The sequence below is a fragment of the Adiantum capillus-veneris genome, chromosome 16 (assembly GCF_014529385.1).
Source record: "Adiantum capillus-veneris isolate H3 chromosome 16, ASM1452938v2, whole genome shotgun sequence".
NCBI classification, from domain to species: Eukaryota; Viridiplantae; Streptophyta; class Polypodiopsida; order Polypodiales; family Pteridaceae; genus Adiantum; species Adiantum capillus-veneris.
The window spans coordinates 55283939-55356027 of NC_140946.1; the positions used below are offsets into that span (position 1 = coordinate 55283939).

Sequence of the window (72089 nt, forward strand, 5' to 3'; positions counted from 1 at the left end):
TGGGCTTGGTGATTAGCTCACGGGTTTGACAGGCATACAATTCTCTTGGCACACTCACAGGAGTGAATGTTGTGATGTATGCTTGTGTGGCTACGAGCTAGGTAGCCGGATTCGAGTACTAATGGCTTGAGGTTTTTCAGCAGGTTTCAGCTACAGGTTTACAAGTTTACATGCAGGTTTGAGGGCTTATTTGGGCGCTGAATTTTCAGCCATTGTTTCCTCTTTGCAGGTGTCCATGTATGGCTCAGTTGTAGGCTGATTTGGGACACATTTGTGACTTGTTTATGCAGCTGTTTAAGAGCTGAATTTTGGGGCTGTTTTGGGGCTGATTTGCAGCCATATTTTACAGCCATATTTGCAGACTTTTGTTGATGCGATTCGAGCCAGTTTAGGGCTGATTTGGTTGAGATTTTGCTACTCATTGTTGGTTGCTCTTTTGCGAGCATTATGGCTTATTTTTCATTTGACTTCCAACGTTATAGTCTGACACAGTTTCATGGTGCAGATTTTGTTGCTTGGAAGGAGCATATGCTTGTTGCATTGGCGGATTTGGGACAGGATAAACCCTTGCGTGGTTTATCGGCGAAGCCCAAGTCTATGCGTGATGATGATTGGCAGGATCTTGATGAGTTAGCCATGTCTACGATTTGTTTGCATCTGGTTGAGTCTGTTTACTGGCAGGTCTCAAGGGAGATATGCAGGTATTGCGTACATACTTGCAGTACGTGTGCGGTACGTCTGGTGGTGTATGGACTTACACGGGAGCAGGACAGCCGGATGCACACGATCACAGCCAGCCAGTGGGCATCGGTTGAGAGCGGTTTTCTCTCGCCTTTGGTAGTCTTTTGACTAGGTTCCCTTGCTTAAAGACACATTCGCCTTTAAGTGGGAGGTTGTTGGGTATAGGCGCATGTGTCTTGCCCAACCGCCCAGAGTCTGGGCGCCCACTGACTTGTATACCTTATACATAGCATAAGTGTATAGGGGACTGCCACTCTTTTGAGTCTCTCCACCCATATCTATGTGTCGTGTGTCTCCTTCTCTCTCTCACTCTCCATCTCTGGTGCTCCCCGATCCCCTTCACCTGCTGTCCATGATGCATTCTTATTAGTTGTTGCAGATTCACATGTGTGGTATTTCGATAGTGGTGCTATAAAGCACATTACCTCACATCGTGAATTGCTTACCTCTCTCGAGTCTGTCCCTCATGGGAATTCAGTCACTTGTGTCAACAATGCCTCGTATTCGGTTCAGGGAGTCGGAAAGATTGTGCTTACTGCTGCAAATGGCAGTTCTTTCACACTTGTTGATACACTTTATGTACCTGGGATCAAGAAGAATCTTTTTTCTGTATCTGCACTTGCTAGACTTGGACTTGTAGTCAAATTTGTGGATGACAGATGTACAGTTCATAATCTCAGTTTTGGTGATGAAATTGTTGCATCTGGGCTTTTGTGTCATGGGCTGTATAAGCTCACTTTGTATGACAAGTGTGGATAAAATTTTGCAAATGCAGTTGCAAATTCAAGGGCTATTTCAGATGCAAAACTTTGGGATGCACGTTTGGTCATCTGAATTTTGCCAGTTTGCTACGTTTGCAAAAATCTGATATGGTTGCTTCTTTGCCGCCTCTTGAAGCACATGTCAAACATCTTTGTGAAGGCTGTATTTTGGGTAAGATACAGCATTCTAAGTTTCCAAAGGATGGTTCAGGTCAGGCCACGTGCAGGTTGCAGCTTGTGCATAGTGATGTTTGTGGCCCATGCAAACTCCGTCCTTGGAAAATTACCTTTACTTCATGACTTTCATTGATGAATACTCCAGGCATGCATGGGTATTTCCGCTTAAAGCGAAGCACGAAGTTTTTATGTGCTTCAAAAACTTTCTGGCTATGGCTGAAAATGTCTTGAAATGTACTATGGGCACCCTCCGTTCCAATCAAGGGGGGGAAGTATATGTCTCATGAATTCAATGCATTTCTAGATAGTCATGGGATAAAACACCAATGTACAGTGCCTTATACACATCAGCTTAATGGTGTTGCTAAGAGAAAAAACAGGTCACTTACGGAAATGGCACGATGTATGGTCAAAAGTCAAGCTTTGCCGCATTCTTTTTGGCTTGAGGCCATCATGTGTGCCACTTATACACTAAACAGGTCTCCTACAAAAGCTTTGCAGTCTATTACTCCATACGAAGCATCGCATGCTAGAAAGCCTTCTATTGAGCACATGCGTGTTTTTGGTTGTTTGGCATATGCTTTGGTGCCACAAACACAGCGCAAAAAATTGAATGATAAGGCTGTTAAATGTATTTTTGTTGGTTATAGTGCTGAAAGCAAAGGTTATAGGTTGTATCATCCGCAAACAAAATGAATTCTGGTTTCATGGGATGTAGTGTTTGTGGAAGATGCATATGCTTTGGTGCCACAAACACAGTGCGGAAAATTGGATGATAAGGCTGTCAAATGTATTTTTGTTGGTTATAGTGCTGAAAGCAAAGGGTATAGGTTGTATCATCTGCAAACAAAACGAATTCTGGTTTCACAGGATGTAGTGTTTGTGGAAGATGTTGTTCAGCCCTTGTTGTCATGTACTAGAGACAGTAATGTAAGCTCACAGGACATTTATGATACTTTGTTGCCTCTTTTCAGTGGTGGAAATATGAAAGTTCCAATGAGGCAAATGTATAGCCTATGGGGGTTTTTGAAAATGTTACAGATCAGCCTATTATTGATGCAGATGTACATGATGTACTTGATGAGGAAAGGGCTGAAAATGAGCAGGCTAGAGGTATGCCAAAATGGTTGGTGCACACTTTGCATGACAGTAAATTGGATGCACCTTTGTCTAGTCGTACTCGTTCAGGCTCTCGCCATGCATCTTATGGATCAGATTGTTATTCTTTGGCTGTGTCAGGTTACATGATGATGAGGAGCCTCTGTCTTTTGATGAAGCACAGAATTCAGAAAATTGGATGGTTGCCATGCAATCAAAATATGATGCACTTATAGAAAATGACACGTGGACTTTATGTGATTTGCCTCCTGGCAAAAAGGCCATTGGTACGAAGTGGATTTACAAGTTGAAACGCAAGCCGGATGGTGAGATCGATCTCCATAAGGCTCGACTTGTTGCAAAGGGTTATGCACAACAAAAAGGCATAGATTATGAAGAGACCTTTGCTCCCACTTGTTGTATGACTATTGTGCATTTTTTGTGTGCATTGGCAGCTCCTTTTGATTGGGATGTACATCAATCAAACATTGTTACTGCTTTCTTGAATGGTGACATATTTGAGGAAGTTTATGTAACGCAGCCTCGCGGTTTTGTCAAGAGAGGACAAGAGGACAAACTGTGCAAATGTAACAAGGCTTTGTATGGGTTGAAGCAATCTCCTCGTGCTTGGTATGAGAAAGCTGACACTCATTTGGTCAACAAGGCTTTTGTAACAGTCCAACAGAAAGCACATTTTATGTAAAGTGTGAGGGTGATGTACTTCTCATTGTGGTTCTTTATGTAGATTATTTATTGATCACTCGACCACATGAGAGACATATTGCTGAATTTAAGGCTGATTTGAATGCTACTTTCAAGATGAAAGATTTGTTTGGGCCTACAGTTTAAGCAGTGTGATGGTGGTATTGCCTTGTGTCAGAAAAGTTACATAGAGACATTGCTATGTAAGTTTGGACTTGAGGATTGCAAACCTATGGCCACTCCCATGGAAACAAGTTTGAACTTGATGCTGACAATCTTGCTAGTGTCACTCTTTATCAAACTGCTATTGGCTGCCTCATTTATGTATGCAACACGAGGCTGGATATTCAGTTTGCAGTCTCAAAGGTCAGCAGATTTATGCATAGCCCATGGTCTTAGCACTGGCAGGCTATCAAGAGGATTTTTCGCTACCCTAGTGGCACTTTACATATTGGCTTGTTTTATCCCAAGGGGGGATCATTGCCGCCAGACTTACATGCTTTTTCGGACTCATATTGGGCTGGTTGTTTTTACATGCGAGTGTCCACTAGTGGTTTTTGTTTTATGCTTGGCAGTTCATGTATATCATGGTTGAGCAAGAAGCAACCTACTGTGGCCACTTCGAGTTGTGAGGCTGAGTAGGGCAATCTTCACAGCTACGGTTGAGTCTGTATGGCTCAGACGCCTTATGTGGCTGATTTAGGTGTTGGACAGGACACTGCCAACACTATCTACACTGACAGTCAGAGCGCATTGGCAGCTGCAAGGAACCCAGTTTTTCATGCTCGCACAAAGCATATTGAGGTGCATTACTACTATGTCAGGGAGAGGCTGTCATCAGGAGAGATCAGCTTGGCTTATGTGCCAACACAGGACAAGCTTGCAAATCTTTTCACAAAATCATTGGCTCGTGAGAAGCTTGAAACTTTCCACAAAGATTTGGGCTTACTCCCCTTTGTGGATTGATCATGTCCTCAGGGCATGGCACTTCCCTTTACTCATGTGCCAGCTCTCGTTCACCGCATCACTCCAGGGGGGATTTGTTACCATATACATGTGGTAGTGATGTGTGTGAACACACTAGGACCGCCGGGGCATTTTCTCCCTCTTTAGGAGGTTTTTATCACGAGCATTGTATATACGCCCATCACTCTAGGGCTATCTATCTTTCCATTGCACACTAAGTAACACACTCTCTATTGTGTGCCTTGAGCTTCCTTCATCTTCTCCAAGCTGTGTGCCTTTCTCTGCAACCCTAATTCCAAAAAAAGATTACATGGAGATGTTGCTTATGCTCCTCGAGAGAGTTGAAGTAGATGATGATCTCATTAAAGAACACTCTAGTAAACTTTCCGTGGGGTCTAAAACTTTTCTCCATTAGACGGTTGAATGTGGCCGGAGCATTGGTCAAACCAAAAGCCATGAGAAGATATTCATAAAGACCAAATGTTGTGCGGAAAGCGGTTTTTACAATATCTTTATTTACTATTCTTATTTGATGATAGCCGCTAAGAAGGTCAATCCTATTGAAGTAGGTAGAGCCTTATAGCTTATCAAACAGATCTTCTACCCGCGGTATGGGAAATATGTTCTTGAGAGTAATCCGATTTAGTGCTCTATAATCAACACACATATGGTATATTTTGTCTTTCTTTTGCACTAATAGGCGGGTGAACAAAAGGGAGAGGAACTAGGCCTCACCATCCCCTTATCCACCACTTCATGTACTTGCCTCATAATCTCCTCTTGTTGAGCTTGGGAAGCTCGATAAGGAGCTTTATTAGGTGGTGAGCTCCCATGTAGAAGTTCTATTGTATGGTCATCATCCCCTCATTTTGGAGGTAACCTCATAGGGATGTCATCAGATAAAAACATCTTGGAATCATTTAGAGAATTAGACAACTCTAATTCCTCTTGATTCCTACCTGATTTGGTAAAACACTAGGATCATTTATGGACTCTTTGACAAAAAAATTGAGCTTTTCATTGACTTATCAAAAGCAAGTGAATTTACAAGAGGTATAGTATGACCCGAATCTTTAGCATCTATATATATGTTATGTAGGTGAAATAAATTCTCCTTTCAGTGAACTTCATATTGATAGCCATGCGGTTGAACCATGGTGCCCCTAGAATAACATCCTCATGTTGGAGACGGAGACAAAAAATTCCTCTTTGTCGATGTATCTTTGGACATGAAGCCTCAATTTTCCAATCAAGGGAGTAATAGAGGCTTGTTGTCCCTTGAAATCTCCATCGGCAATCACAATATCTCCCATCTTGAAAGCGTGTATGCCCATCTTAGTGGCCAACTCCGTTGATATGAAGTTGTGAGTAGAGCAAGGGTCAAAAAGGATAAAGGCATTGAAAGGGCATAGGGAGATAGACATGCCAATAACCACCCAACCATACCTATATATAGGCCCTTGGCCTTCTGGCTCTTAGTTATATATAGCCCTGGTACCGTATGTGTATCCATTGGCCCTTGGCCAGGGCCGTGCCCTCCTATAGTCCTACCCTTGGCATGACATTACTCCCCCCTTGGAAAAGCATTTTCGTCTGCAAAAACAAAAGTGGTAGGATCTTCATAAAAACACTAATGTTTGCCAAAGTGGTATCCTTCATGGATCCAATTGTTTGTTTGATCAAAACACGGCGCAGTAGGAGATTCAATGAAATCCTGAATAACATCTTGATTTTGCACATTGTTGTCCATTTGCAACCATTTGGTGTGTAGACTCCATTTAGAATGCACATGAGCATGCTTAAACGAGTTATCACAACAAAGATGTACCTGAAAGAGTACCGCTTTTCACTTTTTGTGAAAGTAACTTGCTGACATAACTCATCGACCAAGTGTAAGTCCTTGACTTGTTCTCAAATTTCATCAGTAAACAATCCCACCATAACTAGTAAGGTTGAGAACCTGATTTAAACATGAAGAGACTAAACCTAATCGCAAACTTGCTTTATCTGATGGTAAGCAAACTCCAAGTAGAGCAATAAATGCTTATTAATTGATTGCTTGGTGCTAATGTACGCACTTTGCATATCCTTCAACACAAGATTACACTTTGTAATTTTCCTATCCTCTTGGATAACTGACAGTACTGAGGTGTGTTTCCCCCACGGTTTACAGAAAGTCTTTCCACATGGCTAGTAAACGGGGATCACAATATCGTGCAACATTACTGAGGAATCAACAATTGGCTGAATAACCATCATGGTTAACTTGAAATATCCACAAGTACCCAAACCGAGTCATGACCTCTATTGGTGATTGGTAGACCGACAAGTAAACTTAGCGAGATACTGCACATGGAGTGCATAATGCTTCATAAGCAACTAATGTTATGAATATGCATGCCGCTCGAAAATCAGCCTTTGCTAAACACTAGGACCCATAACACCTAGTGTGCATGCATTTAGCAAAAAACAGATCCGAACCTGTATATCCATGATCATCCTTGCCAATATTTATGGCGAATGTGATCATAGCACACACTAAAGAGGAATGTAAATAATTCCGAAAAGAAACTAAATACTTTCAGTGGCAATCATTTTCAAGCCTTGCTGAAATGTTTGAACCATAATAGCAGATGAAACATTAAACACTTTTTCATTAACAACTCAGAGCCTTGCTATATGTATAAACAACCATCTGTAATGTTGTTTAGTAGTACTTGCACATGAACAAGTCATTCTAAGTATCCAAAAATTTCTGGCCACCGAAATTGCTCTTGATACATCGTGCTGAACATGGTCTAGAAAACAAATGTGACCAGCACCTAGGTACTTTGTCGTGACACATATTTGAAATAGTGGGCGCCAGTGTCAGTCCCAGAGACTCATATTCGCCACATGTGGAATATGTCTCAACTAAGGATAGCTGAAAAAAGAACATCCTACAAGTACAAGATGTACTTGTGCGTGGAGGTAACTGCAAACACTCTACGATAGGAGTGAGAGGGACCCTCATTAACCTTGGTCCACACTGGCTAAACTGAACTCAGTGAGTCCCTAGAGCATGTTGTATCCCATGTGACAACATGTGCCAAATAAACCCTACAAGTGGGTCTATAATTGCATAATGCAGAAACTGATTTTGGAAAGTACAACCCAAATGGCTTGGCTCTTACATGACCGTGTCATTTCTCTTAAGAGAAAAATTGGATGATAACATAGTGTGCACATCTGACATGGAAAAAACAAACAAAAAAGAAACAAAACCAAATTAGATGTGTACCTGAAGGTTGAACTTAAAGTTCACTTACTCGTGTTTGAATGCATAGAAGCACGAAGGGAAAAATGAAAAATAAGCAACATTGCAATGGAAACCCTAGGTGTTACCTTCGCAATCCAAACCCGTTGGTTAGAATCTCTATAGTCAAACCCCTTGGCCTGACCTGTGAGAGAAACTGCACAAGTAGCAGTTAACGGTAACTAACATAGTCAACCGCGTACAGAATGATTGGAATCAACTGAAAAAGCTGAATTTATCCACTACTGCGTGGTAGATTGTGGAATTCTTTCCTTGAAAGTAAAACGGAAATAGATCAAACTGTGATCCTCAATGCCTATGGAGTGATTTAGTAATTGTTAGGAAATAAGATGTAGCTAAATAGATAATTGAGTAGATTACTTAATGGAGAGAGACAGATTTATATACACGAGATTATAGAGTAGAGAGAGAGAGAGAGTACACACGATATACGTGGTTCACCCAATGTGGGCTACGGCCACGAGAAAGCAGCCACTCAATGGCTTTAGTACTTCAAAACAAGAAGTAGTTTACAAAGGGATTATACCCTTAATGGAGCTCCCGCCTTGCTTCACTCTCACCACCTCACACTCACCTTGTTGCATCAACTTCACACTATGAAATGTGTGTAGAAATGGCCTCCTTTTATAGGCCAAAAGGGTTGCCCTCTCTTATGAGAGACAGCCATGTGTAGCCGCCCTTGTGCGAATAAGTCCAAATCGGACCCTCCAATCCGCCCATGTGTGGCCGCCCTTGAGAAGACAAGTCCGCTTTTGAATTCGGCCACCGGCCATCGGCCATTGACTACCGGCCACCGACCAACCGACCGGTTGTTTTCCGACCACTTTTCGACCGCCGTCCGGCCATAATATTCCGGCGAAAAGAAATATTCTGGCAAAAAAAAAAGTCTCGGGGGCCTCCGTCCCCGAGGCCTCTAAAGTTGCCCCTGATTCTTGTCCGTGAAAATTTTGGTTTCCGGTGAGTGATTTTCCTTCACGCATGATGGCTTCTCCTCATAATGGGGGCCTTACAAATGTGCGCTTTTACCACAGAATATTTCAAGGGTAAATCACGCTCCACACTTAACAGTAATCACCCAGTGGGTCTTACCCCAAAACTATGCTTCCATAGACACTCGTAGTGCTATAGAGAGAGCAGGAGATCCACACAAGTGAAATGCCTAACTCTTATGGACAACCATGTTGTCTCAACTGTTTGCTGCCTCTAGACTCTGTGGTATAGGTCAGCAGATGTGAGTTTAAGATTATCAAAACTAAACTTGAGCGTCGCACTAAAAACATGTAGTGCAAAAATGACACCCTAAACATCCATAATGACAAGACTCTTGCTTGTCCATTAATATCGATGTATTCAATGTGTACTTCACTGGGCAGATCTGTTCGATCTTAAGAACAATCACCCGAAGAATGCCAATAGTTGGGTCTTACCCAAGATCTGACAATGGCTTTTAGTCAGCCTGTGTGTGGATCATTAGTGTTCAATCGATGAACCAATGAAGACTGATGTGAATGGAATCTTGGCCAAGTTCTAGCTGAGCATTAGAGCACCTTGGCTCAAATTGACTCACAAGCAAAACATGTATCAAAGAGCTTCTTAGAAAGTTTTCCTTATTCTTTGAAAGAGAGAGAAATAAGGAGAGAGAAGAAGAGCATGATGGGCTGAGGAACTTTTTGTAAATTTCTAGAGTGTGTGCCCAATCCGTGTGCTCTTACACATCTTATGCCTGAGTTGCAGCTTATCCTATAAGCATGCAACAATTTTCCTGTATAACGCTCTCATCGAGAGAGGTAACAAAAAACACAAGCCACAGCTTGACCCACTTACCATATATGGGGTCGTGACTTTTTTTAAAACAATGACTTTAAAAATGGCACTTTGCTTCTGAAAGAAGTACTAGATTTAGGTTCCTTTTAATTTTGGTGTGTGTTGACAGCAACCCAAAAATCATGTTAAACAATCCCAAACCTATCTTGTCCTTCACAGAGTTGCGAGCGAGATAGCGGAAGAGTATTTCATGAGGCGGTGGAATTCATGCCACCTGGTTAGCATGCCTTGAATGCAAAATTGTATGGCCTTGGCAATTATGACGGCCGCAAACATGAGAGCCAAAACCATAAGTGCCTTGCACAGTCTATACTGGTAGAGATTTGGTGAGATGAAATTCCTATTGTACCAGTTCCCAAACTTGGGTGCCAATGCCCTTGATTTGAAGTCAATGGGCTACGTTGTGGCACATGGTAGAAGCTGTGCTTTGCGTGAAACTGTCAAAGCACTTTGCTTTGCACAACAACAAGAGTTTCCAAAGTAAACGTGAAAACATGGAAAAATACAAGAAAACTTAAAATTATCTAAGCTGGTCATTCTGTTGTAACCAGTTGTCTTGAAATGTCAAGAAAAAACTCGCCCAAATGCAGGTCATAGTCCTATCTGGTGTGCGAAAGAGAATTGTCTTGTACATTCTGAAATAACGTTCAATTATATTGCCAAATCCTTCCCAAGTTTGTACGCTCATAGCATATGCCAAACGAGGGCATTCGTAATGCCAGATGCCCAAATTGAAGCCTTGCTTCACATAAGTACTTTTGTGCTTGTAGCTAATAGATGCTACTATCGACATACGGAGATCAACCTTGTCAAACACTTTCGGTTGATATGGGCTACTAGTGTTGTAGATTAAGTATCTCCGTCGACTTTTAGAAGTGGTGATAAGTAGTTGGCCATGCCAAACACGTAGCACCCTTATCAAGCCATTCAACAGGTGGTGCTAATCTCCTTGAGGTACTATTGCCAAGTTGCTATGTTGTTGCATCAAAATGGAAACGCTGAGGAGTCGAGCTCCGAATCAATACAGTTGGGAGTCAAGCCGTGCTTGATTTGAAGTTGTAAGGCAATCTGTGGACTTTTACGGACAATGTATACAACAAAATATCAATGGATCAAACTGACACAAGCCGTGCTTGAACGTAAAGTGCATCATGCAAGTCTCAAACATGCCTTTATGTAGAGATACAGAAATAATGATGGATCAAGTTATGCAGATAACGACGAAGCAAGAGCATCTGGAGGTACCGACAAAGAGTACCTGAAATTGTTTTCCGTTGCCGAAAAAATGTAGTGCAAACTCTCATTAACCGAACACATCCTGCCTAACTTCCATGACATGCCGTGCATGTCGGATCATGCTGATAATCGACAAACCATCGCGCTGGTCATGCTGGCACGTTTCGGAATGTCTGCAAATGCTGTTGGGCCTTGGACATTCTATAATTGTAATTCCTTCTCCATGCAATTGTCATGGCTCCTCCATGCTTGTATGTGAGTATCAACATGCAGGCCATGCAAGCCTCCGATGGGAGGGGCATCCGTGGGATGGCCCCCTAGGGTACCTCATGGGCGCCCAAGCGGCCTTGGCCAGATTTTTTTTTGTAATTTTTTTTTTAAATAAAGAGCGAAAAAACGTACCTCACCGATGGTGGAAACTGTCTGCAGCACCGACGAGAGCTGGAGACCTAGCGTCTTCCAAGTTGCCTTCCAGGCTTCGGCCAGGTGACGAAACCTGCTGTGCTGGTGAGGGCACTGCCGAAGATCCCCTTGCTGCCTGATTTGATGGAGGTCAAGCCCTTGCTCCCTCCCGGCTTAGCTGCCCTGCACATGGTCCTTCTTTGACCTTGGCTGTTGCTCCTTTCAAGGGTTGTTGCCCATGCCCGTCTCCATGGAACTGAGAGAGAGAGAGAGAGAGAGAGAGAGAGAGAGAGAGAGAGAGAGAGAGAGAGAGAGAGAGAGAGAGAGAGAGAGAGAGAGAGAGAGAGAGAGAGAAGACATGCAATAAGCCATGCAAAAAGCAAGCCGACCCTTCTCCTTCCCTCCTCCATGGCCTTCCTCTCCCCTAGCTCTGATACCAGTGAAAGGGCATAGGGAGATAGACATGCCAATAACCACCCAACCATACCTATATATAGGCCTTGGCCCTCTGGCTCTTAGTTATAGATAGCCCCTGTATCGCATGTGTATCCATCGCCCCTTGGCCAGGGCCGTGCCCTCCTATAGTCCTACCCTTGGCATGACAGGCATCATGCTCCCTCACCTTTCCCCAAGCCTTAGGAAAGGGATGATCCTTTGCGATGAGTATCCTCTTTTGGAGCTTCAACCATGGAAGCTCTAGTGTCTCATTGCATGTATTTCTTTTGGGGAAAGAACGATAGCCATGTCCTTGCTCCCCACACTTGAAACATTTATGAAAGTTTCTAACTCTTCAGAACAGAGCTTGTTCTTACCTTTGTGAACTCCTTTCTCCTTGGTCTTGATGTTTTTGTTGTTGTTATTGTTGCTAGAATTGCCTTGGGAAGAATTTTGAGCATTGTTCTTCCCTCTAGGTTCATTTTGGTCTTTGGTTTTTGTGGGCTTAAAATTGCTTTTAGCCCCTTGTTGGAAACTGATTTGTGAAGCGACCATAGTATGGTGTATCACTTCCCTGATGGTCCTAGGCCTTTGAGAGTTAAAATACTCGGCCATATCTTCAATTAGTCCCGCACAAAATTATTGCTTTTGTCCGACAAAGTCTATCTTTTGGTAGACAGTAGATTTGAGATGTAAATCCCAATCCTTGTCCAGATACTTGTGGATAGACTCATTGGGAGTTAACTTCAAACTTCGTCATTTGGTAAGCACTTTATCTTTGGTGTCGCTTGCAAGAAATTGCTTTATTATGGAAACTCGTAGAGTTTTCCATGTCTTGGGAGCTTCGCCATTACCTCGTAGACTAGCCCACCATTGTCTAGCATATTTTTGAAAATATATAGCTACGTGACGTAGCTTGGAGGATTCTGTGAAGCCCTTATCTCCAAAGGCCGCATCGAATTGCTAGATAAAGGCCAAGAATTTGTCTGTAGCACCAAAGGTGCCATCATAGGTGAGAAAAGAGATGCTCTTTCCTCCCTCCTTGAACTTCTTAAGCTTGTAGGACCTTTTACAAGCATCATAGGATTTGCTATGTCCTCCCCTCTTGTATAGTCTAGGAGAAAAATCGTTGCTTTCATCGAGAGAGGAGGAAGACGATGAAGATGGAGAATAGGGTGACCTCTTTCTTGCCTTTTTCTTATTTTGATTCCTCTCTTCCCTCTTAGAATGATGAGGAGAAGGACTATATGACAATCTTTTCCTCTTGGGAGGAGTTGGGGATCGTCAAGACTGTGGTCTTTGTGGAGCCACATCCACCGAATAATTTGGAGATTCACTACTTTCTCTTTCATAGGGTTCCTCCTCTTCTCTCACCAGAGAGAGTCTTCTTTTAAAAGTCTCTACAAGACGCTTCCTAAGCTCTCTAGCTCTCTCTCTCTCTCTCTCTCTCTCTCTCTCTCTCTCTCTCTCTCTCTCTCTCTCTCTCTCTGCTTGGGGAGTTTGGACAATCCCATGAGTGCGAAGTTGTTGGTTAACTTTGGCTTGCAAGGCATGATTGCCCATAGCTTGTTGCAACCTAGTAACAAGATAGTTCACAAACATAGGGGCATCATTAGTAGCACCTTCATGTGAAAATCCAAGTTTTCAATATTCATTCTACTCTCTTTATTATTGTAAGCCATGCTAACTAAAATTATATATATGCTGCTTTGTGCTTTGGCAACTCAAAACTTTAGTTGCTACTCTTCTTTACTTTTGAAAATTAGCTCTCAAGCAGCCACACCCATGGTTTAGAGACTGTTGATTGCAAAGATTAGTGGAGAGGGTCTAGCATTGCTCGGTTGATTATGGTTCTTGTTGAGCTTGCTAGTAGATCAATAATGGTTAAGCCAAAGGCAAGCCTCGAAAGACTCCATTATAAGTCTATAGTTCCCAACTGTGTACCTAGAACTAAGTTATTTTCAACCGGGATAAAACATCTATGTTCCACTTACCTCTTGCAATGAACAGGTCTAACCTTTTATGGACAGCTTAGGTATCTCTCTCCTTAAGCAAGAAAAGAGAAATCAATAGCTTTGATACCAGTGTAGCAGAATATTGCTACTAACATTGATTGTAGCAGAATTAAAGTAACAATAGTGAGCATTTCCTTAAGAGAATTCTTAGAGAGCATAAGGAGAGCACTTGATTAACGGTAGTAAAATGAACATTATACCTAGTTATCTTGGCATGAACAATACTTGTAAGAGAGAGAGAAAGAAAGAGAGAGAGAATTAGAGAAATTGACAACAGTTGAGGACCAGATTTACTTGGAGTTGGTCCCTCCTCCAAAAGGATTTTGTATTATAGATTCTCCCATGAAGAGAGACGTAGTACAATTGCTTTGTGTTCCTTAAGACCTTGTTGATGCAATGAAGATGGTAAACTTCATGCACCAAATTTATGCCCGTAACTACCTTGCAAAAATATTAGCTTGTCCTCGGCCTCAATCCCAAGACCTCAAACACCTTCAAAGGTGGAAAGAGCTAGCAAGGAGTGAGGGAAGGGAAGTGGAAGGAGTAGCATACGAGAAAGAAGTACTTTTCCCATCATAGATTACTCTTGGAGCTTTAGCATAGTAATATAGATGGTAGAGAAGACAAGCATGCCATTGAACCTTGACTCTTGGATGGATTTGCATTCCATAGCCAAGAGGTGTTGGTGTAGGCTCTCTCTCTACTTCTCAAGCTTGGAGAAGGAGATGGAGTTCTAGCTCAACACAAAGAAAGGATGTGTGTGTGTGTGTGTGTGTGTGTGTATGAAAAATGAAGCCCTTCTCTTGCGACCCCTCTCTCAATTTACCCTAGCTTGATCCCTATTGGCCCTTGCCAGGCTTGTCCAATCACAGGTTATGGTCATCTCAAGCAATAGAGGTAGCATTTGGACAAATGTCCTTCTTTCCCTCTTTGAGAGAGAGAGCTTAATAATTAATTACATGCATCTAAATTCTGATGGGACCTCCCTAAAGGCCATCCAATAGGCTATAGGCATAGCATGAGGGTAGCATGGGTAGGTGCTTGACATGTGTCCTTGTTGCCTCTTGAGTCTTGGGTTTGCCTTGAGTGTGTGTGTGTGTGTGTGTGTGTGTGTGTGTGTGTGTGTGTGTGTGTGTGTGTGTGTGTGTGTGAGTGTGTGTGTGTGTGTGTGTGTGTGTGTGTCCTCTCTCATGCTCCTAGATTTAGGGCTCACCCCTCCTTTGTAGGACACAACTTTGACTTGAACACCTCAAGCACCTTGGCATCAAGCATGACAAGCACCTTAAGCACCTTAGTCAACTCAAGCACCTCAAGCACATGCCAAGTTTGCCTAAGGTCTAAAGTACCTAAAGATCCTAGGTCTAAGGACTTTTAACACTAACCTTTGGACGTCTTTAATGAAGCTAACCCTAAGATCTTTTAAGCTCCATTACCTGCTCATTGCTCTTTGGTAGACCACCTCCCTTTTTGGACCTTTCAAGAGATGTAGCCTTCTCTCCCTTTGGTCCCGTGCTGGAATAGGTCTAAAGCACATATCTATATTCTAACTCTTGTTTCCATTTATTTTCCCACAGTAAATGATCAGTTCAATATGAGAAAATCATTTGGGATAGTTAGATATTAGATTTTATGACAAATATATATTTAAAATAAGATTATTTTTTTGAAATTGAACATCTTGTTCTTATGCCTTCAATACTAAATTGAAAGCAATGGAGAAAAATGTCGGCACAAGTGGTACGAAGAAGGCAAAAAATAAAAAAGCCCCTGGCAAAGAGTGGCATTATGCTCACAACATATGCAGTCGATATATGGAGTGGCAATGTAAATGTTACTTCACCACAAAATCTCGCTGTGCACCACTTATTAGGGACCATTTTTTGGGTAGCCTTACAAAGAATTGCAAGAAATGTTATCATCCTCAGGCGCCTCTATATTGGAGCAACGACATAGCAAAATGCTATGGAAAATAAGGCTTCTCATTGGTGGGTTTTGTAGGAACTAACAACATTCTAAGACGCAAGGCTCGTGGGATCTTCCCAAGGATATCAAGCTTTTTAAGACGCAGTCAAAACCAGCTTATAATGGGACAACCATTTTTTAGGGCATTTTGAAATGCCATAAAGAGGAGGTCCTTGGAGAGATTATGGCTTTGAAAGGGTTTTGAAACGCTGAGACCCTACTGAAATCGGCTTCACGAAGGCCTGAGATGTCTACATTGTTCTAGGACAAACCCCAAAATCTAAATGGCATTTTGCCTTCATGTTGAAACGTCAGTGAGAGAGGCTTCAGAAGTGATGGAACTTTGCATGGCATCTCAATACAATGTAGAACGAGCTAGCTTCTCTAGCCTGTGCGCTATGCCTTCAGGAGACCCCACGAGCAATGTTTTGAAGAAATGCTCTTCTGTTGGTGGCAAATTTTGCATGGCTTTTCATGGAAGTGTAGTGGGGGGCCTTCTTTTGTGGACAAGATTTTTGTCTATGGGGATGTTCCCTTGGTGGCCACTAGCAACCTCCATGATCCAGCAGCAGCTCTCAAGTATGGGAAGTGCATTGACTAGTGCTCAGTTAGAGGCCTTGGTACTTGCTAAGTTGCTTAAGAAGTATGAGATGGTGGGCAAGGCACTACGCTTGCAAATCATGAGAAAAAGTGGGATGTCAAGGATCTCAATCTTTTTCTCATTTAGGTCAAAGTCTAGTCTCCAAGGCAAAGTTTGAGTTTTGAGGAAGAACAAAATCAAAGACAAGCTTGAAAAGGATGGCAAATATGATGATTTCATCGAAAAAGTTGGCATGGCACACGTGGCTACCACCACAATGGTCTTGATCCCAAATTTCTAGTCCAATGGTGTTTTTAGCATCATGTTTTCAACTAGAGAGAGACACATGAGCGACAAGAGGAGCAACTGGTGCTCCCTATCCTTGATTTGTATTGGAGTTCAAGCATCTAGCCCTAGGGAATTCTCTAGTAGTACTAGGGTAACGTCACCTACATGCATCAAAATTATGTTTTTGACCCATATATATGGGACTCTCCTTTATAAAATCTATCTTTTTTGCCTTATAAAACCGCCCTATTGTACACTCACTTGATACCACATGGTAAACCTTAGTTGATTCCCTAGGCATCTGGCAAGGAACCAATGTGATGTATACAAAACACTATGGATATGCTGCAAACACAACATTGATGCTGGCTGAATCATGGACAAGGTGTGTTGCAAAGGTCATTATCTTCTAAATTCTTAGGCATAATGTGTTCACAACTCACGAATGCGGATTTTTGGACATAGTGTGGTCTACATTTCAACTTTGTAAGAGACGGCCAATGCTCAAGATGCATTCTTTTCAGATGACACGTTGATGGCTGCAAATCCGAGGTGCTAGTCAATCGCTTTTGGAGTTTCCATGCTAGCTTCTACATCGACTTGGCCTTCCTACATATGACCCCTACGAGTTGCAGAGAGGGTGTTAAAGTTTGTGCATCTCAAGTGAATGGCCACTGTGATCCCATTAGTTATTTTTCTTTTAGGTATCTGTTTATTTATTTGACAAAAAAGAGGGTGGGTACTTAAGATCCCCAGTTCAGTATATAAGTGCATCATTGACCCATTGTATAATTAATCTAATTCATTGATGTATTGGTTGGTTCTGAGCAACACTCTCTCTCTCTCTCTCTCTCTCTCTCTCTCTCTCTCTCTCTCCCCCTTGTGGATTCTCTCCCGAACTTTACATGTCCACATCGTCAACTTTGATAGCGACACAATTCCTTCATATGCTTCTTCATTGTTGTGTTGGTTGGTTATGAGCAACTCTCTCTCTCTCTCTCTCTCTCTCTCTCTCTCCCCCTCCCTTGTGGATTCTCTCTCGAACTTTACATGTCCACATCGTCAACTTTGATAGCGACACAATTCCTTCATATGCTTCTTCACTAGGGCTACTAGAGAGTGACATGGAATTTCTTCTCCTCTATTTGTTTGTGCTTTAATGGGATCATGGAATATTGTCCATATTGAAAAAGAAAGAATTTCACCTTCAACAATAAGTGCATGTGTTTATGGCTAGACTCCATATAGATGGTAGCTAATTATAAACACTTAGAGTATTAATTTTCTACCATTAATCCAAGTGTGAGCTATCTGCACAGGAAAGCAGCCACTCAATGGCTTTGCACTTTAAACTAGAAGTAGGTTACAAAGAGAGTAGCAACCCTTAATGTTAAGTATGGAGCCTGATTTACCTTTGTAATTTTCTGTGGTAAAAGCGCACATTTGTAAGGCCCCCATTATGAGGAGAAGCCATCGTGCGTGAAGGAAAATCACTCACCAGAAACCAAAATTTTCACGGACAAGAATTAGGGGCAACTTTAAAGGCCTCGGGGGCGGAGGCCCCCGAGACTTTTTTTTTCGCCAGAATATTATGGCTGGACGGCGGGCGGAAAGTGATCGGAAAACAACCGGTCGGTTGGCCGGTGGCCGGTAGTCAATGGTCGATGGCCGGTGGTCGGAAGTCAATGGCCAGTGGCCGGTGGCCGAATTCAAAAGCGGACTTGTCTTCTCAAGGGCGGCCACACATGGGCGGATTGGAGGGTCCGATTTGGACTTATTCGCACAAGGGCGGCTACACATGGCTGTCTCTCATAAGAGAGGGCAGCCCTTTTGGTCTATAAAAGGAGGCCATTTCTACACACATTTCATAGTGTGAAGTTGATGCAACAAGGTGAGTGTGAGGTGGTGAGAGTGAAGCAAGGCGGGAGCCGAGCTCCATTAAGGGTATAATCCCTTTGTAAACTACTTCTTGTTTTGAAGTACTAAAGCCATTGAGTGGCTGCTTTCCCGTGGACGTAGCCCACATTGGGTGAACCACGTATATCGTGTGTACTCTCTCTCTCTCTCTCTCTCTCTCTCTCTCTCTCTCTCTCTCTACTCTACTTTATAATCTCGTGTATATAAATCTGTCTCTCTCCATTAAGTAATCTACTCAATTATCAATTTAGCTACGTCTTATTTCCTAACACTTAATGGTCCTCCCGCCTTGCTTCACTCTCTTTCACCACCTCATACACACTTCACCACACACCTTACAACCTTACAAGCATTTTGTGTGTAGAAGAGGCCTCCTTTTATAGGCAAAAAGGAGATTATATGGGTTGTCCTCTCTCATGAAAGACAGTCGTGTGTAGATGTCCCTTGTGTAGACAAGTTCAAGTAAAACTCTTCCACATGCCCATGTGTAGCGGTCCTTAGGTAGACAAGTCCGCCTAGAAATCGGCCACCGGTCATTGAACGTCGTTCACCGACCATTGAATTCGGCTACAGGCCATATACTTCCGACCATCGGTCAACCGGCCAATGACCACCAACCGACCATTTTATGATCACTTTTTGGCTGCCATCCGACCACAATATTTTGACGAAAAAAATTATTCCAATCAGGCATGAATTTTTTGTAATTTGGCGAGTGATTTTTCTCACGCATGATGGCTTATCCTCATAACGGAGGCCTTACAAATGTGCATTTTTTAGAATAAAAATTACAAGAGGTGAATCAGTCTCCATACTTAACAATCTATACCAAAGACTTTGCAACAATTGCAGATGCTTTCTAATAAGATTCTCTTTATGACAGCTATTTCACTAAAAATATGCTTTGCCTTGTGATTTGAAAAGGCTTAACCTCTTGTTTTCAAATTACAAGGTTCTTTTTTTTTCGAGACACGAGAGGGCCCACAGGGGGAGGTGCTTATCCCTTCCAAATATTAGCCATGTTACATGGTCGGGCAAGGGCCGTGTACCATCGAGCAAGGGCCACGCGTAGGTATCACCGTGGCCACCTAATTGATGCACCACATGCTAGGAATGACAAGAGAGAACTCGTAGCAATGAGCTAGGAACCTCCTCCTCGGGTGACCCACCCCAGAAAGAGGATGCACTCGAGTGTCCAAGGGCCAAGAGCCCTAGCAACGTGAACATCAGGTGAGCACAAGGTGTCCCTCTAGAGTGTGACCCAACGGGATTTGAACCCGCAACCCATAGGTTGAGAGGCCAAAGCCTTACCGTTAGACCAACTCTTTGGGAACCAAATTACAAGGTTCTTCCTTGTTGTATATACCAAAGTTTGTGATTCGTAGTGTTGTACGACCTTGATCAAACATTCAAATTTCCATAGATCTTTGGCTAGTTCAAATAGTGGTGTTTTATGTGTCACAATTGCTAAAGTCGTCCTATAATGGTATAAAAGGATGCCATGCTCACATTATGCTCAATGTTTATTGTGCTTCCTATTAAAAAATTTCAAACAAGGTACACCAAAAGGCGTGATGCCTCATATAAAAAAAAAAGATGATTTAACATAACTTTGATTGAAATCTTTGAGTTTAGAAAAGTGCATGTAGAAATCTTAGCAAATCTAATGAAGAACGTATCGCAGTTGTCAAAAACATTGGAAAACAACACAACTATTTGTATTCTTTTTGGTTATCTATGGAGTACTCAATTTGCATAATGTCTATGTTAACATGTCTATACGAGCATTTGTCCATGTAGCATGATCTATCTTTTAATCATAAGGCTTCAAATAGACAATCAATGTACATTTACATAATATATGCTAACATGACAACAAAAATGGTACACTAGTTATTGTGCATGAAGCGACAACCCCAAAGCAGATGGATGACAGTCTCATCACCAACGGAGCAACTGACACAACGAGAGGAGCTGATGTGACTCGTCGCAAGGAGAGTGCCAACCGCAAGAACTCCCAGCCAAAGAAACAAACGCTCCTCAAGAGGCAAGTGAGACTTCCAAATTGTAGTAAGAGCCTTTCTCCACCATTGATCATATATATGTAAAGACCAAAGCGCATTACAATGATCAGCCAGCCAAGAGTCTTGCGTAAGAGAAGCATAGATATTGTGGGCGAAAATCGCATCAAAAGGAATATCCCATAGATTCTAATCCTACATACGACATCCACTGGCCAGCGAGACAGAATGGGGAGGAAAACAGCCAGCATATGCTCAAGCACGCTCCAAATCTGATGATAATGCAGGCCCAACCCAAAGCATGCTGATGCCTGAGAAAATGTGAGAAAAAGAGCCAGCATATGCTCAAGCACGCTCCAAATATGACGATAATGCAGGCCCAACCCAGAGCGTGCTGCTGCCTAAGAAAAAGTAAGTAAATTCCCAAATGAATCCACCACATATCCACCGTGCATATGCTTAAGTTAGAGAGGAAGTAAGCTTGGCGAGGCGATCGATCAACCAAAGTAAGAGAGAACACCTTGCTCCAGTGAATGCTTTCCAAACGCACTCCCATATGTTTGCTGCTTGAGATGATCCATAACAACTTTCCAAGCAGAGAGAAAACTAGAGGTGATTGAGCAACCAGGAGTATGGCCGACCATCTTGCCAAACACAATCTCCCAAAGAGAAGTTTGTCAATGACTAAAGGCGGGAGTGGTAACATGCTGACATAAATCAGCAACCATAATTGTCCATGGTTGAGACTGTAGTGCAAGAGTAGGCAATAACATCGCCTTCCTTGCCAATGCGTGGTCGCGAAGGTCCAAAATATTCAGCTATGCTTGCCAAGACGCTTCGGAGTTAGAAAGAGGCTGGTCATAGTGTAGTTGCCCAAAGCGCAATAGCATCACAACAGGAGCATGATAAGATAAAAGCAAAGAATGGTCTATTCTCATTCGCACACAAACTCATCAAATTGTTACATGTTGAGGACATACCACCGATCTAATATTGCTCGATATGCAGAATGAGCATTATGCTGAAACGTGTACCCCAAAACATTGGGATGCAAAAGGGTCTAGCAGTCCAACATCCGTGTTTATATAACGAGATATGTCCATGCCTACAATTCCATACTCACCATGTGCGAATGTCTTGTGGTGTTATCTCAAGATTATTAAAATCACTACAAAGCAACGCATTTGAAAGCCATGAATAAGAAGACATCTCATGCCACAAAATAGCTCGTTGTCCCGAGGCCATATGCACATAGACACCACCAAAATCATAAACCTGGCCATTGATCGTACATTGAACGACCCATTGGATCATTATACGCCAGAACTAGTTGCAACTCATGCCTAACCATAACCAGAACACCTGAAAAGCTTGATAAACTAGCACCAACTATCCAATACCCCGCAAAATACGAGTATTGGCCAGCATACTCATGCTAATTATGCTCTTGCAAAACCACAATGTCTGCTTTACATGTATGTACATAGTGCCAAACTAATCTCGACTTATTTGGATTACATAACCCACACACATTATATAAAATGCATTGAACACAACTATGCATTCAAGAGATATGTACAGAGGCAAAGGAAGTAAGGAACTAAGTTAACGTGCCCATAAGCACATTAACATCAACGGCCCGCAATTCAACTAGAGTATTCTCCATGCTTGTCTCAAAGGAAGCAAAGCCTGCAAGTGATGGAGAGGTCCCATGAACCACTACATCTCTGTAAGAGTGCACCACCTTATTCCATGCATCTGCAAGAGTGGAATTATCATTACAAGGAAGAGGTTTTTGCCCCGCTAATTTCACTTCAAAAGGCACATAATTATGAGATGCGAGTTATGAAAGTATTTTAACAGTCTTCTTGGGAGTTACCCAAGGAGATCCTTTTCCTAAATCCACATCTTTTCCCTTATTCCTGGTCTCATGAATATTTACAAGCTTTCCTTTACCCTGAAGATTTGGGGAAGCAACAAGTTTGACCTTGCCTTTATCCAAAGGTAGAGCATCGCGACACATAGAAACTGCAATAATGACGGATTTAGAATTAGGGACTTCTTCTCATTAAAAACCACAAGTACAGGGACAGTTGAAGGAGGAGGTTGCAAAATAGGCTAAGGACATTCAGATTGCATATGTTCAAGTTTTCCACAACGAAAACATGAATTTGCAAATTTTTCGGAGGAGGTTGCAAAATAGGCTCAAGACATTCAGATCGCATATATTCAAATTTTCCACAACGAAAACATGAATTTGCAAATTTTCCCTATCTGAGCTTAAAAAGGCGTTTCCCAATGAGCGGTCCCCCGAGTTGACAGTGATGCCTTCAAGGGTGGGAACATCTGTATCCGAAAGCACACAAAAGCGATTTGTATTTGCATCAAATTTGGGTGGACAAAATCAATTTCCCTAAATGAGAAGCGAGCATAGGAAGAAAGTGTCGTCAGGTGCACGGAAAGTCAAACAATTTCCACCGATACAGGGCACTTATGACGGATGAGGGCCCATGGCAATACATTTATCATCTGCATACCAAAAAATAAAGGAGATAACTCAAGCAACATATTACGGGCTTAGAACCTAGAACCAATTGGATTGGAGCCAACTTGTTAGATCATAGATCCCAAACAAGTGCATGAAAATGGTAGATCATAAGGGGATCTGTCACAACACTACACCAAGGCAAACACTAGTTGAGTAGAGTGGGTTTTAACTTGAAAGAGCTCTCTCTCTCTCTCTCTCTCTCTCTCTCTCTCTCTCTCTCAAGTTTAATAGTGATGTGTCATAAATAAGAGCCCACTCATTTCTCTCACAAAAATTAAGATCCCCAATTGATTTGAAAAAACAGATAACCCACAACCATGTCACACAAAACAGAAACAAGACCGGCAAGACAGAAACAAGACCGGCAAGGCCATCAACGATAGAAACCACTTGCTCTTTGCAATGGAATGGCCTAGAAACCGCTTCTTACAGTTATATTTTGTATGTAACCTTCATAAGAACCACACAAAGGAAACGAGAAATAGGTGCCTTCAGAAAGGGAATTTCCAATCCAACAGGCCCCGAAACGGAGTTTCCTTGTGACTATGATCCCACCCACAACAACAACTCTTTGTGAATTTCCACACACTGAAAGGTCTGTAACGGCACAAAATCACTTTCCTTGAGCTTTCACTCAAGCGAAAACAGCTGCTTCAACATTCATCCATCTGCTGTCCAAACAAAAGCCAAGAGCGCAATCGCCAATGAGAACGTGGTCACTACCAATGCTGCAACAAATACAACAAATTGAGATGGTTTCTTCTCCTTGTTATCATCCTCCACCTGCTTTAGAAGCTGTCTTACATTGTTCACATCCCCATCCTTCGCTGCTTGCATGATTCTGCCTTCAATCTTTGCAAAAGCTTGCAGTCTAGCCTCTTGAAGCCTATCCTTGGAAGTCCAAAGAAAGCTTGTTGACCTCCAAAGCAAAATGCCCATGTAGATACCACCGATAACATCTGCGCTGTAATGATGCCGTTCTCGTATCTCACGTTGAGCTGTGTGCAGCACAAAAAACCAAAGCAACCAAGTTGTCCATCCAGGATAAGCTTCCTGCAAGTCCATCGGACTAAGGTATAAATAAGACCAGCAAAGAGCAAAGAAAGCAGGTTAATAAACAAATGCTCCCTCGCATACCATCCATGCCATCGCAGTCAAGGAAGCCACTAAAACATGGCCACTGTACATGAGATCATTGCAACCACCACCGGCCCTTTTAAGAGTAGTAAACCAAGACTCTTGTCCTGTGGAGACATCCGGTTCTTGTGGCCTTAAGAAATTCACTAAAAACTGCAACCGCCCCCAATTGGGAGTATACTCAGGAGGAAACTGTCCAATAGGAGCTGCCACATAAGAGCAGTCTTGATTTTAGATATGCACATGAATTGCATTATGCATGCTCGCATTCAATTATAAAAAATATAGTTTCTTACAACACAAGGCAATTACTCGCCATATGCCATGTCTTGGTCAAGCAAATCTCTCAAACTGTCTACATCGTTTGCATAAGGTGTATAGAGCCGCTGGACCCAAGGATGAGGATAATCAGGAATCTTAAACCTTTCCTCGGCACACCAAGGACGTGCAGAAGGGAGTACTGTAGCAACAAAAGTCATTACTCGCAATAGCCGCCCAATGCCCATAGTGAACATGTACCTCGCACCAAGACCTAACCCAGGAGCTTTCACAAAATCAAAGAGCACAGAAAATGCCAACATCAGGAATAACATTAGATAGTGATGAAGAACAATCAAATGAGCCCTCAGAAACTCCACGAGTGCAGATGGAAGTTGCTCGTTTAAGGCAAGCAGAAACCATTGACCAGTATCTGGAAGAGGAGCAGTTAACCTGCAAAGTACACAAATGTACACTTCAAAGTCTAGAAAAAAGATATAAAAGCACTCGATGAACCAACAGCCTGAAACCCAAAGAAGCAAGCCTCAATACTTTCCAAGTAATGAGCGTCAGCAACTAGACAATTGATTAATGCGAAAACTGAATTTTACAAGATTATGGTGTATGATGTGATAATAGCTATACATACTTTACTGTGGATTTTAATTTTACATCCGTCTTAGTCTTTTGCAAATCTTGTAGCGCTCTCTTCCATACAACGAATAGGTAATTAAACCACAAACATTTGCAAACCATTCAATAAAGTTAGTTTGACAAGTGGTTAGAGCTCGCTGCTTGTTGAGCCCGCTCCCGCCCCCCATTTTTCCCCCTTGCACTGCTGCAACCCCCCCCCCCAACCCAGTCGCTGCCCCCCCTACCCACCCTCGCCCCCTTCCCTTGCGCTGCCCCCACTGCCCACTTCCTCCACCTACCCGCCCGTGTGCCGCTCCGTACCCGATGCCCCGCCCTCTCGGCCCGCTCCTCCAGGGTTTTTTCTCGCCCATCTTTGCTTCTCCGATTCACCCTTTCCAGCAGCAGACAGATGGAGGATTCTGCTCCGCCCCAAAGGGACTTAACTGAAGCCCTTCACTGGACGCCACAAAACTTATCATCCGACTTGCTCTCTCGCCGACAAGGCAAGCGAGCTTAGAAGAGAGGTGGACAATCTCCAAGCCACCTCTATTATTTGCAAGACTATCGGCACCCGACCTAGCAGAGGCGAAGTGCACAACCTCCACCAGGTCCGCCTTCTTGCGAAGGTGGGGAAGATCATCGACATTCAGTTCCTCGGGCACAGCTACTACTAGATCAAGTTTAAGACTCCCGAGATGGCGTCCAAAGTCATTTCGATCCCCCTGGCATCCAAGCAGTCAGGGCTCACTTTCGACAATGGCGCCATGGTTTCGACCAGGCTACCGATGTTCTTGTCGAGGAAGCAGATCTGTCCATTTCAGTCTGTTTCCCCGGCCTGAGGAGACAGTACCTCCCACTACTTGCCAAGATAGGTTTTGAGATTGGGACCGTTCTAGAGACACCACACACAACAGCTTCAGTTGCTGCCAGAGCAACAAGCATACCTACGGTACGCGTTTTAGTTCAAGACACTCTCTCTTTCTCTCTCTCTCAAAGGTAGTCCTACTACCTCGGGTAAGTGGTGGATGGCTCCGCTGGAGTGTGGAGTATTTGGGACTCCCGAATCAGTGCTTCATTTGCAGACAAATGGGCCATCTTGCAAAGGCCTGTCCGCACAAGAGGACCTGACCCTCAACACAGACTCAACCTACCAAGGTTAACCACGCTCAGCAGCTAAAAAGACGTAGGGTGCACAGGGAGGTATCTCTTCTAAGAAAGGTGCCTAGGCAGATGAGGGCTGGCAGTACGTTCGTGGCCGTCGTCGTCAAGGACAGGCATGCCACCCTGGCGTCCCTTTTGGACGGCCTACAGTAGGCTAGCAAAAGTGGATTCCCACAGGGAACCGTTTTGACCCTTTGCAGCAGGACAAGCCAGCAGATGCCCCCTCCACCTCAGCTTCACCACAACCACCCCCACCCACCCGCCCCTCCCATCTCCCCCGCTCGCCCCTCCTCCCCATCTCTTGGCCCTTCTCATGCCTTGTCACTGGCCCACGAGACGTGCAACTCCTTAACAGCTCGGAGGTCTCTTAGCAATGCCTTTGCCACCACGAGCCGCTTGACGTGGGAGAAGCAGCCCTACCTACGGACTGCGGACACCCCTCTTGGTGCAGGCTTCACCCTTTGCGGCAGTCCCTTGCGGATTGACTAGCTTTGACATTCATCGTCATTGGGACTCCTTCGACTACGGCTTTACACGTTTTCTCAGCGACTCATCTCTTGACCTCGAGGTGGCTTGTTTCAGAGTACATGTTCTACTTCTCTCAACCAAAGGTGCAAAGGTCTTAAACATAGCGGATGGTTTTTCTTTCCCGTTGTGTGACAGGGATCAGCAGACAGAGTGGACTATGCATACAGTCAGGCCCTCGAGTTCTCTCACCACACGGGAGACTTGGGAGTGACAGACTTGATACAGACTCTGTGGCCATTGGCCAAGTTCTCTGTGACACCACCTGATGCAGCAAGATGTAGATACATTGTGGTTTACTTTTTGCATACGCTGTTATGTATATGTGCATAAGGACTCTTGAACAGAGGATATAGTTCTACGGACTACATGCCCCACTTGGGCATGGTTCAAACGAACACTTCAGACATGGCTATCTCGAGGTTGCTCAGATGCAGATTACTCCCCATCCAAGCCTGCCTCAAAGATTGTGAGATTGGCTGTTGCAGCAGCACTGGTTTTCTCTCACTGACACCATGAGGATTGTCTCATGGAATACGCAGGGGCTAGGTGGACCCCTATTTCTGCGCCAAAGGGGGTCAACTTAGACAGGAGCTTCAAAGATGCCTTGTGGGTGGAGCAATGGATATGCTTATACTCCAGGAAAACCATCTGTGTGAGAGCCGTATTAGGCGATGTCGACAAATTCTGTGTGGTCGCTATGAGACATTTTGGTCAGCTGCTTTTGGGCTTTGAAGCATTCAGGAAAATGTATTACTATTCCTACTCATGGCAGCAAGCCATTGTGGGTAGAGGCATCAGTGTGACAGGCAAGGCCCATTGGGTCACTATGCAGGTCCATGGTTGCCTTGTGGGTTTTCGAACATTTTGCACCCAACCAAGCGAGTGCACAGGCGGAATTTTGGTCACAGCGCCTACCTCATGTAGAGCAGTGGTGCATTGGGGGGGACTTCAACATGCTTGAGGACCCTTCAGACAGGATTGAGGCCAGCTATGCTACTGTATATGGGGCTGAATTGGCTGCTTGGGAACGCCTATGTATGGTTTTGAGGATCTTGGATGAATGGCAACATCACGGCTTTGCACGGCCTCAAACGACCTCTCCTTGACCGCAGAGTAAGAGGTGTGAATCTATCCAGGATAGATCGGTTCTATGCTAGTGACCACATCTGTGAATAGGGTGGTACAGTATGCATCTTAACAAGGACTACTTATTCTAATCGCGCAACAGTGATACTTACTTTGTCAAATAGAGAGGTAGTGGTATGCCACGCATTCCACAGAGGATTTTGCTAAATACAGAGCTCACAGAGTAGGTTGTTGCGATTTGGACAAAGAGTCACAACACACAAGCGGACGATGCTACTAGAATGGCCACAGGCCTTAGGGAGCTTAGTCCTTTCTTTCTCCAAGAGTCGACAACGCGATTGCCTACGACTTGTGAGGAGGAGAAGCGGCTCCGTCAGGGCATTGCTTCCATATAGTGGATGCAAGAGCATCACCCAAGTAGCCCTTGGATAGAGGACTAGATGCAGCAAGCACGACAAAAACTGATATTGAGGAGCGGCGCCACGAGTTCGCCTACCATCGACAGGCATCTCAATGGACCCATGTAGGCGACAAAGTTACTGGTGAGTTTTTTGAGATGATGGTTCTCCGACATGCACATACGAATGTTCGCCAATTGAGGAGACCGGATGGGTCTATTGTTACAGAGTCTGAGGACATGCAGGCAATGGCTACCAACTTTTACCGTGAGTTGCTCTCAAGAACCATAGTCAGAGCGCACGAAAGCATGCAGAGAGCAAGCGTGGGCACATATGCCTTGCCTAGTCATTGAGGAGATGCGACACACACTAGAGAGTCCTCTCTTGCCAGAGGAGCTTCAAGAGGCTCCCAATGCACTCCCTCATGGTAGTTGCCAAGGAGAGGATGGTTTGACTCCCAGCTGCTTCTTGGAGTACTGGGAGGTTCTTGGACATAGTGCATACAAGCACATTTTGCACACTGGGGAGATGCCTGAAGCATGAGCGAGGCTTTGATCTACCTCATCCCCAAGGAGGGGAGCTCCCTAGACGAGAGTCAATAGTGGCGGCCTATCACCATTCTCACTCTTCACAATGTGAAGTCTGCATGTCCGCTATACGACGAAAAAATATAACTAGATGAATCCAGGATAAGCCCACATTCACCCTTGAAGGAAAGTGCAAGGTATAGACCCATGGTAGTCACCCACAAGACAATATAACCATCAGCTCCATCATGCATAGTATTGACTAAATACCACGACATCCCAACTAACGTCGTCAGTGCCCAATAGTGGGTGTAGAACTAGGTACTAACATATGCTCCCCAACACAACACACACCACACGCACACATGCATGAGCATACATCAACACAAAGTTCAACATACTGAGTTTTTGTCATGACTCCGGAGATCAAGGGCAGACTAAGCCATAATGAAGACTAGCACTAAAAGAAGCATTAAATCGGAAAAATTAGCACAAAAATGAGGTAGTTGATAGGGCATACGCACCACAAAAGATAGAAAAAATTCGCACAATATCAACTCGTCGTAACTCAGACAAAATCTTCACAATGTGAAGTCTACATGTCCGCTATACGACTAAAAAATATACCTAGAAGAAGCGTGTACGATTTGAAGGACTACCCAGTTCTTCTTTCTCTTCTTCTTCTTCTGACAGTTCTTCTAGCTCTTCTGACTCGAGCGAGGAAGAAAAAAAAGGCAAAAAGCGAAGCAAAAAGCGAAGGGCAAGAAAAAGACAAAGAAACCCAGATTTCGCCCAGTTTCTGACATTTCTACAGAGGAGTCATCCTCTAACAGTTCGGACTCCGATGACCACATGTTTTATGCAAAGAAGAAGCATTTTTACAAAGCCAACCAATATGACTTTCTCGAAGACAAAAGCAAGAAAGTAAAAGAATTCAAAGAAGGTGAACAGTCTTGAATCCTTTTCTGGGTTTAGAGATGCTCCGAGGGCTTTGGCCTTCATTCAGCAGTTTGACATAGCATTCTCTGGCGGGCATTACTCAGAGCACTCCAAGATTAGAAGGGCTACATCTTTCTTCAAAGGAAATGCTCGAACATAGTGGTCCACTCTTCTTCTAAGGAAGGAAGCTCCAATTAAATGATTGAAATTCAAAAAGCTCTTTAGTTCTTCTTTGCCGACTTGGGTGTACGAACGAGATATACGAACCGCTTGGAATCATCTTCGGATGACCAAGGGAGATTCTCTCTACGCTTATTGCAAGAAATTTTGGAACTCTTTTCTACCAACCTCTTCATTTAAGAAGGTCTCTTTTAAGGAACAGATTGAGCGGTTTTGTTGCGTACCCCCTACAGAGATCCGAGACTACTACCTAGAACAACAGCCGAATTCTATTCAAAAATTGATGGGTCATGCGAAACAGGGTTTTGCGATACATTCGGCAAATTTCACCTACCCCACTGATGAGATCTTGACTCAGAGAACCCAACAGACCTCTCACAATGAAAGTAGAAAGAGAAAGAGTTTCTAGGAAAAGAAAGACAAGGATACACGACCCTGGCTCACTCTTCAAGAAAGGGCCAATTACATCAAAGAAGGGAAGTGTTTTGGTTGCGGGGAACATGGGCACGTCCCCGCAAAGTGCCCCAAAAAGGCACAGCAAGAACAGGCCAGAGAGTTCGAGAGCAGCAAAGGAACGTGGCAAAAAAGACAAGATGAAAGCAGGATTGGTTCCAAACTGACCCAAGCATGATTGATGAAAGTACAGAACTTTGTCGAGCTTGGGGCAAAGTGAAAGATCAAAAAGAAGCCCTGATTTTTTTCGATGGAGGAGCCGAGGCCAACTTCATTTCACCCGAATTGGCGGCGCGGCTTGAGATTACATCCGATAAGATGGGACCACCAACAGAAGCAATTCTAGCGGCACCCGGACGGGACATAGACATTACACCTATCATTGGCAAAATTCGGTTGCATTGTCAAGGGTATTTGGGGCACGAGGACTTTTACATAATGCCTTTGGAAGGTTGTGACATCCTCCTAGGAGTCTAAACTTACCGAATGAGTTAAATGATAAATACAGAATGAACATGTCTAAACTTTATAAAGAATGCCAAGATTTTCTCCAGACTCATGCCGATTGCTTCTCTGAGGGCCTACCAGGCGAGTTGCCACCATCTTGTCCTGAGGATCACACTATTGATGTGATACCTGGAAGCACACCACCGAACCGGCCACCTTACCGTGTTAGCCGAGCCCAGAATGAAGAGATCATGAACCAAGTGAAAGACCTTTTGGAAAAGGGTCCAGCCAAGTACTTCACCCTACTGCTCTCCGGTGTTGTTGGTTTTAAAGAAAGACGGATCTTGGAGAATGTGCATTGATTACAAAGCTCTCAATAAAATCACCATCAAGAACAGATTCCCGATTCCAAGGATCGATGATATTCTTTAGTGACTACATGGATCCTCCTCTTTCAGCAGGATTGATTTGAAAAGCGGATATCATCACTTCAGAATCGCGCCAGGAGATGCCTACAAGACAGCCTTTTGGACGAGCTTCGGTTTATATGAATTTTTGGTGATGCCTTTTTGCCTTACCAATGCTCCAGCGACTTTCAACCGAATAATGGATAGGATTTCAGAGAGTACACATCGTTTGTCGGCACTTTCTTTGATGACATTATAGTCTTCTCCAAGGATAAGGCAGAACATAGACACCATCTGGTTCAGGTCTTTCAAGCATTGCAAGATCATGAGTTAGTTATCAATGCCGAAAAGAGTGAATTTTTCTTGCCGGAGATACACTTTTTGGGACACCTCGTCTCAGCAACATGAGTACAGATGGACCCGGCCAAGATTGAGACTATACGTGAGTGGCCCGATTTGAAGAATGTTCATGAAGCTAGAAGCTTCTTGGACTTATGTTCTTACTACCGGCGGTTCATTCGAAAGTTTGCAGAGTGTAAGGTGCAGCCGAAGTAAATGTTGAACTTTGCTCAAGATGAGTGCTCCGAACTGTGCTCAAGGGTTCCTTTTACTTTCGAAAGGGAGAGCCTTCCGTTCCTTTAGTGAGAGAGTGCAAATGATCACAAACAAAGTGGATAAACATTGTGAACGAAGGTGCTAAGACTGAGAGATAGAGAGAGAAGAATACGACTCCAGAAAAGTTGTCAAACCCTCCTCCGAAGGCCCCACTCTCTATGGCGAGAGCGGTCTACTATTGATTGCACAAATCTCTACAATGCAATGGACTTGCCAACGATGTCGACGACGATGATGATGACAACGAGATAGGCTGAAATTTGAAAACCCTAAGAGCTGAAATCTGCAAATCTTGTATCTGCTAAATTCTGACTCTATGTCGATAACGACGGCGATGACGACGATGCGACGACGACGTGCTGAAAACGCAGATGCTGAAATCTGCGAATAGCGGGCTGAATCTACAAACTTTGGCTGACCTAATCGTACGGCGAGGATCTGCTGCGGGAAGGTGAGATCTGTGAGGTTTGGGGGCTATTCTACGGTGTCTATATGCTGAAAACTGATAATGCTGAAGCAAAGGCTGAATTTGTCGCCAAGGAACTGCAAAATGCTAGGTGATCTGCAACTCCAAAAACGCTAGGGCTGATCTGATGTCTTGCTGCAAAAACGCTAAGGGATCTGCTGTCCCCAGGCTGATCAGGACCAGCAAAACGTTGGGCATGATCTGCATTTGCTGAGAAAACACTGGCTGGTCTTGGTGGCTTGAAAACGCTAGGTCCGCTTGCCGTCTTACTGAGAAGGTGCACTTCATTGGGTGGCTACTGCCTCTTCTGCCAGGAAGTGCTAGGGCTAGCTTTTCTTATATACATGCTTGGTCAAATTGCCCTACCCAGTTTCCCAACAAAGTCACTTATTAATAGTAAGTGAAAAATGGCTAAAATAGAGAAAATAGGTCCTATGCATTGTAAAATGCTCTTGATGGAATCTGATGATCATGCTGTGTGCAACCAGAGGTATATGCATCTACTCTAAGTGCCTGGACATGCACGGTCTGCGAACAGACTCACAAAAGTGCCAGAACACTTCCTAAGCTAACTGAGTTGAACCCTTGTCATGAAGTAGCTTGTCCACGTACACATAGGGCTAGATGTGCACGTGACATCCCCTCCTTTTCAAAGTGAGGTACTGGTACCGAACTATATGGCGTGGAGGGAGATCGCCAACAGCGTCGGGATGAATCCTGGGAAGGACTCTTCGCTGGCCCACTCTGATATGTGGGTCGTGCGATACTTGAACTTCATAAAGGTCTGCAACGCTTGCTTCTTTGGGCCGCGCCGGAAGCGACAGTCATCTGTGGCTCCTTCAACGCTTCAACTTCGTCTATAGTCATGCGTCTACCTTCTTCAAGAATCTCCGAGGATGAAATTTCCTGAAATCACTTCCAACACAAAAACATGAACATACCCATTCCATGTAAAGTGACTGGAAAAATTCTAGTCTTCGTTAAAGACTATGCATGCAATGTAGATGAACAAAGAGACGGAGTGCCAAACCGTACATCAAACACACGCAAACAATGGAATCGAAACTTGTCTTTCTAATCTAAATCTATCAAAAGTGGCAAATCACAATGGAAATGCCGATGCTTGATGCTCAATCCTTCTTGTGCTCTTTCGAATACTGTGTCACGCCAAGGAAGAGACATGGAATGTGAATTCCTTGAATGCAAACATTTGATCTTTTCATGAGTAATCTGCATACGTCCGTGCTCATTCATGAGTGAATCGTGCTCATCGTACCATATGTCATGCCTATGAAAAGGGATCACATAAACACAGTGACTAAAATACAGGAAACCATCACGAATAAAACACTCGAACAATGCGTGCGGACTAATCATATGTCACGATTGTGACTATGTTAACAACAATACATCTACTCTTAGTTGCAGATACGCGAAGTGCCATGCCAAGGAGGACCCCTGCGCTTGGATGGTCACACCCCTTCGCGCCTAAGAGACGTGCCTCTTCGCCAAAAGCCACAATACATCTACTCCTAGTTGCAGATACGTGAAGTGCCATGCCAAGGAGGACCCCTGCGCTTGGATGGTCACATCCCTTCGCCCAACAGACATGCCTCTTCGCCTAAAGCCACACTCCTTCGACGACTGGTCACACCCCTTCGCTCTACGGGTGCCCAATGGTTGCAGCTCTTCGCCGAAAGGATGTCTTTACGTCTAAAGTCGCGTCTCTTCACCATGAGACGTGTCTTTTCATTTATCTCTCTTCGTCTCCTATATAAGAAGCCCTTGTATCACACTTTCAATCAATCGACACAGAGTCTTCTAAGTCTTGTTTCTGAGTACAGTTCAAGTTTCTTAGTCTTAATCATGAGTTTAAGTACTTAATTAAGGATTAGTACCTAGAATCCTTACATCATACGCACACATAATACTTCCTGTGAGGGTTCTTGGGACCTCGACTCGAGAGACAAGATCGATTCTTCGTGATTGATCAAATCTGCAATGAGGTTAGCTTCACTAGACAAAGTATCAACTAAACCATCATCCTTGTGAACAATCACATCATTATCATGCAAATCATCATGCTCGTGAATAATCACATCTTGATCATGCAAATCATCATGCTTGTGAAAAATCACATCATTATCATGCAAATCATGTGTGTCGGACTTTGGAGAAGAAAAGACTGAGAGAGTCTCCTTCTCCTGATTCTTTTCAATCTTCGCATGCACATTAGAAAAGAGTAGGACCAACTCTTGCATGTGTTGGTCTCTCTACGCTTTATGCTCTTAACTCCAAGGCTACCCTTCTGTCTTCAGCCGCCAACGGCGCTTGCTCACGCTCGCGCTCCAAGGCTAACCGTCTCTCTTTGCGCTCGCGATCCAATTCGGCTTTTCTTTCTTTGCGCTCGCTATCCAATTCTGCTTTTCTTTCTTCGGCCGCCAAGCGTGCTTGCTCACGCTCACGCTCAAAGGCTGTCATTCTTCTTCGTGTTCACGATCCAAGATTGTCTTTCTTTCTTCGCGCTCGTGCTCCAAGGCGGCGCGTTGCGCTTCTCATTGTATCATCCTGTCCATCATCATCGTGACCAAAGCCTCCATAGGATTTGGTGCAATCCTTTGCCTAGATGGGGAAGGGGGAGGGTCGGAAAAACCTCCTGGTGGGGAAAATTCTTCTTCGCCACCTCCATGCGAAGTATCCATTCTGCTTCGGGTGATGACCATACACTGAAGTCTTGGGTTCTTAAGTTCACAAGGAACTTGGGTTCTTGTGGCTCTTGGATTCTTGAGGGTCTTGAGTTCTTGAGGTTCTTGAGGTTCGTCTTTAGCTTGCAATCTGTGTTAGAGAAGGATCTTCTCTTGCCCGAGCTCTTCTCTTTCCCGCGGGCGCATCCCTTGGCGGCCTTGCGCTCACACCAAGGTTGCTTTTTCCCACCTCACGTCGATTGGCCGGCCGCTAAGTGCACAGTCCGCTCTTAATGAGTGAAAAGAGAAACAAGGGGAGGCTGGACAAGCCCTTCTTTCTTGGGTTTCCTATCACTCTTCAAAAACACGATTAGGAATCGACACGCCCAAGTGGACTTGGGTTACGTGCGACCGCAACAAGCAAAAAAAAAAACTTGTGGTTCTTTCCTTGAGTGATACAGAACACTACCAAAGCTCTGATACCAATGTAAGGTGCAGCGGAAGTGAATGTTGAACTTTGCTCGAGATGAGTGCTCCGAACTGTGCTCAAGGATTCCTTTTACTTTCGGAAGGAAGAGCCTTCCGTTCCTTTAGTGAGAGAGTGCAAATAATCACAAACAAAGTGGATAAACACTGTGAACGAAGGTGCTAAGACTGAGAGATAGAAAGAGAAGAATACGACACCAAAAAAGTTGTTAAACCCTCCTCCGAAGGCCCCACTCTCTATGGCGAGAACGGTCTACTATTGATTGCACAAATCTCTACAATGCAATGGACTTGCCGACAATGTCGAGGACGATGATGACTGCGACGAGACGGGCTGAAATCTGAAAATGCTAAGGGCTGAAATCTGCAAATCGTGTATCTGCTGAATTCTGACTCTATGTCAGTAACGATGGCGATGACGACGATGCGACGACGACGCGCTGAAAACGCAGATGCTGAAATCTGCGAATAGCGGGCTGAATCTGCAAACTTTGGCTGATCTAACCGTGCGGTGAGGATCTGCTGCGGGAAGGTGAGATCTGCGAGGTTTGGGGGACTATTCTGCGGTGTCTATATGCGAAAACTGAAAACGCTGAAGCAAAGGCTGAATCTGTCGCCAAGGAACTGCAAAACGCTAGGTGATTTGCAACTCCAAAAACGCTAGGGCTGATCTGATGTCTTGCTGCAAAAACGCTAAGGGATCTACTGTCGCCAGGCTGATCGGGAGCTGCAAAACGTTGGGGCTGATCTGCATTTGCTGAGAAAACGTTGGCTGGTCTTGGTGGCTTGAAAACGCTAGGTCCTCTTGCCGTCTTGCTGAGAAGGTGCACTTCAGTGGGTGGCTATTGCCTCTTCTGCCAAAAAGTGCTAGCGCTAGCTTTTCTTAAATACATGCTTGGTCAAATTGCCCTACCCAGTTTCCCAACAAAGTCACTTATTAATAATAAGTGAAAAATGGCTAAAATAGGGAAAATAGGTTCTATGCATTGTAAAAAGCCCCTGATGGAATCTAATGATCATGTTGTGTGCAACCGGAGGATATGCATCACAGAAGCAGCTTTCGGAAAAGCAGATGCGGTGGGCTAACATCTTGTCATAGTTTCACTTTCAGATTGTCCATGTTCAGGGACAAAAGAACTTGGTGGTAGATGCTTTATCCCGGAAGCCGTTAGTCTATTTCCGCGATTCATCATAGAAGCTTCAAGGACATGGTCGATAAGTATGCTACAAATCCAGATTTTTCAGATGTATTCACTCGGATACATAATGGGGAGGTAGTAGCGGGTTATTCCATACGGGACGGGATGGCTACTTGATGAAGAAAACGATGTTGTGCGTTACACGCCCGTTGAGGGAAAAGGTTCCAACTGAATGCCATTGTCCACCTTTTACGGGTCACCGCAGCATTGACACCACCTTGAAAGGTGTGGAGCGTTACTTCTTTTGGCCGAGACTCAAGAAGGATGTGGACGACTTTGTACGCTATGTCAAAAGGTCAAGTTTGACAAGCATAAAGCACAGGAATTGTTACAGCCTTTACCCATTCCCAACCGCCCCTGGGAAAGTATTGCTGTGGATTTCATTTTTGATCTCCCGAAGATACAGAGTGGGCATGATGGCATTTGGACCGTCATCAACAGATTTAGCAAGCAAGCTCACTTCATTCCAATGAAGAAAACAATCAAGCCGGATCATTTAGCGAGACTGCTCATTTCACAGATTTTCAGATTACATGGCATGCCTGAGATAATAGTCTCTGACAGAGATCCTCGATTCACGAGTTTGTTTTGGAAGGCTATTTGGGAGAACATTGGCACACGGTTGCAGTTCTCGTCATCTTTCCACCCACAGACAGATGGGCAATCTGAGATTGCAAATTCAGCCGTACTGGATTTATTGAAGTCTTACATTCCTGATCAAAAGACTCAATCGAAAAAAAAATTGCCTACAATAACACGATCCACTCTTCGACGGGGAAGGCACCATTTGAGATCATCGAAGGTGCTCCGAAGGTTCACACTTACTTAGCACGAAAGATAAGATTTTTGAAGCCGACCAGTACACGAGGGACTTGGACACTACTTTTGCCAAGGTCCGGGAGGCTTTAGCGAAATCTGAGGAATGACACAAGAAGGCAGCAGATCGACACCGTCGCCATTTGAAATTAAAGGAAGACGATTGGGTGCTCTTACGTTTTGAGAACCTAAGAAAGAAAAAGGGAAAGGAGCGTCTTTTTCCAAAACTTAGCATGAGATACTATGGCCTTTTCCAGATAAAAGAAAAGATAAATGATGTCTCCTTGAGACTAAAGCTGCACGATACTTGGAAGATTCACAATGCTTCTCATGTGAGTCTATTGAAGCCTTTTAAAGGCGATGTGCCCGATGATGGGGAGCCAGATGAGCAACCCGAAGTGGAGGAAAGCGAGGAGATACTCGTTCCTGAACAGACATTGGCACACAAGGATAGAAAGATTAAAGGTAAAGTGATTAGGCGGTTCTTGGTTAAATTCAAGAACTATCCTGCATCGGATGCAAAGTGCATGGAGGAGGAGGACCTAGCAGATACTCCTCAGATTTTGGAACTTTACCTTGAAGCATTCGTTTAGCATAGTCTACTCCGACATAACCCCTATTTCAGCATGGGTGAATCTAGTGCAACCGGTTTGCACAAGAGGGGAGTCACTCCGCTCCTTTGTCAACGGATTACCCCGATTTTGAATAGTCAATGATGTCCTTTTGGGTTTCAGGGATACTGATGGGCTGTGTATCCTGCTGTATAACTTTATGAATTGGAATTCCCAAAAATGAAATGATTAATTTGTACTTGACTTGTTTGAGTGCAAGAACTGAAAGACGAAATGACTGCAGCATTTCGGTCTCATAAATCTCTATAGACATGATTGCAATAAGGATTAGTGAGGTCCCGACTTGATCTAAATGTGATTGCTAAATACGCTGCCGATTAATCATAGTCTGAGATTTTGAATGAATTTATATGTGATTTGTCATGTGATGTCGTGTGATGTCCGATGATGTGACTGTCAATTTGTACAAGTGCTAGATGTGTTTTGTCTAGTGCGTCGGTACTAACAGTCAGTGTCTACTAAGACAGTTTATGGCCTCTTTGTTTTGCAAGCATAATCGAGCGCGATTACAATTCTTCAAGAGGGGGGTATGTCACAAGCTGATGACGTGGCAGACTCCCATGAAACGCGCAGACGGGCTCACGTGGCAGTTGGCCAACAGAAATCCCCCCCAGAAAACACGCTGACATGCTGACGTGGCAGGCCGTACGGACAGCGGTACAGACGTCCCGCTTTTTGCGCCCACAGCCGTACGGATTTCCGAAAATTATGCTGAGAAGCTTTTTAAGTTTCAAAAGCTTTTGATTTTGAGATTTTTGGGGCTCTGCTTTCGGGCATCCCTTGTAACAATAAATAGCTCTCTTGGGTCTCATAACTCAGAGCATCTGGACGCACAGTCTGAGTGTGAGGTCCCACAGACTCCCTTGTACTTTGCACACAGATTAATATAAAAAGAAATATCAAAAGGGGCATCAGTCTTTGGGCCAATACCTCTTGGTACGGAACTACGCCAGGCCGTGTCGTCTTTGTGAACTATTTTGAAGTGAATCTCTGTTGTGTCGTGGTAGAATCTTGACTTGGGGTGTCCAAGTTTGTTATAGTTTGCGTGGCCTACAGTTACCCATTCAAGAGAGGAAATCTTGGACGCTGAGTTTGTTGATGACTCATGACTGGAGGTGTTCTCTTGTGCATCAAGAGCATTGATCAATGTGAGAAAGCCAATGGCTTTTTGGGTTGGTGATGCTTCCACACGTGACCGGTCGCCTAGCGAGGGCTTTCGTTGCCAAAAGCTTCAAACTCAAAAGCAACTGGCATAGTCTGCCAGTAAAATCAACCAGCGCAAAAAGCGAAATTCCGTAATGTCTGCCACGTCAGCATGCCAACGGAGATTCCGAAAATCCGTACAGTCAGTCACGTCACCTATCCATACAGTCAGTCTACGGACAATCATGCCACGTCAACATTTTGTGACATACCCCACTCTTGAAAGAATTGTAATCGCCCTCGTTTACGCCTGCAAAAGAGACAGAGGCCATAAACCAATTCAGTAGACACTAACCCTAAGTACCGACACACTAGACACGACACCTCTAGCACTTGTACAAAGACGACAATCACATCATGGGACATCACATGACAAATCAATCACAAAAAAATTCATCCCAAATCTCAAACCATGACTGCCAACAACGTATTTAGTAACCGCATCTAGATCCATCCCGGACCTCACTAAGGTCCGATTAACTAATCCTTATTGTGATCATGTCCATAGAGATTTATAAGACTGAAATGCTGCAGTCATTCGTCTTTCAATTCCTACACTCAAACAAGTCAGATGAGAGAGTACAAATCATTCATGTTCTGATAACACTGTAACCGGCTTGGACACTCCAAGCGAGAAATCAATAGCAACACACGAACAGAAACTTCATGATCACTGAGCTTCAATGAAAAGAGAGAGACAGAGAGCGAGTCGACACGACCCGACGTAGTTCTGTGCCCAAAGGTATTGGCCCCAAAGACTGGCACCCCTTTCGATATTTCGTTTATATTAATGCTTGATCAAAGTACAACTCCCGCAGGTGCTCGCTCTTAGACTCTACGTCCGGATGCTTTGAGAAGTGAGTCCCCCCTTGGGTCACTTATAAAGATTACAAGGGGTGCTAGAAGCAGAGCCCCAAAAGCTTCAAACTCAAAAGCAATAATCTCTCAAAAGCAACTGGCTCAAAATTTGTCAGTAAAATCAGCCACCGCAAAAAGCGGAATTCCGTACAGACTGCCCCGTCAGCACTTGTCAGCCACGTCACTTGTCCGTACGGATTTCAAAAATCCCTACAATCAGCCACGTCACTTGTCCGTACAGATTCCGAAAATCCGTACAGTCAACCACGTCAATTGTCCATACAGTCAGTCCGCACGCAGTCATACCACGTCATCATTTTGTGATAGGTTCTCAGTCTTCTTGGTTTCATTGGTAAACATCCAATCAATGTGCTAATGGATAGTGGATGCTCCACAAATTTCGTCAACACTTCCTTAAGGAGTAAGGTTCGCTTACAAACCCAACACAATTTGGAGGCCTACCTAGTAAAACTTGCGGATGGTTCATTTTTGGAGTGCAATAGAAAACTTCAACAATTACAATTCCAAATTCAGGATTACCAGGACTAGTTAAATTTTTTAGTGATGCCATTGTCACATCATGACATGATTCTTGGTCAATCTTGGCTGTACCGGTATGATCCAGTCATCAGCTTCAGAAATCATTCCATTCGGCTTTATCATGATCATCGTGAAGTGAAACTCCGTAATCTTTTTAATGTAAAGCCTATTAAATTGGTCTCAGCCTTATAGGTTAAGCGTCTGGTACGCAAGCGTGATTGCGCAATGGCCTTGGTTATGTTGCACGAAATTGAAGCGAAAACGGAAGAGAAATCAAAATCCTCGACATCAACCATTGCTTACTTGCAACAATCCTTCTTTCAATCATTTATGGATTTGTTTTTTTATGAGCTCCCAACTACAGTGCCTCCTCGTGATCACCCCATTGATTTAATCCCAGGACAACCTCCACCAATTTGAGCTCCTTATCGAGTTTCGTATTCAAAATCTTAAGAAATACAACGGCAGTTGGAAGACTTATTAGATAAGGGTCACATTCGTCCCAGTAAAAGTCCTTTTGGCGCCCCAGTATTATTGGTCAAGAAGATGGTTCTATATGCCTTTGTATTGATTATCGTGCTCTATATAAGCTGACGATCAAAAACAAGTTTCCTTGTCTCGCATCGACGAACTCTTTGATCAATTATTGGATTTAAAGGTGTTTTCCAAGATTGATCTAAAGCTAGGCTATCACCAGATTCGCATATGAACTGGAGATGACTACAAACAGCTTTTCGTACAACATACGGCAATTATGAGTTTTTAGTTGTAGCTTTTGGGTTAACCAATGCCCCAACAACTTTCATGACCTTGATGAATGAGATTTTTGGCCCTCATTTGGATAAATTTGTGATCGTATACGACAACATCCTTGTCTTCAACAAAACTATGGCCGATCACAAAGAACACTTGCAAATTGTCTTTGAGATATTACGTACCAATGTGTTGTACATTAACAAGAAGAAGAGCGTATTTTTCAAGGATCATGTGGAGTATCTTGGCCATGTGATTTTTGCTACAAGGATTGCAATAGACCCCAAGAAAATTCAGGTCATTGTAGATTGGCCTTTACCTCTCACTATTTCATATGTGTTTTCTTTCTTGGGCCTTGTCAATTTTATGACACCAAACGTCACAAGTTCTCAAATGTTGCTTCTCCTTTGGCGGAATTGACAAAGAAGGATAAGCTACATTGGACTCTTGAAGTGGACAATGATCTCAAACATGCTTTGACGACAACACATGTCTTAGCAATAGCAAATTCTACTCGACCATTTAATGTGATGATAGATGCTTTTGATAGAGCGTCAAGTGGTGTTTTTATGCAAAATGATCATGTCATTGCTTTTGACAGTCAAAAATTTTTAGCAGTTCAGATGCGTTATCTAGTGTATGACAAGGAATTTCTGGCTATCGTACATGCTTATCGAACTTGGAAACATTACCTTCTTAGCGTACATTCGGTAGTTAAAACAGATCATCGGTCTTTGACGTATATTTTCTCTTGATCAGTGATGAATCCTCGTCAAGGAAGATAGGTGGAATTTTTTCATGATGATTCAGTATGTGCCTGGTCTTCAAAAAGTAGTTGCAGATGCTTTGAGCCGCATGCCTCGAGCAACAAATTATGCCATAAGTAATGTAGATATGGAAATTCCTGCGTGTTTCAAGAATGAATACTTACCAAATCGAGACTTTGGAGATGTGTTTAGAGCTCTCAAGTCGTCTTATCCAACTCCTACAAAGATGAATATGTTTGCAACTTATACAATTGTGGATGAGTTGTTGTATTATGCTGATCATATTTGTGTACCTCACAATACACAATTGAGGAAGATTTTGATACAAGAACATCATGAAGTCCCTTTTGCTACGAGTTAACAAAACCTATAGGCTTTTGTCAGCAACATATTTTTGGCCGTAGATGCAACCAGATGTCATCAAGTTTGTAAAGGCTTGTCACTCATGTCAGATCATAAAAGCTTCTTGACAGCTTCCTTGAGGTCTACTTCAACCTTTACCAGTACCTGAAGAAAGATGGGAACGTATCACCATGACTTTATCACCACTTTGCTTCGCTCACCTAAAGGCAATGCTCAAATTCTTGAGGTGGCTGATCGATTTTTCAAAATGACCCATTTCATTCCTTGCAAGAAAACAACTTCTGGCTCGGATGTTGCGACACTGTTCGTACAACATATTTTCAAATTGCATGGATTGCCAAAGTCTATCATTTCAAATAGAGATCCGAAGTTCACAAGACATTTTTTGATTTCTCTATTCAAGGCTCTTGGCACCAATCTATTGTTCAGTTCAGCTTATCATCCTCAAATAGATGGTCGAACAGAAAGAGTGAATCAAATTCTGGAAGAGATGCTTCGACATTACATTCAAGCCTAATTAGCATCTTGGGAGGATTACTGGCCCTTGTGGAGTTTTCTTATAATAATTCTCCTCATTCGGTAACTAGAATGACCCCGTTTCAACAAGCATATGGACATACTCCTCTTGTGCCTATGAACTTTGTTCTTCAACACAAAGTAGAGTTTAATAATATGCAACGGAAGTGAATGATGGTGTATGCTCAGGATGAGTAATCAGTGTATGCTCAAGTTCCTTTTAATGAAGGGCAGGGAGAGCCTTCCTTGAGTGAATAAGAGATTGTGCAATAGACCAAAACAAAAGATGGAAAACTGTGAGAGAAAGTGTTGTGAGAGAGAGAGAGAAGATCGACACCGGATGGAGTCCCAAACCCCCCTCCCTCTATTGCTAGAGAGGTATTTGCTTTAGATTGCACAAAGTCCGGTACAATGGTTATAAATGCTGAGATGCTTGATGACGACGATGATGACGATGTCGAGGCTAATGGGCTAAAATCTGAAAATGCTACTGATGCTTGAGGCTGAAAACTGAGATCGCTATGGACGTTGATGGACTTCTGCTTGTGTTGCGAGGCTACGGGCTGATCTGCTGCATCGGTGACGACAATGGCTGAAACTGAAAAACGTTGGCTGATCTCAGGGCTGAAAACTGAGAACGCTGGTATGGCTGCATCGAAAAAGGTGACTGTGACGGGACTATGGCTGTCTGCTAAGGTCCTAATGCGGGAAGCCAATGATGAAGCAAAAACGCTGCTGCTGCTGAAAACGCTGATGCAAAACGCTAGGTATTGATGGGAAAAACGCTGATGATGATGGTGATCAACAGGTACCGGGTGCAGCTAGTTCTGAGAGGCTCTTCTTCCTACTCCTCTGCTGATCTCTAGCACCCAAGGGTTCACTTATATAGGTGCCAACATCTTGGTCGAGCAGCCTCCTTGATGCCCCACGATTCTGGTAAATGTAATCAATAAATAAAAATGCTCTAAGAGGTGATCACGCGCAGTTTGAAAAAGTGTTCCCATACCGCGAAAATGCTAATGCTTGGTGTTAATGGGTTGTGCAATCAGAGGTTATGCAGCTACTCTAAGTGCCTGGACAGTGGACATGCACGTCCTGCGTACAAGCTCACAAAGGTGCCAAAACACTTCCTAGGCTGACCTAAACCGTAGAAGTAAGTCAAGCTTGTCCACATGCACATAGGGTTAGATGTGCACATGACATCCCCCTTTTCAAGGTGAGGTACTCGTATCGGCTTCCATATAGTCCGCCAACAACTCTTGGGAGTCTGCGAAGAACACTTTGTCGGCCCACTCTGCTGCATAGGTTCCGCGATACTTAAACTTCACGAAAGCCTGCAATGATTGCTTCTTTTGGCCACGCAGAAAGCGACGCAAAATAAATTGCATCGGCTCCATGTCTTCAACTTTGCCTACGATCTTGGGTGCACCTTCTTCAAGAATCTTCTTTAGGGGATTTTCTTGAAACCACTTCAAACACAATATCATAGACACGTCTATTACTTGTCGAGTGACTGAAAAAAGACTATTCTTCCTAAATGACTGCAGAGGGATTGCATATGACAAATGTGACAGAGTGTCAAACCTTTCAACAAGTACATGCCAAAAGTGTGATCTAAACTTGACTTTTCGACCTAAAACTATCAGCTGTGACAAACCACAAAGGGAATTCCAATGCTTGATAGAATAACATATTGATGCTACTGTTGTGAATGTGTCCTGCCAAGGAATGAACATGCAAAAAAGATTGACATGACTGACAAAGATGAAACATCGTGAATTTCTTGGATGCAAACTCTTTATCTTTTCTAGAGTGATCTTCATGCATCTGTCCTCATCCGAGAGTTTGTGCCACGCTCTGCAGAGCTCACTACTCAAAGGGAATACTAATGCTTGATAGACAAACATATTAGTGCTATTGTTGTGAATGTGTCCTACCAAGGAATGAACATGCAAAAATGATTGACATGACTAACAAAGATAAAACATCGTGAATTCTTGAATGCAAACTCTTTATCTTTTCTAGAGTGATCTTCATGCATCTATGCTCATCCGAGAGTTTGCACCACGCCCTGCAGAGCTCAATACTCTCATCATTGTCATCTTTGGGCGTCCCCAGTAATCTCGAATAAGTCCTACTTTTGTCTTTCCCTTTGCTTTCTCTACCGCTTTTGATGATTCTAGTGTGTCTTTCATTTGCTCCTCCTCCTCATGACACTTTTGCCAAAATGTGCCCTATCAAAATCTCTGCTTTGTACTATGATGTCAATCAAAGAGAGAAAAATAATCTCTTAAACCCCAACCAACTGCGAGGTGCCTTTCCGTGCAATAAAAGAAAGAGTCTGTGACTGGCCAAAATGAAGCAATTATCAATTGCATCTATGAGCTCAACACTCACCCTAAAACCAATCACACTTGAACTCAAAACCTAATACTCAAGAGAGAGATCAGATCTACCACATTTCGGTGATAAAAAGGTTATTCAGTTTGCCTCCTCCTCCTCTCTCTCTCTCTCTCTCTCTCTCTCTCTCTCTCTCTCTCTCTCTCTCTCTCTCTCTCTCTCTCTCTCTCTCTCTCTCTCACACACACACACACACACACACACATGAAAGAGCACATTTAAGATAGTAGGAACAATACCAAGAGACCTCAAAGATCTATCAGGCAAGTCTTGAACTTGAGACCCTTCACTCGAAATGGAAATGATAAACGCAAGAGATCAACCGTCTTAGCTAAAGTGGCTACAAGACTCTATGTGCGATGATAAAAGTACAAGGCAAGAAGGGGCTCTTACAAGCAAATGTAAGGGTAAAAATGGCAGTTCCTAAACACTAGTTACAAAAATCGAGCCCCTTCATACAAAATACAGCAGAAAGTTGTTCGCGTCACCAAGGGAAGAACGCAATTGCTGTGAGGGACCCAAAAAATGCTACACGGGATAGCTAGTGAATAAGGCAAACCCAGCCAAGATCTACTATAAGCCTAACCTAGGCACTATATTCACATATCTGACTCTCTCAACACCTTTGTTCGATCAATTCAACTGACAAAGAGCTGGATGAACCTCCTGTAATAGGAAAACAATCCTCTAAAATACCCATATCATGAACCAATCTTGGATAGCTACAAATTTTGACGATCCCATCCTTGGAAACAATTTTACCCAAAGAAAGTCACAAGGCCTTCTGTTCAATCTGGGCAGAAATGTGTGTAAAACATGTGCTCGGCGTTAGCATACTCTCAAGCTGTACGACCATTATTTAAACTACAACCGAATGACTTACTTGTGCCAAGAAAGGCCCAGGACAGCCGTGACGAACTGCACAGCAATTGCTTCGATGCAAAGGGAGCCGAGCATGAAGAGGAGAGAAGCAAAAAACGTAGGCAGGGCCCGGAGCTCATAGGACCAATGTGGGTAGAAGGGAGCACGTGAGGCCGCTGCCACCGCAAGGCCTGCCCATAAGAGAGGTTGCAGAGTAGAGTGCAGAGTTGGCACCATGACACGCAGATAGTCAAGAGATACGTACAGGAGTGCCATCGCCCCAAGCATATGGCGCCTCTTGCCCCCATTTTCAGAGCTCGGCTTCTGTTTCTGCTTCTGCTTCTGATGATGCTCGCCCCCTCCGCCTCCTCCACATCCTCCCCCTCTCCTGTGCATCCATGGCTGCAAGAATTGTGGTAGCAGTCCTTGCCTCGCCATTGCCGTTGTCGCTTCCTAGGCCATGGTTGTTTTATAGTAGCCATTGGCCAACTGGACACGGCCTTGCTTGCTGGGATCAACCGTCCACGTACATGTGAACTCAAGTCTCAAATTTCAATGTGAACTAAGGCCGGGTTCAGACAAGCGGGCCTGCGGCACTGAGCGCAACCTCAGCACTAAAAGACCACAGGATCTTGAATGAAGCCCAAGCGCTAGTATCAACAACGCACAACACAGCATAATTTTCATGTCAACATTTTAGGGCTGAGTTTACTTTCGCCTGCACTTATTCACTTTATGAGGCTGTAAAGTGAAGGGTTGGACAACCAAACCCACCCAGGTGCGTAGTTAGCACGTCAGCCTGCTAACGCGGAGGTCGTCGATTCAATCCCAGGCTGGGGCATGAGAAAGTCAACGTCGTCTGATTTTTGTGGACTATCCACGCCCCTTGAGATCTGTGTGAATCCCTGCCCGTCGTGGATCCCATGGCTTAGGCTTCATTCAATACCATGTGCTACTTAGTGTTGTACTCTCTCTTTCTCCTTCTCCATGGGAAAAATTAGCCATAAAAGTTGACAAAGCCCATCCATGAAAGTACACAAAAATATAAGAATGTAAGCTTTATATCTATCACAAGGGAATATCAAATTGAGCCCAATGACAATATACTATGTCTCATAGATGTTCAATTATCATGGCTTGCTAATATTGGAACAACATCCTAGAATGGCCTAAAAATTTTGAAGGGATTTTTGAGGCCAAATATATTCCTTAACCTCGAAAAGATGCTCAATCACAAAAGGTTAACTCTTTGGTGCTAAATCTACTAAAGGCATGTGTTCACACTCAATGGGAGAAATCTTTGCCACTTCAAGAGCATGAGCACATTATGTTATCAATACTTATATTGCCAAGATCAAAAGTCCCTTCAATTTTGAAAACTCATGGACAAATCCTCAATGCTTATGAATATATTCTTGACTTACATAATGCTTTTGCCAAGATCAAACTATATTTAAAAGGCAAAGGTTGCTACTGCTAAAACAAAAGAACCCTATAGTTCAAAGAGGATGATTTGTTCTCATACAATGTCCCAACGCATGTATAAAGCATACTACATGCAAAATTTCTCAAGGAGAATTTGTAAAACTATTATGCTATATTAGCATGTAGACACCAAAGCTATATAAATGATGCACACACACTCCACCTTTTAGCTATTCACAATATTCTTCATAAAATTCTACAAAAAAAATTACAAGGGTGTTCTGCCAAGTTTCATCAAGAGCTAGTAGTAGCAACTATTCTTAAAGTTGCAAGAATTAATTTACTTCCTCCTAAGAGGATGAAACCTTGATTAGATTTTGTTTGCTTTAGGCATAGACTCACGTTAGTATAGGTTACATTTTTGGGTGGATAACCAAGTATCATTTCCACATACATATTCAAAGTAGCATGCCTATAACCAAAATTAAGGAGAAGATTATTGGTATGAGACAACACAAGATTGAGGGCTATATTTTATAAGGTCAACCCTCCTTTAAAAGGCTTTTCATTACTCGTCCTCTTGGAAATCTTTACAAGAATTTGATTGTGAAAAACAAGGATGTAAATGCTTTTGCCTTACTTTAACACTTGTAGATTTGGTTAGAATCTTGAGTATACATAGGACATGGAGGTTAAGACCTTGATTAGATTTCACTTGCTTTAGGCATAGACTCACCTTAGCATAGGTTACATTTTTGGGTGGATAACCAAGCATCATTTTCACGTACATATTCAAACTAGCATGCTTATAACCAAAATTAAGGATAAGATTATTGACATGAGACAACACAATATTATGAGGGCTAGATTTTATAAGGGAACCCTCCTTTGAAAGGTTTTCATTACTCATCCCCTTGGAACTCTTTACAAGAATTTGATTGTGAAAAATGAGGATGTAAATGCTTTTCCCTTACTTTTACACTTGTAGGTTTGGTTAGAATCTTGAGTATACATATAAAAGTGGAGGTTAAGGTCTCCATGACCCAATCAATTTAACAGCTTCCCTAATCATCATATGTTTTGTTCCTCTTCTTAAAAACATCAATGAAATATGGATACAAGTATATTGTAGAGAAAAGGAGTGGAATCCTCAAGGATTTGGTTATGAGATTCATAAGAAGAAGCTCCATAGCATAGTACTATATGGAATACTAGTGAGCTTCCTAGAATTTCTGGTAGTCTTTGATAATCCCGTCAGATGACCTCTATGATCTAAGAATTGGCTTTTAAGCTCTTCTACAAAGTTGTAGAGCTTGAAAAGAGCTAAATTTTGATGAAAAACAACTTTTGCAATCCAACCTCTGATGAGTGAGTTATGTCCGATTTAGTGACGACCACTTTTTTCTCCCTTTTTAGAATCAAAAACTTTGAATTTTTGGGATGTGGAAGAGTCCAAAGTATGAGAATATGAATGTGGAGATTTGGCCTCTTTTGGGATTTTTGAAGAGGCAAATGTATTTTTAAAGCCGCTTGCCCGTTCATATGCCCTTCTACCCAATTTGCCTTTTGTTCTCACCCTCCGTAAGCCGTATTTTGTTGTTTTGAGTCTCATTAAACTCTTGTGAGATCTTAGGAAACTTTTCCATGCACTTATAAAGTGGTATTCATATTTTTACACTCCCTTATCCTTGAGTGCACTTCCTTGCATGTCTCACTCTCCTTTGACTTGTGCTTCTCTTTCTAGTGTAGTCGTTTCGGTCCCATAAAATGTGTACGAACCCTTACGCAATTTTCTAGGGACTTGTGGAGGTAGTGCCAACCTTTTGGAACAATAAGTTCCTGTGGTGTACCATATTGTCCACTTTCCTCTCCTTTGGCCAACTCTTCATTAGTATACAAGAAAATCACCGATGGCATGCTTTCCAAAGCAGCCCATCTGGTGCAAAACTCACCTCCTTCAAAACTTATTTTGCACATAGCTTGCTCACCCGGACTTCGATTGCAAATTTGAAAAGACTAGCATGCTCCATAAATCAAGCACTTAAATTGTATCAACTCGCATACACTTTAAGCCATAGCCGCACTTGTCCATCCCAACATGGATCTACAAAGCACCTTTCCCTTCAAGATGCCATATCTTGATCTTTATAGCTTTGATTGAAGCAGTTTGGATCTATCTAGAGATCACTTCAAAGAGATTCTTTTGCATCACAATTTTTGCACTTTGGACACCTCAAGTAGCCATCGTGATTAGCCCCAAAACAGAGCTCCTTGACCAAAATAACCTCAAAAAACATACACATCTGGATTCACATGTTTGTCCTTGGCCTTCATACTTGCTCTTGCACTTGAGTGTGTACTTGTAGACACACATAGCCTTGCTTGTGCCCTCTTCTAGCCCTGATATACTTTGGTTGTACCAACGTTTTGGGCATTTGGATTTTGCTACTTTGCTATGTTTTCAAAAATTTGATATTCTTGCTTCTTTGCTGCCTCTTGAAGCACCTTCTAAGCATGTTTGTGAAGGCTGTATTTTGGTTCAAGGTTTCAAAAGGATGGTTCAGTAAGGGCTACATTTAGGTTGCAACTTATGCATCGTGATGTTTGTGGGCCTATGTAAACTCCATCCTTGAGCAACTACCTGTACTTTCTGACTTTCATTGATGATTATTCCAGGCATGCATGGGTGTATCTTCTTAAAGCTAATTATGACGTGCTGATGTGTTTAAAGTAATTTTTGGTTATGGTTGAAAATATCTCTATATGTATTATGGGCACCCTCCATTCAGATTGGGTGAGGAGTATATGTCTCATGAATTTAATGCATTTTTGGCCATTCATGGGATAAAACACCAATGTACAGTGTCGTATACACCTCAACAAAATGGTGTTGCTAAAAGAAAAAACACGTCGCTTACGAAGATGGCACAATGTATGGTCAAGAGTCAAGATTTACCAAATTTGCTTTGGCCTAGGCCATCATGTGTGCTACTTGTGTACCTAATAGGTGTCCTATCAAAGCTTTGTAGTCTAAGAATTCTTATGAAGGCATGATATAAGTCCATCTATTGATCACATGCACATTTTTGGTTGTTTAGCTTATACTTTAGTGCCACAAACGCAATGCAAAAATATGGAGAATGACATATGGAGTTTATGTGATTTGCCTCCTGGCAAAAATGCCATTGGTACAAATTGGGTTTACAAGTTGAAACGTAATCCGGACGATGAGATTGATCACTATAAGGCTAAACTTGTTGCAAAAGGTCATGCACAATAGAAAGCCCATTGACTATAAAGAGACTTTTGGTCCCACTTTCATATGAATATCGTTTGTTTTCTATGTGCATTGATAGATCCTTTTGGATGGAATGTACATCAATCAAACTTTGTTAGTGCTTTTTTTAATGGTGATATATTTATTTGAGGAAGTACATGTCATGCAGCCTCTCATTTTTGTCAAGAAAGGACCAAAAACTAAAGTGTGAAAATTCAAGAGAGCTTTGTATGGGTTGAATCAGCTGCTTGCTTTGTGCTTGGTATGAGAAAGTTGCCACACCTTTGGTTAAACAAGATTTTGTAACAGTCCAGGTGAGAGCAATTTGTATGCCAAATGTGAGGGTGATGTATTTCTCATCATTGTTTTATACGTAGATGATTTGTTGATTATTGGCCCGAATAAGAGACACGCTACTGAGTTCAAGGCTGAATTGAATGCCACTTTCCAGATGAAATACTTGGGTCTTTTGCATCATTCCTTGGACATATAGTTTAAGTAGTGTGATGGAGGGATCTATTTGTGTTAAGCAAGATACATAGAAACACTACTATGTAAGTTTGGACTAAAGGACTGCAAACCTATTGATACTCCAATGAAAACAAGTTTCAAATTGAGTCTTCATGATGCTAGAGATATTGTTGATGCCACTCTTTATCAAAATACTATTGAATGCCATATTTATGTATGAAATATGAGGCCTGATATTTAGCTTGCAGTCTCACAGGTTAGCATATTCATGCATAGCCCAAGGTCTAAGCATTAGCACACTGTTAAAAGGATATTTTGCTACATGAGTGGCACTTTACATATTAGGTTGTTTTATCACAAGGGGGATCATTGTCACCAGATTTTCATGCATTTTTGGACTTGAATTGAGCTGGTTGTTATGACACACGAGTATCCACAAGTGGTTTTTGCTTCATGCTTGACAATTCATATATATATGGTTGAGCAAGAAGCAACCTACTGTGGAAACTTTTGGTTATGAAGCTGACTACAAGACAGTCTTCACAGCTACGGTTGAGTGTGTATAGCTCAGACGCCTTATGACTGATTTGGATGGACATGACACTATCAACATCATCTACACTAATAGTTAGAGTGCATTGGCAATTGCAAGGAACCTAGTGTTTCATGCTCACACAAAGCACATTGAGGTGCATTATCACTTGTCAGGGAGAGACTCTTGGTAGGAGAGATCAACATGGCTTATGTGCCAACACAAGACAACCTTGTAGATTTGTTTACAAAGGCATTGCCTCACAAGAAGTTTGAATCTTTTCACAAAGATTTGAGCTTTGCTTTGCTTTGTGGATTGATCATGTCCTTAGGGCATGGCACTTCCCTATACACTATGTGCCAACTCGCATTCACCACATCACTTCCAGGGGGGGATTTTCTGCCATATATGTGGTAGTGATGTGTGTGAACACGCTTGGGACCATCAGGGCATTTTTTCCCTCACTAGGATGTTTTTCCCCCCGTGTATTGTATATATGCCCATCATTCTAGGGCTAACTTATCTTTCTATTTGCGCACTAAGAAATTTTCTCTTTGTTGTGTGCCTTGAGCTTCTTCATCTTCTCCAAGTTGTGTGTGGATCTCTACAACCTAATTCCAACAAGATTTGTTTCCATATTCTTTATTCCTACCTCTTGAAATTCATAGGAAGCTATTTAAGTGCAATGACTCTTTGTTGGATGAATCATACTTGTAAAGGATCAAGATCAACTACAACATCATCAACAACAAGAGAGCAAGATATAGAGGGAAAAGGTGCACAAAAAAGAGAAATGCAGCAGAGAGGAGTATTCGTTATGAGATCACAATCAAGACAAAGCGAGAAAGATAGGTAGAGATGAAAGAACAAAGAGTACTAGAGATAGATGGATAGAGAGAAGAAGAAGAAGAGAGTTTTAAGGTCCTAGGAAACTATCGTGAGAGAGAGAGAGAGAGAGAGAGAGAGAGAGAGAGAGAGAGAGAGAGAGACAAGAGCAACAAAGACTAAGAGGTAGGTTGAAAGAGAAGACAAGGAGAGGGATGTCAAGAAAATGAGAGATGAGAGAAAGAGAGCAACGAGACATAGAAATGATAAACTCTTAGTGTGTAAAACACTTACAATAGATAGCTCTAAACATGCTGCAAAAAATGTTTGGTGCATACTTTGAAAAATCTAATATGATGAACAACTCCTATATTGTTTGGTACATAATCCGAGCAGAGTAAAAAGTTATGAGAATGCTTTACCGTGACCGGCTCAAGGTGTGCATCGGCTCCCGGCATTTTAGAGGCCGTCGGGGTCAGGGTAGCGCTTTGCTCTTTTTGTTGTAGTGCAGATTTTTCCCTACTTATATTGCACAAGGCAAAACGACTTGGTTTAATGTAAAAACACAAAGTTGTATTCTAAAATACAATATCAAAACCAGTTGTATTCTGGAATAGAAAGTGTTGCAACCCAACGTTGCATTCAAAAACAAAGGGTAGCAACTAGTTGTATTTTAGAATATAACTTATGTATTATCAGATCACAAAAGCAACAAACATTGAAACAATTATTCGTATTTTGGAATACAAAGACACAACAACTTGTATTCTGTAGATGACAACATTTTATATTAAAGTACACAAAGATATGAAACTAATATATTCTAGTAGATTATAAAGGATGTAAAGAGAAGTAGGGTCTGACTTGATACACTAGGAGATAATATCATTTCATTTAATTTTAGAGCATAAACAATTGTACATTGGAGGTCAAATTAAACAAGACTTTCTAAAATACAACTAAGAACACTTTGTATTCTAGAATACAAGGTGTTAACACCTTGTATTTTGAAATGCAATATTATGATATTAGATAAACATAAATTAAAAAAATATCCAATCTTAATTTTTATGAAAAATACGATAACTTAATCTATTAAAGCTCTTTATCTTTCAATGAGAAAAAAAGATATAGCCAAAATTGCTCGTATAACAAGAGTTGACCTTTTAGACCAAGAACAACTAACTTGAAATTATTGACCCTTTAAAAAAAACTTACAAAAGTAATAGGACTATTTTATGCAAATAATTAAGATGTTCACTTTTTTTAAAAATGAGATACATTACAAATTCTATATTTTTAAAAATCATTCATAAAAACTCTACGAAAAATCTACAAATTGAAATATGTCGACTTTTTGGAAGGATTTATGATAAAATAAGAGACAATACAATGCTATCCTCAATCTTTTTCAAAAATTACATAAGATACTAAATTATATGATAAATTAAACTACTCAAATATTCTCAATAAAACTAATAGAAAGAATTTAATTTTGTACCTCTGAGAAAGACACAAGCAAAAATGCGCAAGCATGAAAAAAGTGCTTCCAAAGCTCTTTTTTTTGCTAGCTCTAGTGGAGAGTGAGTTTTCTAAACATTTGTCCCTCCTTCCAAAGAAAATATTTGAAAAATATATATTTGTATTGTCCTAGATAAAATCTAAAAAGTATTTTATAAAATATTTTCTGAAGTAGGACTTTTAGTAGAGTTAGTTTGTAAGTCCTATTTAGAGTTTTCATGTGCACAATGGAGAAGTTGAATAGCTCGCTTTCAAGCCCTTCGGTCCCTCTTCAATTAACCTCACCTTTGCTTTCTTTATCAAATCAAAATGACTCTTTGAGTGAAGCGTACATAATAAGTTTGACCTTTCAAGAAGCTCAATCAATACATACTTCAAATGAGCCATCACAATTTCTATCGAGAAATTTAGGGAAGTTCATTTCATGAGAATCTATTCAGCGAGCATTACACATTTATTTATGTGCAAAGAATTGTTTGTGTCAGCTTTGATTTCATGAAATCACGCAAGAAGGACAAAGCTTGTTTGTTATGAGAAGTCAATTAAATTGATTCTTGAGAGCCTCTCTCTTGGAAGCCTTGTCACACCTAAGTACATTGTATGTGATACATTAGTTTGTAGAAAATGCTTTATGACAACGTTTTCTTTAAGAAATCAACGTGTAAAGAAGATCTTTTAATGCCCACGGTTTGACAATGAGCAATCACATCTCATCTTTAGTACATGCGAAACTCCACATATGTCATTTCTTTGAAGTGGCTTGATCAATTTGTTGCTTACAATGGTGAGACCATGCCAAATTCAAAGTTCACAGACTTACCAAAACACTTTACCGAGAGAGAAATTTACGGCGTGTATATTGACACACTAAAGGAAATAAATATGCATGTTTTGTTTTTGTGCTCATTCTCAAAAGTGGAGACAATATTTCTCAAATGTAAAGATTCCAAAGAAAGCTAGAATGGGTGTTTGTCAAACTCGAGTTGTCAGATTTGTGCAAAGCTGAAGGCCAAACGAGACAATACAAAGACATCACAAGAGAAAGGTTAGATTTGAAAGCTTTTAAGTAGTTGAATCTCTTATGAATTGTACTTACCTTCAATTTAACATGCGGCAAAAGCTTATAAAACATTGGAACAAGTGTTTAGAGAAAATAGAGAAGTCCCTTGGGCTTGTCATTGATAGGATGGACCAAAAGATGACGATGGTCCATTGGAACAAGTGTTTAGAGCAAAAGGAGAATTACCTTGGGCTTGTCATTGACAGGATGGACCAAAAAGAGAAGTACATTGGGCTCTTCACTAATACAATGGACCAAAAGAAGATGATGATTCCTCACTTTATTCGTCCTTCTAAGAATCTTAAAGAAGAATTTTTTTTCCAATTACATGTAGTTTGTGCAATCATTTCAATGATATTATGCCTTCCAACTTGTTCATCAATTTTCAAATATCCACAATGATCAAAACAAACATCCATAATGATCCAAAGTTAACCATCACTATCATTCAAATAATTTTGAATGACTTGCAAGGTATAAAAGGTGTGAGGATTCACTATTTTCCTAACAAGACTGATTGTTGATTGTTCATTGTTCATTGGTGGTTGCTCTTGTGCATCTTCCTACGTAGTTTCACTCCGTTGAGTCTTACAAACTCAATGCCTCTCCCTGCCCCATCCAGGTCATTTCCTTGGGTATTGACATAGAGTATGTTAGTGAGAAAGCTGTGTTATAGATGTACGTTGTTGTGATCTGCTAACATTGGCGTTGTTGCTAGGGATTCAAGATTATGATGGTCAAGTGACCTTGTAGTTGTACTAGTGTTCATTTACACTGAAACCCCATTCCATTTTCACTAGCAACATAGTGACAAAATAGGGTTTTGTCACTTGATAGAGTCTAGGAGTCAAAAACTTGCTAGCTCTTTCATTTGGTAGCAAAGAGTGTTGTGATTGAGTGAAAACAAAGCATTTCAGTCATCAATTTTCTCATTGCTTTTACATTGTTGTGCATTCCACCACCATCAGCGATGTTTTCAAGTTGTGGAACTTAATCCAAGATTCACAAACTACACACTACATAATCACTAAACACTACCCATAAACCCCCAAAGGATTTCTAACCATGTCCTATTTTGTGTACCATTGCACCACACAACAAGGTGAATTAGAAGTGCACCATTTATTGGCAACATGCTAGGGTTGGAAACCCATCAAGTAAATTGGCATCCATGAGAGTTCATACAAAACAAACTTGTAGAACCAAAGTTCTATGATCAAACTTTTACTCCATGAAAAAACAATAAAAAATAATCAAATTCAGATTCAGAATCCTCTGCATCCCTGAAATTTTTGCACTCCTGAAATCTGCATGGCTGAAAATTGCATTCTTGAAAACTATATCTCTTTGCAAATATGAAATTCATCAAACATGTCCTCAAAACTCTTCTCAAGTAAATAAATTGCTTCCAAGAATCACGTATATGATCCAAATGCTCCACAAACATCTCCTCTTTGACATCCATCATTCCCAACAAATTAGACTCAAAACAATCTTCTCTTTATAACTCAACCATTTCGCTCATCAAAGATTGCAATTTTTGCAAGAAAAACATCCAAAACATCAAATCCCTTTGAACTCCAGAAGAATTTTGCAAAATCAATTTCAAAACCTTCATCTCCTCATCATCGTTTTGCAAAATTTGATCTAAACAATATGAGACCGACAACAGTGAATCATCAAAATCAGCCATCTACAAAATCTAATTTGCAAGCTCAAAATTTAAGAAATCTAAAAAATTTATTTCCGGTTGAGCTTCATCCACTTCAAATACTTCAACATTTGAAGCATCTGCAACTTTAAGCTCAATAACCCTCATCACATACTTCAAAAAAATCTCCACAATCAGTGTTAACCACCAATTTGCCACAAATAAACTTTTAGATATATCGGATTCAATTCAAAATGAGTTATGAAGGGTTCAATATGAAAAAACACCTTGCAAACCATCAAACATTGCTTCTTCAACATCTCCAACACATGTGGAAGAAGATTAGAATCAACTTTGGACTCCACTTTCTCAAAAACAAGCTTGCCCTCAACTTCTTGACTCATGTCATGCAAAAAATAGCCAAATTGATATTTCTTCCTACATCCTGTTTCATTTTGCTTCTACAAAGCAAAAAACTCTCCTCTTCCTCAAGTAATTATAGGACTTCAGGTCCATTTTTGGATTTATGTACACATTCAATAACAAATTTAGTTTTATTTTTAGGTTCAGATTCAGGTTTAGATTCAAGTTCAAGTTCAGATTCCTCAAAAAGACTGAAGAAATGTTCAAGATAGGATGCAAACTTTGCAACCATTAAACACTTCCTCTTGAGCATCTCCAACGTTTGTAGATAAAACGCTTCAAAACCTAAATCAGACTTAGTATGCCAAAACAACTAGTCATCTTGAAATTTTTGATTCAGGAAACACCAAAACTGATATGCTTCTTCATTAAACTGATCTAATTCAAGGCTTAAAAATAACAAATTGGACTCTCCTTCTATTAACCACTGGCATCCACCTCTAGTAGTCATGGGCCGGGCTTGTCGGTCCAATAGAAAAAGGGTAAGAGTGATCGCCGATGAGAAGCGCACTCTAACAGGAACATTCAAGGGTTAGTTGGCTAAGTATGGGTGCCCAAGTGTGAATGGGGCGAGCTCATACAAAAGTCACATAAACCTAAAAATCATACATTCTCTCATTTATGCAATTGAAGAGTGCTCTTGCTCCATCTCCATCTTCTTCTTCTTCATCTCCTTGTGTGTGTGTGTGTGTGTGTGTGTGTGTGTGTGTATGCGTGAGAGAGAGAGAGAGAGAGTGTGTGCGATCGAGCATTGCACGACGGCACAGCGGTGGCGAAGCAGTTGAGCGCGACGCAGTGGTGGCTGCTTCTTCTTTGCGGCAAGGAATCCTCCACGACAGCAAGCGTAGAGCGTTGAGTGACACACCATCGCCATCTTTGAGCCTACTAGTTTAGGCTAGTTGCATGCTTGGAGCCATTTGTGGCTCGTACACAATGTATCGGCAAGTTCCCTTGCATTGACACGTGCGACAGATGTGCACATTTTTGGCACCGTTGCTGGGGAATCGCTTTGCACTAAGCTCAAGAGGCACTCTGTGCTTCTTCTGTGAGTCTTTGAGTTAGTAAGGAAGAGGAAGAAGAAGAAGTTGTTTTCTACAAGTTTTTATTTCCTGCATTATCTCTATTTTCTATCAATGCCTGGTTGCACAGTTAGTAGTTAGTGTGTTAGTAGTGAACGAGTGTTCTAGCTGCTTGCATAGTTTTTTACACAGTTAATAGATAGCTTATTTTATGCCAATGTCTGTTTACACACGTTTTAATTTGTTTGCATAGTTAGTGTGTTAGCTAGTGAATGAGTTAACAGCTAGCAGAGTAGGTAGATTCATTGTTCACTGTCAGTTAGAAATTAGCAGAGTAGTTAAGCTTAGTTAGCAGAGTCTTACCATATACCGAGCGAATGTTTTCGAGCGAACCAAAAGTCGAGAGAATTTAATGGTTGCAACATACATTTGAAAGAGAAGTTTGGAGAGAAGTCTAGAGAGAGAGAGAGAGAGAGAGAGAGAGAGAGAGAGAGAGAGAGAGAGAGAGAGAGAGAGAGAGAGAGAGAGAGAGAGAGAGAGAGAGAGAGGCAGGGAGGGAGGGAGCATTAAGACATCATGGAGCACTTGAAACATGCACTTCTAGAAACATATATAATGAATGTTTCAATGGCAAACCAATTTCGACAATAGTGACATGGGAGACAATCTTGGGCATCTTTGGTTTTCATGACTCTACAACATATAAGAGCGTCAACAGCTTTCGTGACAATCTTCAACCGAGAGAGAGAGAGAGAGAGAGAGAGAGAGAGAGAGAGAGAGAGAGAGAGAGAGAGAGAGAGAGAGAGAGAGAGAGAGAGAGAGAGAGAGAGAGAGAGAGAGAGAGAGAGAGAGAGAACATAGATTGACATGTGTAAAAGAGGAACGACATGTGAGAGGTATTTAGTACATGGTTCAGGAGTGACATGCAAGAGGTTGTTTAGTACGTGGTTCAGGAAGTGAGCTTCAGTGAGGAAGAGGAAGAGTGAAGTATGTGTAGCAATATCAACAAGTACTTTACCAATTTCCAAAGACCGTATCTCCCTCCTAATACACAAAATTATCCCAAAATGCCCGAGTCTAGAGGCGGCATGTGTGTTGTACATATTACTATGATGAGTCGCTAACCATTGATGAATAGATTGTGCCTTCATCACTCAATTTAAAGATTATAGCTCTCTCATGTCCATCGCCATATTGATCGACTCCCAAGCTTGCACAGAGTGCTCTTGCTCTCGTGCTCTCCATTATAGCTCTGCAAGTTCAGAAATGCGGTGAGATGCTTTGCAAATCCCCGTAGTATGAGACACAAATTCTAGTCATAGTTGGACAATGCTTGTAGTTTTCAACAGGAATGCTAGCTCTCTCTCTCTCTCTCTCTCTCTCAAAAAGTCAGGGCTATATTTAACTATGTACAAGAGAATCCCCATCAGATGCTAAAAGCAGTTTCGCACGGGCAGGGGTGCACACACACACACACACATAAATGCAAACAAGCTACTAGCATAGTAGAACAGGTTTCGGGGCAAAATAGGTGAGTTACTAAGGAAAAATCACACTCAATATCATAACAAAATTATATAACATGAGGGTTTCAACACTCTTAGATGGAGTACTGTAAGATTCTTTAGCGGATCTGATGATCTTACAGTGGATGACTAGCTTGATTTAGATCTTCTCTACATAATAAAACAACCTCCTCCATCAGGAAAGATGTCTTCATCATGTCGACTGGGTGAATTGTGCTTGCCGATTCAAGTGTTGCAGCTGCTACTGCCTACTGATCATCCCGGCCAACATTAACGACGACGTTGTACTCAATTGCATTAATTAAATCAAGTGAGTGTGCATACTTAGCTCCATCTCGAGTGCCCTTTTCACAAACAACGCATGCTCTTTAGTGTTGACAAAGTTTGTCTCGAAGCCTTGCACGCAAAAAACTTACTGTCGAAGCCTCTTCGATTGGCAAGCCTCTTTGAGCCTTTTCTGCTCGCATTGACAAGCAAGCAATGCAATAAGGGTAATTTGCCGCAACCTTTTGCTTGCATTGGAAACCACTGCAATAAGGTTAAAACCTGTCGAAACCAGTCCGCGCCGGCGCGGAACGGTTTCAACAAGGTTTTTATTATTATTATAAGGTCGTCTCCAGCAAAGCAGAGAGGACTGTTCGTGTGGTAAAGTGGAGCTGGCTGCTGATTATTGGGCCAAGCACGGCAGGCGCAACAGGTAGTTGACGGGGAGTTGACGTAGGCCGTTGCACAACTGTAGCTCCGTTTCATTACTGGGTCTATGCATCCTGCAAGGGTGACGAGAAGGGGGCTGGGGGGTTCTCACACTACGGGAACAGACAGGCCAGGGGCCCGAGGGAGGGGAAGGTTGCTAAGGGGGCAAGCACAGGAGATTTGATTTTACACCCGCATCCAAAGCATCTGATGAGGTCAACCCCCAACGTGGCCATGCGCTTCAACAGTACTCGAATGTAGCCTGTCCGCAAACCCCAAACACTCTTCAACCCCCAAAACTCCAACAAATTTTCCTAAACACCACCGCTTGAATACCAAAGTTCTTTATTAAAATCACCCTACCCTCACGACCCTTCTCCTCCCTATTCTGTTGTTGAAACCAGTCCGCGCCAGCGCGGACTGGTTTCAACAAAGGACTAGGGAGGGGTAGGGTCATGCGAGTAGGGTCATTTCTTTAAAAAAAATGCCAAGCAGACCAGGGATCTCTTTTAGCATGCAATGCCACATGCAAAGAAAACGGCGCATCAGGCAAAGAAAGCATCACCACAGACATATAATACAATTGCATGCCTCTTGGCCAAATAATGGTGAGGCGCCATGATATTGAGGTGTAGGCAGTGGATGACAGTAGTACAATGACACCTGCAATGTAATGGCGAGCAATGCAAGGGATTTTTTTTTGCCATGATTCAACGGACTAGGGCATTGGATTGTAGCCACAGACGTCAGTGTGTAGAAGAAACAATTATGCTCTTGTGATGTTGCTCTTTTTTACGTGCCACTGCAAAGGATCTTGGCAGGCTTTGGAAGCTTTAAATGGCCATTATGTGAGTTAGGCAAGCCTCGATATCCTAGTACCTTGGGTGTTTTTAACAATGAGAGCACTCACAGTATAGGAGCTTTCTAGAAATTGTTGCTTCATGACTTTATCTCTGCATTTAGTAGGCAAATACACCTGAGACTTGGGCGTTTTCTATGCAAAAGAGCTTGCCTTTCGCTCTGGGTTGTATCGCTTGTGTTTAATGATGATGATAGACTCATTAGGCAAGAAATTGTCCTCACAAAAAATGGTTCCAAAAGCAGCCTTTTGGAGGTCCTTGCAAGACACCTCTTCAAGATTTATTTTATCCTTGAATTTTCAATTAGAAGATCTCGAAAAATTAAGAGGTAGCTTAGAAGCCAATGCTGCACAAGCTGCAGCATTCTTAAGCGAGATGAGAACTTTTTGTAATTAGTAAACCGTAGCTTGCCACAACCCTTTTACTACCTCTTATCAAAATACCTTGCCACTTTGCTATTGTCTTGGACTACTCCCTTAAAAATATTTTCTACGATCTCGTGCATGTCAGCAGCCATATTCACAAATCTAGAAGAAAACAATCAAATCCATGACAGCTAGACATGTTAACCTCTCAATCAATTTTACTTGCTTGTACAAGCACCTGCTAAATTCTTTGTTGACTTTTTTGAAAAATCTAGGTGCCACATTTTTGGTGGGCTATTTTTGAGAGGAGATATGCCACATGAAATAGAATTATATATTTTTCGAGTATGAAGTGATTGCTTGTCTCTCGAGTATTCAGTTTTCATAATGGTTTTGAAATCTCAAATACGTCAAGTTTTTTGGTAGTGAAAGTAATGTGCATGTCTTTCACCATTGTTGATCTTGTATCAATTTGCTCGGATTTATCTTCGCTCGGTCTTTTTTGCTCGATGATTATGAACCCTCAGTTAGCAGAGTAGTTAGTTGTAGAAGAGATATGGTTAGGTTAGTGAGGAGAGTAGGCAAAAAATTTTGTGTGTGTAGCCCAAAGAGGTCACCGAATCTGCGCGCACGGTGACCCACAAAAAAAAAACAAAAACAAAAATATTAAAGCGTGAGGCGTGAGTGTGTTCTACAAAAATTTTGGATCGGGATCATTTCCCCAAGCCCAAGCCCTAGCCTCAGTCCTCAGTCTTATGATATATACTAAACTCACTCTTATATATATACCCTACCTCCACAAGAGGGAATGAGGGCATGTGGATAAGTTCCTCAGGTCCTCCACCATCCCCTTCACACTCACCCTTTGGACTTACTAATTCTAGCCCTCCCCTCACCTAGGAAAAGACTAGTTTTAGGATTCTGAGGGTTGTATGTAACCGAACCGGGGGCTGTAAAGCACGGCACGTCCCTCTAGCCAAGACGCTTGTTTGAGCTATCGCACGCCATATTCTGTGTCTTGGTTAGAAAAGGAATCAAAAGTACAAAAAATTTGGGTTGTAAACACCTAAAAAAACTAGGTGAGCGGCCTCTAGAGGCACTCACCAACACCTCTAGAGTGTCGAGGTCACATGCACCTACGCTATGGGCATGTGCTAGAGGACGAGCACATCGAGAGTGTTTTCGTTTACACGGGCACTCATTATTCCTCTACCTTAGGCTCTAGGCCCTCAGCGGGAACCCAAGGTAGTACCAATTAGGAACCGCATATAGTGTCTAGTGACTCTTCCTCTGACTACCACGTCATGGAGGGTTACCCAATGCCTAATATTGATAGCTCAATCCAAGACATGCATGCCAGAGGCCCACGGTCCAGGCCGAGCGTGCTTAGCCGCTTGAAGGAAGCCTTTAGTAGAGCCACTTGCTCCAAACATGGAACTAACGATGTAAATGAGGGGATGGGGAAGTAAATTCGCCATTCATGACCAACTTAGACCCCTATACCCTTAGAGAATGTGCACATGAATACTCCATTCATTGCACCCCCTGACTCTTCAGAACTATTCTCCTCCGAGGTTATATTACCTGAATGTAGAAGCCTTGCTGAAGTGCAAGAGGTTGAGCGATATATCATTGTGGCTAGGGAAAAGGAAAGCGAGAGCTTACGCAAGGCGGAGCAACGAAGAGAGTTAAAAGCGAAAGCTCCTCTGTCAATATCTTTGCTAGGAGAGCAATCGAGTGCTCTTGAATTAGCGACCACTAGGGGTGAACCCATAGAGAGCCACATTGCATCTAGTTCAAAGGACACCCCTAGCACCTCAAGCTTAGATTGAGTGTTCCTAAATGAAAACTAGGAGTACGAACTACAAACGAAAACTTTAACCGACCTATACATAGGTCACACCTATCAGGTGGGTTGGTTAGATGTCCTACAATCCACAACGGGTGCTACTAGTGTGGAGAATCAACAACAAAGAGTTTGTGAGGTCATCCATAGGGTTATTGAGCTAGAGAGACTGAATAAGGGGATCCACATGCCTTCAACGGGTCTCATGAGATTCTTGGATACAAGGAAGGCTAAACAATCGACCTTATCGCAAATGGAGACTCCCTTGGTAAGTTCGATGAATCCTCTATATGTTGTTTCGCCAAGGGTCTCAATGCAATCTGAGCCCACAAGTGATACCTTTACTTTTCCAAGTCTAACTCATCTTTCTCTTGATGACACCACAGCTACCATGCCTACTTCAATGATGGGCATGCCAAGAAACACGCCATGGACCTTATTCGTTAGTAAAGCACGCTACATGGTAGCTCCATGCCGACAACAACCCCTACAAGTGTGTATCAATCGTATGCACCTATGGGTCCTCGTACTCATGTAGTTCCTACCCCTCCCATTGTTTCAACTACCTATGCTCCACAACCACAACACCCAAGTTCTTATTTCCATGGGACCATACCGGCTAGCAATCCGATGCCTGCTATGCCTAGGGCCACACATATGAACTTTGGGCCCCCACATGGCACAACATCGTACCAAACGTGGAACCCAAGGGCTTCTTACTTGCCAGGACCAATGCCAATACCTAGTCCACATGTAGTCTCTGGAGCGCCTTCACCCACGGTGCCTGCTCACTTAGGTGACTTGGCAACATTTGCTCAAGCTATCGGTCGATCTATCGCTGAGAATATGCGTAACATGCCTGATAGAGAGCCTAGAATTAAGGCAGTACAAATAGCCAAGCTCACACAAAAATTCAGTGGAGACGGGGATGTGAGAAAGCATATCGAAGTGTTTGAACAAATATGCTTCTCGAGGAGAACACAATGACCTGCATAAGAGTAATGATTTAAGCCTAACCTTAAGTGGGAAGGCTGGGGATTGGGGTATAGAACCCTAAGGGTGGAAGAAAAAACAATTTACCCTACTCTTAGGAGACTGTTCTTGAAAGAATACATACAAGAGGGAGTGATTTGGGGTGTAGCCTCTCAACTCCAGAAAGCCCAATGAGAGGAAGGAGAGTCGGTGAGAGACTTTATTAGTCGCTTAAAGCATTTGAATTCTCGTTGTAATCCTAATGAGCGCTTCAATAATAATCAATTTCTTGATAGATTCATTAGGGGATTATGATATGAGGATATATACAATGGCCTAGTCATTAGAGGTATCACCACTTGGGAAGCAGTCACCACCAATGCGATCCAATTGGAGGATAATTTAATGATTCAAGGAGAAAGAGTGTCTGTTGAGCCTAAATTCATTAGCTCGCAAGCATCGGGGCATCAACCAATGACCCTAAAGCCTATTGCTAAGGAGCCAAAGATCTCTGAGATGACTTTCGCTGATCTCACCAAGGCCATTCAAGAGAGTCTTAGAGATAATCGTGCTCTGCAAAACAATCATATGTATCCAAGAAGGGAGCAACAATGGTGCTCAGTATGCTATGGTCCGCATAGTACCAGTGAATGCTCTACTTCTAGAGTGAAATTCATTAGGAATTGCAATGCATGTGGGAGGTATGGTCATCAAGCTAAGGATTGCATAGTATTTAAGTGCACGATGGCCAATAGACCAACCTTAGCATGGACAGAAACACCTTGAGTGCTTGCATTGATGCAGGTCCCACCTCTTGAACAAACAGCACAACACATGGTCCCTAGGACCCAAAATGTTGTTCAAACAACACCCTTACCACCTCCAGTGCTAGGACCGCAACCACCACATCCGAGAATCACAATTGTGAATCAAGTGGGTTGTGAGTCATCTATGTCATCCAAGAAGAAAGTGACTTAAAGTCATGGGAAAGTGGGCGTACTCACTTCTTGATAGAAAGAATGTTTAGAGAGGGACTACCCGATCCTATCAAAGAAATGGAGATCCCATCTTCCCCACGTCAAGGGACTGAAGCCCAAAAGGTCCCGTTAAACATTGTCAAATTGATGGATTTCATGTCTTCAGAAGTTAGAACCACCATCATGTCCAAACTATATAAAGACCCTGAGGTAGTCTCAGCTCTTTGAGCCTTCCTCAATGGAGAACTAAAGTTTGGGCTACCACAATTTGCACAGATGGATGGAGTTGGGGAGATGCCAATAGAGGAGGAACACTTAGATCCACAACCCAACTTAGATGAGAACCTTGTTATAGAAACACCTGTTAACAAGCTGGGACAATACTTTGAGGGTGATGAATCCAATGCGACCATACCAATCACTACTAAGGGATTAACTGTGAAGGGAATCCTTGATGGTGGCGCTGGGGTTAGCATCGTGACTAAAAATTGATGGAAAACTATGGGAAGACCTCACCTTGCGACCAAAACCATAGTAGTGAAGATGGCCAATGGGTCTATTGTTAAACCTATTGGGATGCTAGAAGATCTCAAGATCAAGGTCTTTGGACATAAAATAAGAATTACCTTCATTGTTATGGATTTATCCAAACACACTATGGCATCGGAGATGATCTTAGGACATCCTTTCATGAGGGAAGCAAAAATGGTGCATGGCTGGTCTCAAAACTATGTCTACTTGCAGTTCCAAGATTCTGTCATTTGAGTGGATCTTGTAACTGGTCGAGCACATCCACTAAGAAATAGGTTTATAATTGATCATAGATTTGACACCATAGTTCACTCGGCCCCATTGCAGTATTCTTACGCGTGTAAAGCAGACACTGATGTTGGGGAAGATTCTCCTTATATGGATGTACTACCTGGGATGACTGAGTCGAACAATGTGGATTGGGTCCACCTAGCAGCAACCATAGACACTTGGGGAAACAGGGGGATGACTTGGGTAACACCTAAGGGGGATGAAATGCCACCACTCGTACCCTTAAATATGCTAGAAGCGATGCATATAGCTTCTGATGACCTACAAGATGAAGGTTTGACTAGCATTGGAACCATTAGCGTCTCACAAGACTATAGCCCACACAATTTGGGGTCAGAATCATCAATTGAAATTGACTTTGAGGACGAAGAATCTGAGTTAAATCTTAGTGCAAATGTGGGGACAAACCATTCAGGGCCCAGTGGTACCCTAGATAACAATCTATCTAAGGGAGCAAAAGACACAAGTAGCAATTCCGCTAGTGACTCTTCACTAGAGATCGGCCGTAATTGAAAATTAGACAAGAGGAGTAAGAGATATAAGAGGTGACGGTATCGAGAAAATGTGTGTGCTAGAATAAATGAGAAGAAATCTACCACAGAATGGCTTAATTATATAGGGGCATGTGATGCTCATCTAAAGTCAGTAGATAAATGGGGTGAATACCTTCAAAGCGTTATGTGGTGTAGTCCGCAACCCATTGACATCGGACAACTAGAGGCTACAAAGAAGCCAAAGTTGAGCCGTACCATAAGGAGACGACAAAATCGAGAGTTAGCTCAACAACAAAAGGAATCGGAAGTAAAATCACAGTCCACAGAACAACAAGACCCCACAAACTTACACACTGCACTTAAACATTTCAAATCCTATACCACAGAGGAATGTAAGGTTGTGTATACAAAGTCTCAAAGAAAACCTATTGATGGGAGAAATGGAGTCTATGACGGTCCAACGATAGTTAAGGAAATAGAGTTAGCAGACCCAGGAGAAGAGTCCAAACCTGTTTTCATTGCCCAAGATCTGACAGAGACCGAAGAGTGTGTACTTAAAGAACTTCTCAAGGAATTTAGGGATATATTTTCATGGACATATCATGATACGAAAGGTGTTCCACCTTCCGTGGTGCAACACACAATCCCCATGAATAGCATGGCTAAACTAGTTGAGCAATGACCCTACCCAATGAATACTAAATATGCAAAGATCGTTCAAGAAGAGATTGAAAAGCTTGTGAAATGCGGATTCATATACCCTATTGATCACTCAGAATGGGTGTCTCCAATAGTGATTGTGCCAAAAAAGAATGGGAAACTCAGAGTCTGTGTGGATCTCAAGAAGGTCAATGCCGCCACTAGGAGGGACCATTATCCCTTGCCATATTCAGAACATGTGCCTGAAAGAGTTGCAGGGAAGGAAGCTTATAGCTTTTTAGATGGGTACTCTGGCTACAATCAAATTACAATTGCGTTAGAGGACCAAGCTAAAACAGCCTTTATAACCGAATTTGGGGTGTTCGCATTTCGTGGTATGGCTTTTGGCTTAACCAATGCCCCTGCTACCTTTCAAAGATTAATAAACGTTGCTTTTAGAGAATATTTGAGGGAGTTTTGTGAAGCTTTCTTAGATGACCTTTGTGTTTATTCCTCTTGGAAAGAACATCTATCATGCTTACGAAAAGTGTTTGAGAAGTGCAGATTGTATCGCATCTCCTTAAACCCTTTCAAATGCCAATTTTGGGTTAAACATGGAGTCATTTTAGGGCATATAGTGTCCAAAAATGGGATTTTCGCAGATGAGAGCAAAATTAAAGCCATTGCTGAATTGCCACCACCTACAAACTATAAAGGAGTTCAAAGGTTCATGGGCCATGTTGGTTATTACCGACGGTTTATTTTAAACTTTGACGAGATAGCTCGTCCTTTGTACAAGCTTCTTATTGAGTTCCACTGGACTGCAGAGTGTGACCATGCTTATGAGTCATTGAAAAAGACCTTGACTAGCGCTCCTATTCTATGAGTGCCCGATTGGAATGTAATTTTCCATGTGCATATTGATGCATCAAACTTTGCTATTGGGTGTGTTCTATCTCAACCAGGAGAACATAAATTGGACTACCCCATTAGCTTTGCAAGTCGTCAATTGAATGATGCCGAGAGAAACTACACCACTACAGAGTGAGAAGGTTTAGGTATGATTTATGTAGTGAAGAAATTTCGCTACTACCTTCTGGCCAACAAGTTTGTTTTCTATGTTGATCATCAAGCCTTGTTGTACCTAGTCAATAAACCTTGTTCCACGGGAAGAATTACACGATGGTTGTTAATTCTTCTTGAGTTTGATTTTACCGTTGTGGTGAGACTTGGTAAAAGACATGTCATGGCGGATCATTTGTCTCGCATACCCAATGGTGAAGCCCCTACTGGAGTCGATGATGAATTGCCCGATACTTCTCTATTCCTAGTCGAAACCATACCTGAATGGAGTGAGAAGATTGTGAACGTTCTAGTTAATGGTTTTCCACCCAAAGAGCTTCGTAAGGACATGGCTCAAAAATTGTCAAAAGAATGTGAACCTTACTCTCTCATTGCGGCAACTCTCTACAGGCTAGGGAAGGATGATATTCTTAGATGTTGTGCCCGTGAGGATGAGTATTTATACATACTGCAAGAAGCCCACATGGGTATAGCCAGAGGAAATTTCTGAGGGGAACTAACAGCTAGAAAGGTGTTGCAATCAGGCTATTGGTGGCCTACCTTATTCAAGGATGCATCACTTTTTGCAAAAAGATGTGATGAATGCCAACGTTACAAGATCACACAACGAAAGGATAAGATGTCCTTACATCCTGTTAAAGTGACTCAACCATTTGAAAAATGGGGTTTGGACTTTGTAGGCCCAAATAGTCCGGCAGCTCGTAGCACTCAATCTCGATATATTATTGTTGCCATGTTAGGAAATAAGACGTAGCTAAATAGATAATTGAGTAGATTACTTAATGGAGAGAGACAGATTTATATACACGAGATTATAGAGTAGAGAGAGAGACAGAGAGAGTACACACGATATACGTGGTTCACCCAATGTGGGCTACGTCCACGGGAAAGCATCCACTCAATGGCTTTAGTACTTCAAAACAAGAAGTAGTTTACAAAGGGATTATACCCTTAATGGAGCTCCCGCCTTGCTTCACTCTCACCACCTCACACTCACCTTGTTGCATCAACTTCACACTATGAAATGTGTGTAGAAATGGCCTCCTTTTATAGGCCAAAAGGGCTGCCCTCTCTTATGAGAGACAGCCATGTGTAGCCGCCCTTGTGCGAATAAGTCCAAATCGGACCCTCCAATCCGCCCATGTTTGGCCGCCCTTGAGAAGACAAGTCCGCTTTTGAATTTGGCCACCGGCCATTGACTTCCGACCACCGGCCACCGGCCATTGACTTCCGACAACCGGCCATCAGCCATTGACTACAAGCCACCGGCCAACCGACGGGTTGTTTTTCGACTACTTTTCGGCCGCCGTCCAGCCATAATATTCCGGCAAAAAAGAATATTCCGGCGAAAAAAAAGTCTCGGGGGCCTCCTTCCCCGAGGCCTTTAAAGTTTCCCCTGATTCTTGTCCGTGAAAATTTTGGTTTCCGGTGAGTGATTTTCCTTCACGCACGATGGCTTCTCCTCATAATGGGGGCCTTACAAATGTGCGCTTTTACCACAGAAAATTACAAGGGTAAATCAGGCTCCATACTTAACAATCTCCCACTTGGAGACTGATCTCCAAACCAAACCTATGACTGCTTTCCATTCTGGCTTCTTATCCTTGAATGCCGATTGAAGACGAGCAAAAGCTCAACTTCTCCTTGTTGACCACCTTTGTAAACATGTCTGCAGGATTTTCACTTGTATGCACCTTTCCTAGCTTTAGTTGTCCCTCTTCCAAAAGAGTGCGTATGAAGTGATATCTCACCTCAATGTGCTTTGTCCTTGAATGAAAGGCTGAGTTCTTCGCAAGATGGATAGCGCTTTGGCTATCACTGTACAAGGCACAATTGTCTTGTTTGAATCCAAGCTCTTCTAAGAATCTGTGAAGCCACAGAATTTCTTTGCTTGCCTCCGTCATTGCTACATACTCTGCTTCCGTGGTAGAAAGTGAAACCACTTTCTGCAGCTTTGAAGCTCAGCTTACTGCTGTGCCTCCAACCGTGAACACATAGCTAGTAGTGCTCCTTCGAGTATCTTTGTCACCTGCCATATCTGCATCAGCATACCCTTCTAGAAAAATATCAGTTCCTCCAAAATACAAAGCATTTGTTGTTGTCCCTTTTAGATACCTAAGTATCCACTTCACAGCTTGCCAATGCTCTTTACCTGGTTTGTCCATGCACCTACTCACAAGTCCCACTGCATGTGCAATGTCCGGCCTTGTCCAGACCATAGCATACATTAGAGAACCTACTGCTGCAGCATATGGAACTTTAGACATATTGGCTATCTCCTCTTGTGTCTTTGGACACATATCCTTCGTTCGTTTAAAATGACCAGCCAAAGGTGTAGAAACTGGTTTTGCATTTTGCATTGCAAACCTTTCTAGTACCTTCTTGATGTAATCTTCTTGAGATAGCTTTATTGTCTTCTTTGTCCTGTCCCTTGATATTTTCATACCAAGTATCCTCTTTGCAGCACCTAAATCTTTCATTGAAAAAGATTTAGACAGCTCCTCTTTTAGGTCTTTGATGTCCTGCATGTTAGCACTTGCAATCAACATATCATCAACATACAACATTAGGATGATGAATTTCCCATCTCCCAAATTCTCCGTGTAGACGCCGTGATCCGAGTTGCATCTTGTGAATCCATGATCCAACATCCATCGATCAAACTTCAAGTACCATTGTCTTGATGCTCGCTTTAAACCATACAAGCTCTTCTTTAATCTGCAAACCATTTTCTCCTTACCTTTTACTTCATACCCCTTTGGTTGAAGCATGTAGATTTCCTCCTCTAAGTCACCGTGAGGGAATGCCGTATTTACATCCATTTGCTCGAGATTTAGATCATGAGCAGCCACAAGGCTTAAGACAAGCCTAATTGAGTTCATTTTTACAACAGGAGAAAATATTTCATTGAAGTCAATACCTTTCTTTTGAGAAAAACCTTTTACCACAAGCCTAGACTTGTACCTTTTCTTCTCACCTTCTTCTTCCTTTAGCTTGTACACCCATTTGTTTTGAAGTGCCCTCTTACCTTTAGGCAACTCAACCAACTCCCATGTTTGGTTGCGATGTAGTGAGTCCATCTCCACTTGCATGCTCTTCGTCCATTCTTCTTTGGATTCATGTTGCATAGCTTCTTCATATGATTCCGGCTCTCCAGAATCTGAGATCAAGAGATGGTTGAAGGAAGGAACAAACCTTTCTGGAGGTCTACTTGCTCTTGTAGATCTTCGGGGAATAGGTTGAGGCTCCTCATTTGGTTGACGTTGTTGCACATTGTCAGCGTTTGCAGTCCTTGAGTCTTCACCG

General features: G+C 42.5%; 1 protein-coding gene across 2 annotated transcripts; it reads right to left on the minus strand.

Annotated features, from left to right (window-relative positions):
* Positions 1 to 23367: 23367 nt before the first annotated feature.
* Positions 23368 to 46843, minus strand: LOC147439067 (protein PHLOEM UNLOADING MODULATOR-like). 2 transcript variants are annotated; one of them, XM_086485004.1, is made up of 5 exons: positions 46568 to 46843; positions 46325 to 46493; positions 24443 to 24837; positions 24127 to 24332; positions 23368 to 24042 (listed from the first exon to the last, which is right to left on the minus strand). In XM_086485004.1, the coding sequence occupies exons 1-5, from the start codon at positions 46782 to 46784 to the stop codon at positions 23650 to 23652; spliced, it is 1380 nt and encodes a 459-aa protein (XP_086341130.1). In that variant the 5' UTR covers positions 46785 to 46843; the 3' UTR covers positions 23368 to 23649. The 2 variants fall into 2 exon arrangements, with proteins under 2 accessions (XP_086341130.1, XP_086341129.1); XM_086485003.1 differs by having other exon boundaries at positions 46325 to 46836.
* Positions 46844 to 72089: the final 25246 nt, after the last annotated feature.

Excerpts from the sequence above, each read along its gene's own strand:
- LOC147439067 (XM_086485003.1), bottom strand. The coding sequence starts at position 46,740 with ATGGCGAGGCAAGGACTGCTACCACAATTCTTGCAGCCATGGATGCAC. Across the intron at positions 24,838-46,324 it reads CTGGGCCTTTCTTGGCACAA|GTTAACTGCTCCTCTTCCAG; the intron begins GTAAGTCATTCG and ends TGTACTTTGCAG. Across the intron at positions 24,333-24,442 it reads TGACCAAGACATGGCATATG|CTCCTATTGGACAGTTTCCT; the intron begins GCGAGTAATTGC and ends CTTATGTGGCAG.